Source organism: Macaca fascicularis, chromosome 1, assembly GCF_037993035.2.
Source record: "Macaca fascicularis isolate 582-1 chromosome 1, T2T-MFA8v1.1".
Classification (NCBI taxonomy): domain Eukaryota; kingdom Metazoa; phylum Chordata; class Mammalia; order Primates; family Cercopithecidae; genus Macaca; species Macaca fascicularis.
In genome coordinates this window covers 229,357,277-229,429,365 of record NC_088375.1, presented here as the reverse complement: position 1 = coordinate 229,429,365, position 72,089 = coordinate 229,357,277, and positions in this window count along the sequence as shown.

Sequence of the window (72,089 nt, the reverse complement as noted above, 5' to 3'; positions counted from 1 at the left end):
CCGGCTCCCATGGCAGCTCAGCCCAGCAACTTTCTGAGGGTGACCCTGTGGCTGAGTAACTGTGGGAAGGAGATAGGAACCATCCCCAGGAAACATAGCTTCAGGTGCAAGGGATTCTATCTCAAGAGACAATGGGAACAGGAAGGATGACCCTTCCCAGAGGACACTGTGGGGGCTTTGTGGAGAGACAGAGTTGAAGCTCAGCCTGTCATTGAGGCACCCAGAACCCAAGATAAAGCGGTTTTAAGCATGTGAAACAAGTAAAACTCATCTCACAAGAGGCCTGGTAACTGGGGCTTCCAGCAGACTTAGCCAGACCATGGCATCCTCCTGCAGGCAGCTCTCTGAAAGACAAGACAGCATCCTGTGGGGAGTTCTCAACCAATTCGACAAACATCACTAACTTCTTAGGGAGAGATTTTGCCCAGGTGAGTGCAAGTTCTCAGGTCCTGGACTTGGTGCAATGGACGAAACTGAAACCAGCGGGATTTTCTCCGTCTTCATTCAATACCAGAGTCTGCCCTGTGTTTTGCGGGCACTAAGCACTGAGCTCTAGGAACAGAGCTTTGCCTTGGACAACTGCTTCAGGGCTGGGGATGACCTTGTTCTCTAAATCTATCAGGGAAAATACCACCATATTATTGTGTATCTTGGAAACTCTTCACACTCACTCAAACCAAGGCACATAGCAGCCTAATTCAACTTCTGAGGTTCTGAAGAAGACATCCTCATCCTCACAAGACAGGCCAAACAGCAACTGCTACAGAAACCCAGGTCTGGGAGCCCACATGACTGGAGCCTGAGCAGGGTAAGACATTGTGGGAGCCAGCTTCCAGGATGCCCCCTAAGGATCCTCACTTCCTGGTATCCAGACCCACACTGACTAGGGCTGAGCTGGGTCAACAATAGGACATTGTGGAAATGACACAGCATAACTTCCAAAGCTGAGTCATAAAAGTTATTGCAATGGTGGCCTTGCTCTCTCAAATAATTCATTCTGGGGGAAGCCATCTGCCACATCAGAAGGACATAGTGGCCCTTAAAGAGACCCATGTGGTGAGAAACTGAGGCTGCCTGCTAAGAGCCAGCACTACCTTGGTAGCATGAAGGCAGCCATCTTGCAAGCACAGCCTCCAGCCCCAGTCAAGCCTTCAGATGATGGCAGCCCCAGAGGCCTCAGGAGAGACCACAAGCCGGCCCTCCTAGGTAATCTGCTCCGGAGTGTCAGACCCACAAACACTGAGAATAATCAATGTTTATGGATGTTTCAAGCTGCTTCATGTTGAGACCTTCTAATGAGCTCATTGGGATGATATGGTTGGACATAATTTGGGATGTAGCCTAGAAGAGAGAAGATATTTTTAGCCTTGGAAACACGAGCAATCTCAAAGTTAATCTCATTCATGTACTCTGTGCCTTCTGGAGAAAATTTTGCACTGCCCTTCAGCAGTCCCAGGAGATTCCCCAAAGCAGCCACTGTTTGTATAAGCTGCCACGTGAAGGTGGGAAAGGTGGCCTTGGAAGATAGCTCTTGTCATTTAAAGAGGAAGCTACACCCCTGGCTGATTGTAAGCTTATTGATTAAGGAAACAGCTTCAGAAGTTCACTCATTATGTTTCCACACAGAAGGACTTTCACTGGGTCACACTCCAGCCTCTCCAGCCGCCTTGTCACCCCTGAGCTCAAGGAGAAAGCCCTGGGTGTGAGCAGAGGCTCTTCTGCTTGCTCTTCAGCCTCCTCCTGCCTGCTGAGCAGATGGACTCCGGCTACTTGGCTCTGTGATGTGCAAAGTGTGCTCAGGTAGGCTGTGGTCTCAAGGCATAACCTGGAGGATAGCAGGTACGTTTCATTAGTGGGGGATATGTATGTTATCAAGACCACCTGGACATTCCCAAGGCACATACGACAAGCAGCTTCCTTAGTGATAGTGATACAGAGATACGTATTTTCACCTTCCTGTCACCTGCGTCTCTTTCAATTGGTTCCAAGACTGTGGGGGACAAGGAAGATGTTACATAATGAGCATCCTTAAGTCAGCACGGAGGGCTCGGACCACCTGGGCAATGGCAGCTCACTGGGAATCCCCAGGAAGAGAAGAGTGCTGTGGACTGTGCCCCCCACCTGCCAAATTCATATGTTGAAACCTCAATCCCCAGTGCAATGGTATTTGGAGATGGGGTCTTTGAGAGATAATTAGGTCATAGAGGTGGAGCTCTCATGATGGGATTAGTGCCTTTGTAAGAAGAGTCAGGAGGCAGCTCACTCTCCCTCTTTCTTCTCTCTGTCTCTCTGTCTCTCTCTCTCTCTCTCTCTGTCTCTCTCTCTCTTTCTCCTCCTCCTCGTCCTCCTCTCTCTCTCTCCCTTCCTTACCACCCCACCAACATGAGGACACCGTAAGAAGGCAGTGTCTGCAATCCAGGAAACAGACTTTATTAGTCCGTTTTCACACTGCTGATGAAGATATATCCGAGACTGGAAAGAGAAAAAGAGGTTTAATTGGACTCACAGTTCCACATGTCTGGGGAGGCCTCAGAATCATGGCAGGAGGTGAAAGGCACTTCTTACATGGTGTCAGGAAGAGCAAATGAGGAAGATGCAAAAGCGGAAAGCCATGATAAAACCATAAGATCTAGTGAGACTTATTCACTACGAGAACAGTATAGGGGAAACTGCCCCCATGATTCAAATTATCTCCCACCAGGTGAGAATTACGGGAGTACGATTCATGATGAGATCTGGGTTTGGGGACACAGAGCTAAACCATATCACAGGCCCTCACCAGAAACCAAATCTGCCGGCACCTTGATCTTGGATTTCCATCCTCCAGAACTGTGAGAAATAAATGTCTACGTTTAAAGCACTCTGTCTATGATATTTTTGTTATAGCAGCCTGAACTAAGACAAAAAGTTAGCGGTGGATGAGTTGAGGGTCACGGGTGTGGCCACCAGTGGAGGTCCTTATTCTTGCCTAATAGGGGAGGTCCAGCTCCCCGGTGACTCAGTTTCACCCTGAGTGCCTTGCTGGAACTGTGGTCTCTGCACTGATGGTGAAGCCGTCTGCTAGTTATGCAAGAAAGCCCTCGACGGGCAGTTAATGATGTGCCTGCCTCATGAATTACTGAGGCCCATCCGTTTTCTACAAAGGCTGAGCCGAACTCGGAGACCTTTCATAATTTGACATTTGATTACCTTTCGGGCCCATGGTGTTCGGTGTTTAAATATTTCAGGCAGAAGTCTAGGCTGCTGGCACGCGGCCCTCCCGCTGTGTGCGGCAAAGCTTCCCTGCCTTACTCATCGGCATGGAAGGAAGAAGGGGTCCAGGATAAGTGGCAGGACTGCAGTCACAGGCTTGTTCAATGCCTCCCACCGCCTGCAGGGAAAGGAGCTGTCTCACCGCCACCAGCACCGTAACAATGTGCTGAAGCTGAATTCAAGGCAATTCACAGCTCCTCTGTAGGCAATGAGTTGTCCCGATTGGAGTGTCTGGGCCTTTTGTGGTGAGAGACTCACATTGTTCACTCCACTCCACACTGAAAGCGTCCTTCACCCACCACTCCTGCAGGAGAGCACCCGGCTCTTTTGGGGAAAAAGCTCTCACTTAAGAAACCCTCCTGTCCCCTTAGGTGTATTGGGTTGATTCCACTTTCCATGAACACATTGAGTGTTGTCAGACGTGGCTCAGAGCCCCTGAAAGAGCTGGGTCTGCTCTCCCAGAGTGCAGCTGGGCCTCCCTTCCAGCTTTCTGTTGGCCACCACCTCGGGAGCTCCTTTGCTCTGGGGTTGGAGTGCCCTCGCTCTGAACCCAAAAGATCGATGTGATAAATTATCACCAAAGCAGTGCCAGCTGTCAGATCAGTCCTTTGTGTTTTAAACATTCATTCAGGTGTCCAGTGACTACTACCACATGCCCCATTAGAGAGGTTCTGTGCTAGGGGCCAGAGCACATAGGCTATAAGGAACAAGTCTGTTTTGTGTGTCCCATAAAAATTCATGTTGAAGCCGTAACCCCCCAGGACTCAGAATGTAACTGTTTGGAAATAAGATCTTTGCAGAGGTGATTAAGTTAAAATGAGGTCATTAGGGTGGGTACCTAATCCAAGAGGACTGGTATCCTTACAGAAAGAGTGGATTAGAACACAGACATACAGACAGGGAAGACGATGAGAAGACACAAGGAGAAGATGGCATCTTCAAGCCAAGGACAGGGGCCTCGGGAGCCACCAACCGTGCCGACACTTTGATCTCGGACTTTCAGCCTAGAAGACTATGGGAAAATAAATCCCTGTTGTTCAAGACCTCCAGTCTGTGGGGCTTTGTTATGTCAGCCCTAGAAAAATTTAAAGCAAAGTCCTTGCTGTCAAGGTGGTTGTGATCTTGAGGGTGAGGCAGACAAGTAACCAGGTGACTTAAAGTTGATCAGGATAAGTCAATGATGCAGGTAAGGATCGGAGCAGAGGAGGCACAGAGAAGAGGAGCCCACCCAGGACCCAGGGAGTAAGGGCAGGCCATGGGCTCTGTGGCAGACACAGGAGAGGCTCAGGATTAGGGACAGATGAAACAATTGCTAAACAACCCTCAAGAAGATACTATATCAATGGGAGCAACACAGAAACAATGTACTTCAGAAAACGGGTATTGCAAAAAAAAAAACTGCAGTAGTCAAAGAGGACTTCCTGGAGGAGGGGACATGCAAACTGGATTTTGGTTTGTATTTAGGAATGGGTAGTATTTAGGTCTCAGGACTCAGAAGGTGTACACATGCCCTCTGCTCAAATGTTCCATTGGGCTGACCTTTGTCACATGACCATATCTAGCTAGAAGGGAGGTGGGAGATGTACTCCGAAGCCAGATAGCCAGGTGCACAGCAGGTATGTGGAGTTCTATTAATAGCAAGGAAAAAGGGAGAACTGTCATCAGATGATTGATTTTCAGTTTTCCTCCATCACATGCTTGGTGATTTGTTGAGCTTCAAATACCAAATCTCATAGCAAGTTGCTGAAGAAACTGAATGCCTGATTCATGTGGGGGAAAGAACATCTTCTGGCCTAGGCTGTGGCCCCCTCCAGAGGGGAAATTGGGAGAAATCAAGAGACCAGTGGGGTGCATGCCAAACCACAGCCAGTGGATGGTTTTGCTGATCAATGTCTCTTTATCGTCTGTGGTACAGGATTGTCTCACCCTGTGGTGGAAGGAAGAGGAAATGAGCATCAGGTTGTGGTATGGTTTGAATGTACGTGTGCCTCCAAAATTCATGTTGGAACTTAAACCCCAAAGCGATGGTATTCAGAGGCAGAGCTTTCGGGGAAGTTATTAAATAATGAGAACTCCCCCCTCATGAATGGCTTTCTGCTCTCATCAAAGAGGTTGTAGCAAGCACCCTAGTCCCTTTTGCCTTCCATCTTCTCTGCCATGTAAGGACACGGCGTTCATCCCCTCTGGCCCCACACACATTCTAGCTGTGCGCATGGCTGTCTGGCTTCAGACTGTATCTCCCACCCTCCCTTGCAGCTAGATGTGGCCATGTGACAAAGCTCAGCCCACTGGAACGTGAGTGGAGGGGATGCATACAACTTCTGAGCTGTATCCCTGAAGAAGCTCCCACAGACTCTTTCAGTCCCTGCCCTTTGGGGAGAGTGACAAAACATTGGAGGAACCATGGAAATTAACAAGTTAAGGATGACCCAGCCGCCTGCCAGCCCCATGTGAGGACACAGCAAAAAGGAACCATGTTAAAAGAGAAAGTAGCCCTGCCCAGACACTGAATGTGCCGGCCCCGTGACTGTGGACTTCCCAGTCTCCAGAGATAAATGAGAGAAGTAAGCGTCTGTTGTTTACGGGCCACCCGGTCTGTGGTATTTTGTGGTAGCCACCCAAATAGACTCAGACAGATTGGCTCCTGGTAGATCTGGACACCGACTCCACCTCCACCTCCACATTGCTCTGTGACTTCAGGAAAGTTACTTGACACCTCTGGTGCTCAGTTTCCTTGAGAATATTCAAGCAGAAATGGCAGCACTGGGCCAGGGAGATTCGGTATTGGAAGCTCAATAAAGTGCCAACTATGTGATGGAGGAAAACTGAAAATCAATCTTCTGATATCAGTGAGGCCTTTTTTCCTTTTCAAACTTAGTAGAACCCCGTACACATTCTGGCTGTGCACGTGGTCTGGCTTCAGACTGCCTAACCCACCCTCCCTTGCAGCTCTGTGTGGTCATGTAACAACAACAAGTTGAAGGCGACCCAGCCACCTGCCAGCCCCGGTTTTCCACCCCCGGATGGTACAATGAGAGAGTGAAAAGATCTGTGTCATCAAAATCATATGGTTGGGCCTCTTTATTTTAGCAGCTTAGCTTCCACCCTAACAGATACAGAAACTAGTGCCAGAAGTGGGGTGCTACCAAAACGAAGAATTAAAATGTACACCACTGGCGTAGCAGTTGGTGCAGGAGGTGAGAGTCTAGATGCTGCGGATTTGGCAGCTGTTCACCCTTGCTGTGTGTTGGAAACTTTGGTAGACCTATCCCCTGGGACAACTTGGAAGGCAGACCACTTTCCTACCCACTTTCCGAACTTTGTCTCGCCAGGAATCTGCTGGAAAAACTCAGAGTGTTGGCTGTTCTTTGTTGCTTTCGGCAAAATACAAAGAGATAAATACAGGTGAGAACCCATGGCTTTGTAAACAGGTATAGAAGATAATTGAGTTTGGTTAAGAGAACCTTACAAGCTGAGACCTGCAATCTAAATTGATTTAAAATCCAGAAATCTGGAATCTCACAAGATCAGAAAGGCCATCTGCTCCTGTATCCCAGGCAGCAGGAGGTGCAAGGGTCTCTAGGTGCCTCCTTAGCTTCCATGAGCTGAGCAGGAGTGCTGCCTCCCTACCAAGCCTACTGTTTCAGAAGGCCATGGGGAGACGCCGTGAAATAAAGAGAGAGAGGGTGCACCGCGTCAGATAGTGTTGCCTTGTAATTAATGTCCATCTGGAACTTGTGAATGTAACCTCATTTTTTAAAAAGGGTCTTTGCAGTTGTAATCAGGTTAAGACGGAGCCGTAATGAATCAGGATGGGCTCTAAATCCAGTAGTACTGGTGTCCTCATAAAAAGGAAGAAACTTGGACACAGGGACAAGAAAGAAAGTCATGTGAAGATGAAGGCAGAAATTTCAAGGATGTTGGAAAGAGCCAAGGAACATCAAGACTGCTAGAAACCAACAGAGGCTGGAATGAGCAAGGAGTGGATTATCCCCTAGAGCCTTTGAGGGCACATGGCCCTGCCAACACTTTGATTTCTGACTTGTAGCCTCCAGAACTATAAGAGGATCACTACCTATTGTTTTAAGTCACCAGTTTGTGGCACTTTGTTACAGCATCTCTTGGAAACTAGTGCAGAAGCGTAGACCTGGTCGACCAAGAAAGCCTGGAAACAGGAGAGGGGACTTGGTCCGTTTAAGATCATGACTGTAAGTGGATTGGAGGGGATGGTTACTTTCACATGGAATGGGCAGGAAGCAAATGCATTTTGAGGGACTGTTACTGTCCAAAACATGTGCCACAACTTGGGCCTACAAAAGCCCATGATGGAACTTCAGGTCTTCAAAACTATATCTGGAGAAGTTGGCTGCAAAAATCTGTGTATTGCCCAAGAAGCATAGCATCCTACACTCGCTTCAGATGAGCTGTGAGGGGTGCTGCACAAGGAAGGGCCTTCCAGGGCACAAAGCCAGGAGACACAGACGACAGGCCTGGGAAGTGCTTCAGAGAGCAGGGCCAGGGCTGCCTGTGGGGTCACCAAGGAGCTCACCCTGCTGCCAGGGCTGGGAGTCTTTGTGATAATTCCTGCTCGGAAGGATTTTAAAGGGAGCCATTGGGCATCAGAAACTGCTCTGTTTCTCTTATTCCCTTTTGAATCTGGGTCTTTATGCAGGCAGCACCCTCTGCCAGCCCAAGCCCTGCAGAGAGGCGATATGTCTGGTGAGATGTTCAGATGACTGTCCTTTGGATGCTTGATGTGATGGTCAATAATGTCAACCTGATTGGATTAAAGGATGCAAAGTATTGCTTCCGGGTGTTTCCGTGAGGGTGTTGCCAGGGGAGATAAACACTGGGGCCAGTGGACTGGGAGAGGCAGACCCATCCTCAATCTGGGTGGGCACCATCCAATAGGCTGCCAGAGCAGCTAAAAAAAAGAAATAGATGGAAGAAAGTGGAAGAAGCAGGTTTGCTGAGTCTTCTGGCTTTCATCCTTCCTCCCATGCTGGATGCTTCCTGCCCTTGAACATCAGAATCCAGGTTCTTCAGTTTTTGGACTCTTGGACTTACACCAGTGGTTTGCTGGGGGCTCTTGGACCTTTGGCCACAGACTGAGGGCCACAGACTGTTGACTTCCCTGCTTTTGAGGTTTTGGGACCTGGACTGATCCACCACTGGCTTTCTTGCTCCTAAGCCTGCAGACAGCCTACCGTGGGACTTCACCTTGTGATCACGTGAGTCAATTCTCCTTAATAAACTCCCTTTCATATATACATCGATCCTATTAGTTCTGTTCCTCTAGAGAACCCTGACTAATACAGCTACCTACCTCTGGGCTTTTGTTATAGGAGAAAGAAATAAGCCCCATTTTTGTTTAATCCACTGCTTAATGAGATTTTTGTGTGTGTGTGTGAATCTCAGCCAAACAGCACTCTATCTGGTGCAGACCCCCAGCAGGGAGGCCAGCAGCTGAGGGAGGCCAGCAGCCAAGGCTGGCTCAGTGCCAGGGTGCCCAGAGAGCAATGGCAGATGAGGCCAGGATCAACACCTTCCCCTGCTCACTCTTCGAAGCAAACTTTCCATTTGAGTCCCAACCCCTAGTACACTCTCCTGACTTGGGGCCACTGTCTGGGAAGCCCTGGGTGGCATGTGCTAGGGTGCTTGCCACAGTGCTGAGCTGAAAAGTCCAGGTGTCTCTGGGGGCGGGGCACATGCTTTCCCAAGACTAGACATCACTGTGGTCCTACTGGGGCTTCAGCCAGGCTCTGGGGCCTGAAGACCTCCTCGTTCCCCCAGACTGAGAGCCCTCAGTCATGTGCATTTCCCATCTCTGCTTTGGACAGGGCTCCAAGGCACTGTATGGCATGGGACCTATCTGTCACAGTGGCCACACTATCCCTATAAACCACCCACAGTTATATCTTTAGAAAATTATCTGTTCTGGGCCAGGCACGGTGGCTCATGCCTGTAATCCCAGCACTCTGGGAGGCTGAGGCTGGTGGATCACAAGGTCGGGAGATTGAGACCATCCTGGCTAACATGGTAAAACCCCGTCTTTACTAAAAAATACAAAAAATTAGCCAGATGTGGTGGCGGGCACCTTGAGTCCCAGTTACTTGGTTGACTGAGGCAGAAGAATGGCGTGAACCCAAGAGGTGAAGCTTGCAGTGAGCCGAGATTGCGCCCCTGCACTCCAGCCTGGGCAACAGAGCAAGACTCTGTCCCAAAAAAAAAAAAAGAAGAAGAAGAAGAAAAGAAAAGAAAGAAAAAAAGAAAAGAAAAGAAAATGATCTGTTCCAAAGCCTCTTAACTATGGGTTCTCTGATGGGTGCTGCTGGAGCATACTGAACCTGAACTCCACCTGAACATCATATATCTGCTTCCCGTGCATATACTGGGCCCTTGTTAGTGTTTTCCAGGCCTCTGTCCTCCTCCTTTTGCCCATCAGTGGCCTCTTCCTGGCTTTAGTATGTAGCAGAGGCTTTGCAAGGCTGGTTCTACAGGACACGGGTAGGGTAGTAGCTGGTGAGGCATGATGTGGAGGAATCATGTTGGTTAATTTAATCAAGGCTCATATATTCACACCTACACTGTGCCTGGTTTCATGACAAGCATGTTACAGGGATCATCTCATTGCACATTCCCCACCAGCCTGGGCAGGTGGACAGCACCCTCAGTCCCACCTCACAGATGAGGAAATGAAGGCTCAGATCAGTTAAGAGGGTTGTTGTAGTCACCAGTAGGCACACAGCTGGGCCAGGATTTGAGCCAAGCTGCAGCATTTCCTCCTGGTGCTGTTAGTGGTCTTCCCAGTAAGGAGTCTACAAGGGGCTGGGAGGTAACATATTCATTACAACAATATTAATACATGTCTATTATAGACAACGCAGAAAACACATATATACAAAACACAAAGACCCAGAATGAAATGACAGTAAAATGTCAGTCAAATCATTCTAATTACAAACATGCACACACACACACACACACACACACAAACACGAATTCATGCAAAGCCAAAGTAAGAACATGCTACATACAGTTTTGCCATCTGCTTTTTCTTCAAATTCACAATATTTCATGTTCATCTTGCCACATCATTAAATACTCTCTTAAGTATAATTTTTATGGTTAGGTCATAAAATTTGGTTTATGGCTAGTACCGCAGTTTGTATATATTTCTTCAGAAATAAATTAAGTTCTTTCCTCTTTTTTGACCATGACAAACACAGCCAAATGTCAATCTTTGGACACATCAATAATTATTTTCTTAGAACAAATTTCCAGAAGTGAAAATCACAAGTAAATGGCTTTGTAAAGGTTGTGTATCTGTTGTGACAAATTATCTTCCCCAAAAGGTTTATCAGTCTACCTCCCCGCCAGCAGTGTCCAAAATTGCTCTTTTATTCCCTCTGATGGAAGCTAAATTTTTTCTCTTTGAATTGCAATCACCAAATGTGAAGCAAAACTGTGTCTACTTGGGGATTTATTTTTCCTTATCCTGCTCAAAGTGTTGCTTTTCCCATCTGCCTCATGCTTTTCATCAGTTCTGGAATGTTCTCAGCCCTTGTGGCTTTGCATATTGCCTCTCATGAGTTGCTCCAGGCTCTCCTCCGGGACCTCCTGTCTAGTAGACATTGAGTGTGCTCCTCCTTTTGTCTGAGCCTTGAAGCCCCTCTGTCTGATTCCTGAATGGTTTCTTTAAATCACTAATTCTACTTGGCTGTCAACGTGTCCGCTTCATTTCATTTTGTTTAATTTCTGTGGTTCTACTTTCTTCTTTCAGACCCCCCTGCTGTATTTTTCCCATAATGTCGTGTTCTTGCTTTATGGTGTCTTTTCTTCCCTTTATCTCTTGAAATACTTTAAACACACTTATTTTAACGTTACTTTGAAGTTGTCCTATTTTCTGTGCTTCCCGGAGTGTAATTTATCCCTTTCATTACTTCTGCTATTTCTTCCACGGGGCCTGAGTCTCAGCTCTCCCCATGGCGTAGGCTAAGCCCGGACCCAGCCCTGCTCATTGGCCCAGCGATTCAAGGAGCCCCCGGCTTCTGGTGCCCTCACAGTTCCAGTTTCCTCTTGCTTTCTGGGACCCTGGGATTTTGCTTTCTTGCTTTTAGCCTTGGCACATGTACGTGCATGGCAGTGTGTGTGAGCTTGCGTGTGTGTGTATGCACTTTATGGGGTATGCTGTGTTGTGGGGGGGGGCTCTCTGTGCCAGCTCTGCCTCCCATCTTAAATAAAAGTCTCTTTGCAGTAAACGCTCATTCAAAAATTACTTGCCCATCAACTAATAATAATAGCAATGATAGAATTGAATGTGTCTCTGAGGTTCCAGGAGACTTTATCGCCCTTATCACAGTCACAGTTCACACTAGTGGGTGTTTAAATAGCACCTGTGATCTTATTTAATTCTCTGAATAAACTTTATCATTATCCCCATTTTACAGATAAGCAAACTTTGGAAGAGATGGGAAAAACAAATTGGCTCTGTTGGAGATTGTGCAGAGGGCTGGTGAGAGGGGCAGGCTTTGAAACCCGACCCTGCCCTCTGCTGAGGGTGCACTCAAGTCCTGGAGTGGCACTGAGGTGGGCATCTCCAGCTTCTGTAGTGCTGAGGGGAGCCTTCTTCTTCCTTCTCAGGACGGGAGGCCAAAAGGCTGCGATGGCAGGTGCCTTGAACAGCGCGCTCCCGGAGTTGGCCAACAGCAGAGTAGAGGTGCAAATCCAGGCGTGTCTGGTTCCACCACCCACAAACTGCCTCCCAAATGCACAGATACGTCTGTGCTCAAACACACACGTTTACAAACACACACAGGTTGCCCCACGGTGAGAGCTGCTCTCCTAAGGCAGCCAGAGAAACGCTGTGCTGACCTCACAATGTTGCCGGCCTGTGGCCCCAAGCCTGTCCCAGAGCCTGGGCTGTGGGCGTGAAGACAGAAGGCATCCAGACCCCAGTACAAAGCTCACGCCTCCGTCCCTGGGCTAAGCAGGCCACACACTCCTCACTGACCAAAACAGCGTCAAGCAAAGGGCTGCCCCAGCTGCTCCGAGAAGCTGCACGCACGAAGCTGCAGTAAGCCCAAACCCAAGGGGAGAAGGCCCCTCATCCCGCGAAGGTGTCTGTCTGGTTTCCACGGGCAACTTTATGCATTCCAAAATGCATAAAGTCATTTTTTACTGGAGAAGTGTTGAGGCTCTTTTTTTGTTGTTGTTGTTGTTGAGATGGAGTCTCGCTCTGTCACCCAGGCTGGAGTGCTGTGGCCGGATCTCAGCTCACTGCAAGCTCCGCCTCCCGGGTTCACGCCATTCTCCTGCCTCAGCCTCCCGAGTAGCTGGGACTACAGGCGCCCGCCACCTCGCCCGGCTAGTATTTTTTGTATTTTTTAGTAGAGACGGGGTTTCACCGTGTTCGCCAGGATGGTCTCGATCTCCTGACCTCGTGATCTGCCCGTCTCGGCCTCCCAAAGTGCTGGGATTACAGGCTTGAGCCACCGCGCCCGGCCGAGCCTCCATTTTCTTAAGTTCTAATCATGCAAGGAACCAGGAAAAGGCAGCAGGAAGCAGCGAAAGATTTGTGTGCCCTGCCCCAGGAGAAGGTGTGTGCTTTGGTCTGAATGTTTGCACAACCCCTGCCAAAATTTATACATTGAAATCATTTTATTTTTGAAACGGAGTCTCACTCTTGTTGCCCAGGCTGGAGTGCAGGGGCACCATCTCGGCTCATTGCAACCTCCGCCTCCTGATTTGTAAACAATTCTCCTGCCTCAGCCTCCCAAGTAGCTTGGACTACAGGCACGAGCCACCACGCCCAGCTAATTTGCGAATTTTGTATTTTCAGTAGAGACGGTGTTTCACCATGTTGGCCAGGCTGGTCTCGAACTCCTGACCTCATGTGATCCACCCGCCTCGGCCTCCCAAAGTGCTGGGATTACAGGCGTGAGCCACTGCGCCCGGCCATACATTGAAATCTGAACCCTGAAGGGATGGTATGAAGAATTGGGCCCTTTGGGAGGTGATGAGGTCATGGGGGTGGAGCCTCATGAATGGGACAAGTGCCCTTAGAAAAGAGCCCCCAGAGAGACCCCCGACCCCTTCCACCACATGAGGACACAGAGAAAAGTCACCATCTGTGAACCAGGAAAGGGATCCTTGCCAGACCCTGAATCTGCCCGAGCCTTGACCCTGAACTTCAGAGGCTCCAGGATGTGAGAACGAAATTTCTGCTGTTGGCAAGCCCCCGGTCTATGGTATTTTGTTACAGCAGCCTGAATGGGCCAAAGCTGTGGCTGGTGATGATCTCAGGCATGCGTCCTGCAACAGTAGAAGGTGAGAGAGGCAGGTATACCAAGGTCTTGGAGGAACCCAGCCAGCTATCAGCTTCGGTCCTCACTCTGTGGCTGCCAGCACAATCTCTGAGGTCGGTAGGAAGAACATACCCTCTATGGCTCTTCTGCCCAGAAACCTCCTTCTTTCGGCCCCATCCCCCTAATGGCCAGGCGTCCCGCGGCCTCCCCCTCCCTGACTTTTCCATGTGTGTTTAGAGATCATGGTCCTTTGGGATCAACCCTGATGGGGCATGGGTTGCCCTGACCAGTGCTAGACTTAGGGAATCTTTTATCATACCTCGCTTTGGGGTCAGCTTGGGATTCAAAGAACCAAAAGGTAGCAGAGGGATTTGAGAAATGCTTAAGGAGTGAAACTGGCATGACTCGGGATGGCTTAAATTTGGGGAGGCATCAGTGGGAAGAAGACTGGCTTGGTCTCTGTCTTGGCCAACCACTGCCCCGGGTGAATTCTGGTGACATTGAAGGCTTTATCTGCCCCTGGCTGTATCTAAGGGTCACAGGGCCTGGGTCTTCCTTTGATGCCTCTCCACACCCTCTGGTTCCCTCAGAAAGAAAGTTTCTCCCTCTGGCTTCCCATAAGAACCGGGTCCTTTCTCCGGCCCCAACCCAGGCAGCAGGAGCTGATTCCCACACCCCAGCCTTAGGCTAAGGTCCTTCTGGTATTGCAAAGATATCCCAGAACTGTGGGATCCCAAGCTGCAAATACCCCAGATGGCTAAAGCGCTCTTAACTGTACTCCATTTAACAAATTCACTGGACTGACCCCCTGCAGACCTTACCACTACCCTGTGCTCGCCCTGTCCTTCCAGTGGCCAGCTGCTTGGCAGTCAGCCTGTACCCTTCTGCTCCCACCAGAGAGTACAGCTCATGGTAAAGGGTTGAATAAGATATGAGTCTCATTCAAAAGACACCCCAAAAGATACAGTGAGCTCCTAACCCCCGGAACCTATAAATGGGACCTTATTTGGTAATACGGTCTTTGCAGATATAAACAAGTTAAGAAAGGTCCTACTGGATTAGAGTGGACCTTAATCCAATATGACTGGTGTCCTTATAAGAAGAGGAGAAGACACAGAGAGAGAGAGCTGCATGGCACTGTGCATGGTAGTGTGTGCATGACAGTGTGTGTGAGCTTGCATGTGTGGGCGTGTGTGCACTTTATGGGGTATGCTATGTTGTGGGGGGGGCTTTCTGTGCTGTGACTGGTGTCCTAATATGACTGGTGTCCTTATAAGAAGAGGAGACGACACACAGAGGCGGCTGCACACAGGCAGAAAGCCATGTGGGGGTGGAGACGGAGACCAGGGTGATGTTTTCACAGCCAAGAAACAGAAAGGTTTGTGGTAGACGGACATGGAACAGATTGGAGCCTCCAGAAGGAGCCAAGCCAGCAGTCCAGGGAACGTCTTTACTTGGACTTCTGGCCTGTAGAATAAATGTCTGTTGCTCTAAGCCTCCTGGTTAGTGGTACCTGTTAGGGCAACCCCAGGAAGCTAATGCACCAACCCAGAGTCCTCTGTGTTTGTTCCCAAACCTACTTATACCAGTTGCCTTTGTTATTGTAATGAGGTAATTGAATTAAACATTACATAAGCCCATCAGTCTGAGTATGAAAAGAGAGCTGCAGCTCTGAAAACCACATCAACTGCTTTGGAAAGAATAGATAAAGGTAAGTTCTTAAATCTATTGCAGTTGAATTAGGTTGGGCAAGTCAACCATGAACGATTGGAAAATAAATCATGTGAATCTAAAAGGATTCTAACCTCAGATTATTTTATATATGACTTCAAGTTCTCGGTCCACCCCAAAGAAACCTAAACTAGAAATGAAAGATTGAATATTACGAGTGTGTTTTATGAGAGGGAGAGAGAGACTGGAATTCCAATCAGGGGAACTGTTCTCAAAGAAAAGGGCTTTGCCTTATACCAAATGACTAACAAAATGACATCGTGTTACATGTTTCATGTTAAAATGAAAATATTGAAGGCACCCATGTTGCAATTTTTTATGTTCCCCCACTTTGTCCAAGTTTCACTTAACCAAATAACCCAATTATGTCAGTTTAGAGGGTTTTTCTCAACATCCACACACTTTCCCCGAAGTCTGGGTGTGCTTTGAAAAAAATCCTAAGCAAATGGAAGAGGGAAAAAAAGAACTTAGATTCTTGGTGTCTGTGTGTTTGGCCACACTTGTGAGCACCCCATAGCTGTCCTTCAAATTCTACTTCCTATTATTATTTAATGATTCACTCACCAGTTACTGACCTTTCCTGGCTATGGCGATCTCCTCCTCCTCAGCCGCCAGTTCCCTGGAGGCAGGGCCCTATCACGTAGCTTGTTCACATAAGAGTCCTTCCCTGCGTGGTGTTTGTAAACATAAGCTTATGCTTTTAGGTGCCGTCTCAGGTTCCATCGGCCACCTTCATCTCCCCTCTCTCTTGGTCAGTGTCCCCAGCCCACTAAGTTGTCCCTCTGAGATAAGACTTGGATAAAATGTCACAATGCAGAGTGGTGAGTGGGTCTGGCTTCCCCTATGGCTACTAGAGGAGCAGCGACAACTTTCAAGGGATTGTGGAAATTAGCTCCCGAAGGAAAATGGGAGACTGGAGGGATAGATAGGTCCCCACCCCTCCCTCTCTTCACAGACATCCCCAAGGTACCATCTCCCTTTGCGAATCTTCCAGAGAAGGCCCACATGCTGAGCAAACACATCTGTCGGCGTCTTCGTGGCTCTTTCTCACGCCTGCTAATTTCTTCGTGGTTCTTTGTGGAAGACGGAAGAGCAAGGTCACGCACCCCAGCGCCGGCTCTGCACTATCTCTTGCCTCACTTCCATCTACCCCTCACCTGCCACCCTGGCCTTGCACCTTCCAAACCCAGGATCGGCATTCGAACCCTTGCTTCAGGCTCTGCTTTCCAGGTAATGCAAATACTCATTTAAACGGTTTGATGGATGTTGCAGAGACAAATGCAAGTGCTCAGCCAGGTCTCCAGCTCCAGAAACATTTCCGGAAGGAGTGAAAAGAGGTCACTGTGAGAACAAACCCAGCTGGGGGTTAGCAGAATGTGGAATGTGGGAGTGATAGAGCTCTGCTTCTACGGACTCTTCGGAAGGTTCACAGGAATCCACGGAGTCCCAGAGTCTTTAAGAAAAGAAGGATCCTGTGAGGTCATGTTGTCCAGTTCTCATCTGACAGAATCCATTCCACCATTCTAGAAGCCCAAATGTCCATCATGATCAAAAGCACTCCTGAAATCCAGGCGTCTCCACCCTATGGCATCTTTCTTTCTGCTGTGATTGAAGTTCTCCCTACTGTCCTCCTGACTCAGTCCCTCCTTCTATGTAAAAGCCGTGGTCACCTGCCTGTCCTTGGTTTCCTTTACCTGGCACACTATGGCAAAGCCACTGCTCGTGCCCACCAGACAGATCGAGGCAGGCACTGGGGCCAATCCCATTCCTTGCTATGCCTGATGCCCCTCAGTGGCTGATGCCCCTCCGTCATCTCTTTGTTTGTGCAGCTGTGACCTGCATTGCCTCCACTAATGACAGCGTCCTTAACCCAGACAGTGATCCAGCAAGTGGCAGCCCACGCTCGCCAGCTGGGTCCAAGTTTTAAGTAAAGAAGTCATTTGTTCCCAGGCTGATTTTTATCAAGGCTCGTCTGTCTTCCAAATTAGGGCTGAGTCATTTATAAAGTGTGCGAGTGTTTGGATGTTAGCAGCAAACATTCATCCATTTTAGAATAAATGATTAAAAGGCCCTCATTAAATTCCACTGTTGACTGATGCCAAAGCCCTGAGAATGGATTGGCCTGTTGGCTTCTGGCTGGCCCGACTGCCATCCCACCTACTGAGAACGCACGTAGACTTTGGAAAGAAAATTCCTGCTCGAGGGGACGCCCGGATGGAAGATAACAGGAAGAATGTCGCTCAGGCCTGGTCCCCAAATATTACAGCACTGCTATACAGCTTCAGAGTGGCCACACACCCAGTAGATCCTTGGTGAGGGGGAGGACAACACCTTCTCCCCCTCCGAAGATCTAGGGAATGTGTGGCATTCCTTCCTGTGGGCATGGGGAATGTTTAATTGAAAAGTCAAGGGAATAATCCAATAATTACTCAAAACTAAGTATTCCAGTCCTGATAAGAATGGCTCTCTGTGCCCAACTCCAGGAGTACAAGAATTGCGAGACTCTCCTGTGGCCCCTGCCCTGGAAGGTAGAAGGTGGAAGATCATACACAGAGAGGTAAACCAACTCCTGAAGAGAACAGGGAGCCTTGGGCCACAGCCTCTGCCCCTTTGCTGGCCAGCAGGTGCAGAGGGAAGGAGCTTCTGTTGTCCTTGCCCTCAGCAAATGTCCATCCTCACCACAGGGGAGGTGCACCAGCGCCCCTTGAATGTGTCCTCTCCAGGATCCCTGGCCCCACCTACCCGTTTGCCATCTCCTAAGTCTTAATGTCTTTATTTTGGAAGGCTCTAACAGTCCCCACGCCTGGCCTGAGAAAATCACACACTCCTCTGCATGCCATTTATCAGGTCACAGCGTGAGTTTCCCGGGCCCTCCTTCCATTAAAAAAAAAAAACATTAAAATGTATATATTACAATGGCATTGGTATAAAGAGGAATCTATTGATTTATATACTAAAAACATTTATACTAATTTATACTGATATATGTATATATATTTAACTGATTTATGTACTGAAAACATTTTTCCTCAACCTAAAAGTTCATTTGTTTCCTTTGATTTTAAAAGCAATTAAAACATGAAATGTTTTAATTGCTGTGGGCCCGAGGCGCTGAGCCACCATACCCAACAGTGAAGGGGATCTGGGTCAGTCCTCTCCACAGCCGTCCAGCCGCAGGTTCCCCCTGGGTGCTGCCCTGCCAGGCCTCCCTGCCTGTAGTGCTGCTGCTCCTGCACCCTCCATGCTGCCCCATCCTTCTCCGCCACAAAACATCCTACAAAGGCGTTAAGCCCTTGACCTAGTGTGATGCTCCCAGGCCCTGGAGGCAGCATCTGTGTATCTTTTTTGCCCTCTGCCACCACTCTGACCCCCCTGCAAGCCCAGACAGACTAGGGTGTCTTCCTGACCAGGTGATGGGATCCTGCATTCATCCCACAAACGCCTCCTGGGCACTGCCTGTGGGGATGCAGGAAGGATCTAACAAATGGCCTGGCCGATGCTTCGTATGTTCTGGAGACTCTCTGAAGTATTTTGCTTATGCTGTTTCGGTTCATCCCACACTTTAAAACCCCAAGGAGGTCCTTCTGATCGGACATGAGTCACCAGGTACCCCAGTGGGTAATGACATCGCTGAGATGCCCACGCAGGCATTCTAGGTCCAGGGTGGGTGCTCTGGCCCCTGCCCTGTCCTGCCTCTCACAACTGTCCTCTAAGATGGGAAGTATCACTTCTATTTTGGAAACAGGGAAATTAGGCCGATGAAGATCACACATTGACCTCGCAATGAAGCTGGGTTCAAGCCCAGGACAATCAGGGGCCAGGCAAGCACGGTGGGTTCTGCTCAAGCAGTGATGAGTAGGCACTGGTCGCAGAGCGAGATGTCCCAACATGCGACACCACCCGGCTGCCTCTCCCACACTTCGGGCTTTGGAGGCCTCGGGTCAGAGCCAGAGATCCATGTTCTTTGTGAGCACAGACAGTGGCCGTGAGGACCAGGCTGTCCTCAGACACTAATGGGTCCAGACAGTCGGAGGCCCCGCCGGGAAGCTCTGCTGGGCGCCTGCCTCGGGGCGCTGAGCAAACATTATCTTTCCAACTGTGGCTCTGCTCACATGCTTGAGATGTCACCCTTATTGGTTCTCCAGGCGATAGCCTCCACCAAATGGGAGCTGACGGGCAGTTGGTGGGGCTGGAAGATGCCAAGAGGCCCGCTGGCCCCGGTTCCACGTATCCCTCGCAGCATCTGCTCTCTTGCTAGGATTGCTCCCAGCCATTCCAATCTGATTCATTGAAATGAAACCATTTCCACGGAATTTAATTTAAAGACTTGCCTGAAAACATTAGGGTTGATGCTGATGGAAGGTTTTTAGCCGAACGCTGACACGAGATGGGAGAGGGAGACCAGAAATTCTCATTATTGGCTAATGTTCCTGGGGTCCCTGGGGTGAAGGAAGGCAGGGGGGCTTCCCCGGGGCTGTTGCAGGGTGTTCCTCTTAAAAGATGAAACCAGAGCAAGCACAGAGGTCTCGCTCCAAGTGCGGGCTCTGGTCACACAGCCATTCGCCAGCTGTGTCCTCGGCAAGGACCTCCGGCTCGCTGAGCCTCAATTTCTTCCTCTCTGCGATGTTAACATGTCCTCGCTCTCAGGATGAGACGAGAAGGTGCTTGCCAGGCCCAAAGCACAGTGCCAGCCCAGAGAGTTCTCCCTGGAGTCAGTTCTTCTTTGTATTATTATTCCAAGTCCCAACATAGTTTAAGCACAACATTACCCTTAAAAGAATCACTGGTTTTTAGCTTAGATTTTTAGCACAAACACAGCCACTGCTCCTTGCAAGAATGAAGTGACTTATGGGAGGCAAGGCAGGGGGGTAAGTGTCCCAGAACCCAGCTCGTTATTAAGCAGGGAGCTGTCACCTTCCGGAGGTGCAGGGGGCCGGGGATGCTGCCCTGGCTGCCCTGCGCCGAGCCAACTCTGCATCAGGAGGCAGGTGCCGTTATCATCCCATTATTTACAGATGGGAAAACTGAGGCTCAGTAAAAGGATATACTTTTCCAAGTCCGTAGCATTCATAAGAGCTGGATCCCAAACTTAAAAGTGGACAGTTTGACGCTGATGAGCCCGCTCTTACCACCTCCATTCTCCTGCGTGGCTTCTTCACCACAGCACTGCAGGCATTTGTGGTTGGGTCACTCTTCGTCACAGAGACTGTCTTGTGCACCAGAACCATCAGGCTTAGTCTGTAACCAACAGGCACGGCCTACAGCCAGTAGGTATTGTCTGTAACCAGTGGACTTGATCTGCAACTGTTTATATGGTTTTCCCCTCACTCCAGTCATGATTCAAAGCACTGGGCAGGGAGAGCTTGATCCAGTGACTGTAGGTTCCATGGTTGTACCCAGATGATGTGAGAGGCCAGATCTTTGTATTATTATTCCAAGTTCCAACATAGTTTAAGTTTAAGTGGAAACCTCCAGGGACCCCTTCAGCCTCCACTGCAGTAGGGCAGCGCTGCACACACACAGGGAAATAATTCTCATGGGGGGACTGTATTGTTTGCTTACAGTTTTGCCCTCCCTCCTCTCCCTGACCACAGCTCTCCTGGGAGTGGATACTCTGTCCATCCCACCCTTGTGGGCTTGGCCTTGTGACTTACTTTGGTCAATGAAATGGTGGCAGAACTAAATAAATGCCAGTTCTAAGCTGAGTCCTTCAGAGGCATTGCCTGGGGCCACTTGTCCCTCTAACACCTCTGCCACCTGCCAGGAAAGGATCCTGCTCCAAAGTGCACCAAACCCAGAAGGACAGCCACATGGAGCCAGTTCGAGTCTGACCTGCACCCCCAGCACAGCCACCTGCGGACCACAAACAAGAAAATTCCATGTTCACTGTTGTGAGCCTTTAAGATTTGAGGGATTTTGTTAAGGAGCTTTATTACAAAAATAGCTGACTGTTCTTCCCCAGGGGAAATTTAGAAGAGGAAGAGAAACTTCCCAGACAGAATCTCCCACACACGTCCTCTGCCCTCACAACCCACCGTCCCTGGAAGGTATTGCTGGTGACTATTATCTGAAAAAGAGTCACATGGTGCAAAGCTCTTCCTGCCCCCTTCGATTCTCCACAACCCTCCTGGTGGTGGCTTTGAATGCTGCTGGCATTGTGCCAGTGAGTAAATGAAACCAAAACCTGTGCCCTTTCCTCTGCAAGCAGCTCCCTCTGTCGACCTCAGTCACCCTGGCCCAGAGCCCCTTATCTTGTTCATGCTCCCTGGACACTGCTTGATGCTGAGGGAATGCAACGGGGAAGCCTGAGTTCCACGGGAGATGAGAGGCCAGGCAGGGGCAGAGCAGAGGGCCTTGGAGCTGTGTGGCCACCCCAACAGTCCAGAAGAGGAGGGTGGGCCCCTGCCTGTTCACTCTGCCTGAGCAGGCATCATTGAGAGGAGTACCAAAGAGGAGGAGAAGCCGGTTCTGTCATCCCAGAGCCTCCAGGCTGCTTGAGGAAATAGCCCCACAACAGCAGAGCCCTCCAGGGTCCACTCCTCACAACATTCACTGCTGTAGGGTGGGCAGAGTCCCCATGTGCTCCACCCCCACCTTGGGAGAGGTTCCCATGGGTGTGCATGAATGGACAACTAGGAGCATGCGTCTCCAGGATGGGTGCAGGCAGGCACCTCTGCAAGCCTCAATTCCAGGAGCAATGGAGAGGCAGAGTAGCTGCATTTACACCATGTGATATGGTTTGGCTTTGTATCCCCAACCCAAATTTCCTCTCTAATTGTAATTCCCATGTGTTGAGGGAGGGAGGTGATTGGATCACAGGGGCAGTTTCCCCCATGCTGTTCTTGTGCTAGTGAGTGAAATCTCGTGAGATCTCATGGTTTTACAAGAGGCTCTTGCCACTTCACTTTCTCCTCTCTCTCCTGCCGCCATGTAAGGCATGCCTGCTTCACCTTCTGCTATAACTGTAAGTTTCCTGAGGCCTCTCAGCCACACAGAACTGCGAGCCAATTAAACTTCTTTCCTTTATAAATTACCCAGTCTCGGGTATTTCTTTATAGCAGTGTGCGAACAAACTAATACCCCGTGTATCTGAAGATTCTAGAGAAAAAGCCTTCCTTATCCATTCCTAGTTCTGGTGACTCTGGCAGTCCTTGGCTTGTGGCTGCATCACTCCCATCTCTGCCTCCGTCTTCCCACAGCCATCTCCCCTCTGTCTGTGCCTCTTCTCTTCTCATAAGGACACTGATCCTATCTGAATGGAGCCCACCTGAATGCAGTATGACCTCATCTTAACAAAGCACATCTGCAATGACCCTATTCTTAAATAAGGCACACTCTGAAGTTCTGGGTGGACATGAATTTCAGAAGGACATGATTCAACCTAGTGCAACTGTAGCAGGATGAGCCGCAGACAAAACTCCTCAGACACTGGATTAAAGAAGAAAGAGGTTTTTTATTTGGCCGGGAGCGTCGGTAGACTCGCGTCTTAAGAGCTGAGCTCCCCGAAAAAGAAATTCTTGGCCTTTTTAAAGGCTTACAACTTTAAGGGGTCCACGTGAAAGGGTCATGATAAATCGAGCAAGCATGGGAAACGTGACTGGGGGCTACATGCATCAACTAATGGAACCAAAAGTTTTACAATGCTTTTTTCATACAGTGTCTAGAATTTACAGATAACACAAGTAGGTTAGATCAGGAGTTGATGCTTTTATTACTCCTTTTATTTAACTCCTAGGGCCAGGTGGTGGTGCCAAGGTTGTCTGGCTATTTATCTTACTTTTGTTTCTTTCTAACATTTTGCTTTCTCTCTTTCCTCCTGTCTTGTGAACTAGGCAAGGTTGGGGGAGGAGGGCAGCAGGATTAGTAGTGGTCTCCTTCCTTACAATGACCAATGGAACCAACGGAGGCTCCACTATTTGCAACTCAAGACAACATTATGGAGTCCTCCAATTTAGCCCCAAATCACCTGCCAGAGGAGATCCCAGTCACCTGGTTAGTCTTCCTGCATTCCTGGCCAACCGTGTTGCCCTGGGACTGCCTGGGACTTCACGGGTTGGGGTACAGCAGTCCCTGGAGGGGGAGGCTTGTCGAATTTGCACTTTGACTTGGAGAAATGGGTAGAGATATCTCCTGCCATTTATTCATCATGGAGGACTTGGGCAGGGTTTCTTTATCTCCGGAAAGGATGGATTGGAGAGTCTCTGCCCTCTGCAGACTGAGGCAGGCAGTTTATCGCCAAGGAAAATGTCTAAGAAGCAAGGAGCTCGGGCCTTGGGGAGTTCACTCATGTCATTCTCGTGCCGGATAAGGTGCTCCTGTATTCATCCTCCTGGCTTGGTCCCTACTTACATGAGTCCAACCGGGAATGTGCTCCGCGATTCAGGCCCACTTAATTTCTGGAATGTTCAGGTAGAAACTAATCATTAAAAACATGTAAATTAAGTTACCCCGGGAGCTTAATAGATTAGCCATCGACTTTTTTCCCCCTGCTGGATTCTAACCTTCCACGGAAATTAATCACCAAGGGCTCAAAATAGCCACCGAGAATTAACATGCTCTGCTCTGTCTTGGTAAATGGGAACGGGGCCCAGCTCCTTGGAGGGGAGGAAGGATTCCCCCATCTTCACCCAGCAGTCCTCCTGTTCGATTAGATACAGCTACCCTGGAAGTGGCTGGAAGCCCCTGGCCACCTGACCCTTCCTTCACAGCAGCTACCCAGGAGCAGGGAAAAAAGGGTCTGCCACTTGTGACACTGGCAGCCCCCACCCCCTGGATGGACAGCCACACACACTGCAAAGAGGAGGGCTTTCCAGGGCACACGGAGACATCCCTGCACATTCTTTCATTCATGTATTCACTCTTGGAGCATTTATTGAGCACCTACAATATACCAGGACCTGCATGGGTGCTGAGCACATGGAGATCAACGAGATCCAGTCCCTGCCCTCAGGAGACAAACACGAATCACAGGATCTCATCAGTGTGGCTGGAGCAACCACAGGGTGTCCAGGGAGCCTGAGAAGGGAGGTGTGAAAACTGCCTGGAGCAGGCCTGGAGGGCTCCGTGGAGGAAGGGACATTTTGAGCTTTTTCTTAAGCACCAGCAGGCATTTGCCAAGGGGAGGAGATGCTCTCCAGGAGGAATGGAGCTCAAATATCATCGGGGCTACAGGGACCCTGGGACCAGCAGACCCGGGTTCAAAGCCAGATGCAGCCTCTGACCAGCTGTGTGATGACACTGTCATTGGGCAAGTCGCTTGCCAATGTTGACAGAGGGTGGATTGTGCAGTAAGTGGTGCCCTTAAGGCTGCAGAAATGAACACACTGGGTGAGGAATGGTGGGCAGAGAGATAAATGAATGAATGAATTAAAAAATGGGTAGAAGGATGAGTCGGCTGCCTGGTGAGGAGTTCTGCCCTAGGAGTAGTCAGAGGACGTGGGAGGGAAGTTGGCTGCAGAGCGTGCTCAGATTTGCGGCTTAGCACTGCACCCCCAGCAACAGCCCTGAGGGGCTGGGTTGCGGCAGGACAGAGCTGCAGAGCCCTGACCGCGTTCTTCTCTGGGTTGACGCCTTGGTCCACTGCTCTGCTGTGTGTGGTCCTTCTGTCTTCGATCTGAGGCCCTCACGGCAGTGGTCCCCAGGTCTGCCCTCACAAAACTGACATCTGCCTGTGGACACTTTGGCCCCTAGATTCCTTTCCTTTGGCTGACATTACCCATCGCCACTCGGTGGTCTTGCCGAGGACACGTGCCGAGCATTTCCAGAAGAGAGGAGAATCAGTGGCAAAAACCATGGGTGTGCAGCACAGCCAGTGAGGGGGCACGGATGGTTTCATTTTGGAAATTAAAGGAAAGGGTAACTTTGGGACAAGTGTGATAGACAAGTTCCAGGTTCAAATCTGTTTGCAAGTTTCTTCCAGGACAGGACTGCAGCTGTACTTCTTTCACACACCCTCACCTGTGCAGCCAGCCCTCACCTGCGCAGCCAGCCCTCGCCTGTCCAGCCAGCCCTCACCGGTCCAGTCAGCCTTCACCTGTGCAGCTAGTTCTCATCTGTGCAGTCAGACCTCACCTGTACAGTCAGCCTTCACCTGTCCAGTCAGACCTCACCTATCCAGCTAGTCCTTACCTGTACAGTCAGCCCTCACCTGTCCAGCCAGACCTCACCTGTGCAGCCAGCCCTCAGCTGTCCAGCCAACCCTCACCTGTGCAGTCAGTCCTCACCTGTGCAGCCAGACCTCACCTGTGCAGCCAGCCCTCACCTGTCCAGCCAGACCTCACCTGTGCAGTCAGTCCTCACCTGTGCAGTCAGTCCTCACCTGTGCAGCCAGCCGTCACCTGTGCAGTCAGCACTCACCTGTCCAGCCAGACCTCACCTGTGCAGCCAGCCCTCAGCTGTCCAGCCAACCCTCACCTGTGCAGTCAGTCCTCACCTGTGCAGCCAGCCGTCACCTGTGCAGTCAGCCCTCACCTGTGCAGCCAGCCGTCACCTGTGCAGCCAGCCGTCACCTGTGCAGTCAGCCCTCACCTGTGCAGCCAGCCGTCACCTGTGCAGTCAGCCCTCACCTGTGCAGCCAGACCTCACCTGTGCAGTCAGTCCTCACCTGTGCAGCCAGCCGTCACCTGTGCAGTCAGCCCTCACCTGTGCAGCCAGACCTCACCTGTGCAGTCAGCACTCACCTGTCCAGCCAGTCCTCACCTGTGCAGTCAGTCCTCACCTGTGCAGCCAGACCTCACCTGTGCAGTCAGTCCTCACCTGTGCAGCCAGCCGTCACCTGTGCAGTCAGCCCTCACCTGTGCAGCCAGACCTCACCTGTGCAGCCAGCCCTCAGCTGTCCAGCCAACCCTCACCTGTGCAGTCAGTCCTCACCTGTGCAGCCAGACCTCACCTGTGCAGCCAGCCGTCACCTGTGCAGTCAGCACTCACCTGTCCAGTCAGACCTCACCTGTGCAGCCAGCCCTCAGCTGTCCAGCCAACCCTCACCTGTGCAGTCAGTCCTCACCTGTGCAGCCAGACCTCACCTGTGCAGTCAGTCCTCACCTGTGCAGCCAGACCTCACCTGTGCAGTCAGTCCTCACCTGTGCAGTCAGCACTCACCTGTCCAGTCAGACCTCACCTGTGCAGCCAGACCTCACCTGTGCAGTCAGCACTCACCTGTCCAGTCAGACCTCACCTGTGCAGCCAGCCCTCAGCTGTCCAGCCAGCCCTCACCTGTGCAGTCAGCACTCACCTGTCCAGCCAGCACATTGTCAGAGCTGGGCTCAGATCCAGGCCTAAATTGGCAGCTGTTGACATCACAAGCCTCAAACTTGAGAGGAGCAGGCAGAGGAACGGGGCCTCTTTCTTCTCTCTGGGCACCTAAACAGGGGTTACCTGCAGAGGCCTTGGACCAGGTGATGGCAAGAAGCCCACTGTCCACAGCCCAGGACTGTCTGCCTCCAGGCCTCTGCACTGTGACTTTGCAGGAGCCGTGCAAACAGCAGCTGCGTCTGGCAAGCGCACGGAGAGTCGGGGCAATGCCAATTTGAGGCAGACGTCTGAAGAAGCTATTTCTAAAACAGCAATTACCAGAAAGGGGAACAAATTACTACTTACTTCAGAGACTTTCACACATGGAGAATCAGGGCCCTACAAAGTAATCAGGGCAATGTGTTTGCAAAACTGCATTATTTATATTGAAATATTTCATGGAGAAAGGTCAGGAACAAAAATTGAAGGTTAGCGAGGAATAAAATACCAGGGTCACCGCATCTCCGCAAAGTCTGCGTGGGGCCCTGATGGTGGCTGCGTTAGGCGTATTTGAAAACTATTACAGAAACCCAGGCTGGTGTCCAACATCAGATTTCTAGGAAAAGTGAACTCGGTTGTCCAAACCCAAAGGCAGCCCATTGCCTACAACCCACACAGGGTCAGGCCAGGCCCTGTGAGTGTCAGCCCTGGGTGCCACTAGAGACCCCGTCCATTCATCAGACACTTGGCGCCCATCTTGTTTTGTTGCCAGCCAGTCAACCAGCTCCTCTGGAGCTCTACCCAGGCACACCAGGACACTGATAGCTGACCAGGTACTGGGCAAGGAGGCAAGGTAGCCAGGGCCAGGGCCAGCAGAACAAGCAGGCAGGACCCTGGATTTGGGCTCTGTAAGAGATGTCAGTAGGTGACTCCCCCAAGAAGGGTGAGGCCATAGGAGCAGGGCTTCCTCCCTCCACCACACCCTCACCCTGCCTGCACCACCAGTCCTCCAGGGCTCGGTGCCTCAGGCTCTCCCACCTGTCCCCCTGGGAAAAATGCACTCCCAGGAGAAGACCACCGCTGATGATCATGTGAGTAGCACCCTAGGCATGTGTGTGCACCCCTATTATCTCAGTTGATCCTTGCAGCACCCTGGCAAGGCTGGGAGGAAGAGGATCCTCGATCTTAGTGGGGCTGCTTTCCAACCTTGCCTGGGAAGCTCCAGGCCTCTGTGGCGGGCATTCACCCTGCTGGGGCTGCAGACATTTCCCTCTGTGTCCTCACTTCAGGCGCAAGTCCCAGGTCTCTGCAACACTGTCCAGCGCTCGGCTCCAGGGACAGTGATGGAGAGAAGGGGAGAGCATGTGGGATCTGTTGGTGAATTTGCCCCTTGCCTGCCTGGGCACCTTTTTTCCTGGCACAGAAACCTCTCCAGGCCAACCCAGATGCTGCCCCTTGCCTCGGAATTGGGAGTTAGGCATGGGGCAGCCATTGTCATTTACTGTGGAGATGGCACCGGTCTCCACTCAGTGGCTCTTAGGGATTCTCTTTCTTATGCCTTCTGGCCTGGACCAAAGTCAGCTTCCAGGCCCCCTCAGCCTGAAAATGGTCATTATTCTCCACCCAGACTCCAGCCAGACCCCTCTCTCCCTATCTCATGAACAAAGCCTCACCCACCCCAAACTGTCCTCATTCATCTTGCACCCAGGCAGGCAGGTCCACCCCCCAGACTTTCTCATCATCTACAGCTTCTCCTGGTCAAGACCTGCCCACCCCACCCCAACCCTGCATGAAGCCTTCTCACCCGCACAATGGCCCCCACCTCACTCATCTTCTCCGAATGCCCACGACTCTCCAGGCTTCTCTCACACCAGGCTGTGCCCAGTAGCACACGGCCTGGTTGTAAGTGCTGCTTTTGTGCCAAACTTAGGTGAAGTCTTCCTGGGGCAGACACTACGGAGCATTAGCTAGTTTGCTCATTCATTCATTCTCTAGGCACGCTTATGCTCCTCAGGGACAGGGCTTTTGTTTGTTCTGTTCTCTGATGCATCCTCTGCACCTTGAACAGTGTCTGCCACAGAGAAGGCACTCAATGACTATATGAGGGATTTATCCTTCCATCCATCCACTCATCCACCACCCATTCACCATCCTTCCATCCAAACATCCACCATCTTTCCATTCATTCATGTGTTCATCCATTAATCCACCATCTGTCCTTCTACTCATTCATCTATCTACCATCCCTCTATTCATCCATCCACACATCCATCCACCCATTTACCACCTAGTCACCATTCTTCCATCCATCTTTCCATCTACCTATGCCTCCAACCATCCAATCATCGATAAACCCACCATCTCTCCTTCCATCCATCTATCCATCCATCCTTCCATTCACCATACATCCATTCATCCACCATCCTTCAATCTATCCATTCATCCATACTTCCACCATCTATCTATCTATTCATCCATCCACCATCTTTACATCCGTCCATCCATACATGCATGCATACATACATGCACCAAAAGTTCTTGAGTAGCTCTGGGGCGGATCCTGGCAGAAAGAGGAAGGTCTACAGAAAGGAGACCCTAGTCATCTGTCTCTTAGAAGTTTCTGTGTGGTATGTGGGGCTTTGCATAGAGCTGAGAAGGAGCTCAGCCTCAAAGAAACATATGAGAAAAGGCGAGAGGAAGAGCAGTTACTGAGGCCCAGCTGAGGACAACTCCCATCTGCAACCTCAGCCCCAAAACCGCAGAACAGGAAGGTGTGACCCCTGCTAGCTCCATTGTTGGTAAGGCCAAGTGCAAAAAAAGTGCCATTCAAGGTCCTAGCATTACACAGCAAATGAAAATCATCATGACAAGTAGAGAGAAAAGCAATGGAAGAAAGGCATTTTTACATAGCAAATAAAAATAATCACAACAGGATGATGATATGTATTTGCTACGTAATCCCATAACAAGTAAACAAAAATTTTACTTGTAAGTCATCAGTGTGGATTTTACCATTCACCTTTATCCTGTGCAATGCCAGTTTTAAATGCAAATGTAAGAGCATTTATCTCATGGATGGAATCACCAAAATTGCACAATTCCTATGGTGTGGCTTGTACATGGATCCCGTTCTTACTAGAACAGTGGAGACGCTGTGCTAAGCCAACTCAGCTGTTTCCATTTCCTTTCTCGGTCAGGTACATTTACCCCCACTCCCTGCCTCGGGCTTCCTGATGAGCAAGGACTGAAAGCAAAAGGAGCTTGGGCTGCCTCTCTCCCTTTCCTTTTATATCATATTTTCAGCATAAGTGGTTGGCTACACCGGGAGCAACACAAATTAGGACAGACACGAGACAGCTCCTTGGCGGTTTTTGTTTCTTAGTATGCCAGGGCCTTCTTTCTGCTTTCGAAGCAAGTTCTAGTTCAAGTGGAGAATGTGGCTCTCAGAGCTGCCAAGAGCCTGCTTTGTTGCAGACGTAGCACACCGACCTTGCACCCACTTTGAGTCTTGCTGATCTCCGACATATCCTCAAATTCTGCACTTATGGGGCCTCAAAGAATGCTGCGTGCCAGTGGAATGGCAAGAAACAGTGGACGCATGTCACAGCATCTGCTCTGTCCACGGTCATGCTCCAGGGGCTTATGATGCAGCTTACAAAACACAAACTCAAAAATAAAAAATTATTAAGAATGCGGCCAAAAATTATATGAAAAAAAAAAAGTCAACATCACCATCATTAGAGAAATACACATCAAAGCCACAGTGAGATACTATCTCACACCGGTTAGAATGACTGTAATTAAAAAGTCAAAAAACAACAGATGCTGGCAAGGTTGCAGAGAAAAAAGAACACTTACACACTGTTGGTGGGAGTGTAAATTAGTTCAACCATTGTGGAGGACAGTGTGGCAACTCCTCAAAGACCTAAAAACAGAATTACCATTCAAACCAGCAATCCCATCACTAGACCTATTCCCAAGGGAATATAAATCATTCTATTATAAAGACACATGCACGCCTATGTTCACGGCACCGCTAATCACAATAGCAAAGAAATGGAATCAACCTAAATGTCCATCAGTGGTAGACTGGATTTTTTTAATGTGGTACCTATACACTGTGGAATACTACACAACCATAAAGAAGAAGGACATCATGTCCTTTGTAGGAACATGGATGGAACTGGAGGCCATTATCCTTAGCAAACTAATGGCAGGAACAGAAAACCAAATACCACATGTTCTCACTTAAAGTGGGAGCTAAATGGTGAGAGCACATGGAGATGTGAAGGGGAACAACACACACTGGGCCCTATGAGAGGGTGAAAGGTGGGAGGAGGGGGAGGATCAAGAAAAATAACTAATCAGTACTAGGCTTAATACCTGGGTAATGAAATAATCTGTACAACAAACCCCCATGACATAAGTTTACCTATATAACAAATCTGCACATGTACCCCTGAACTTAAAATAAAACTTAAACATAAAAAAAAAAAAAGTGAATTTCCAGATGGCAACAGCAAAGCATTAAATCATGCCAGAGGCCCCTCTGGGGGCGTTGTGCGATTGCACTGCTTGTACGTCCATCACGTTAGCCAGCGTAACACCAGTGGTTTGATCACAGGTCTTGGAGGAGGGGCCCAAGCCTTTTCTGGGCAGGAAGGACTTGCCTGAGCTTCTAGATGGCTTGTTCCCCGTTGCCAAATCTGGCTTGGGCCACAAAGTGAAGGCGGGATCCACTTGAAAGCAAGGGAAGGGGGTGCTGAGAACAAGTCCCTCGGCTGACTCAGCTCACACACACACACTCACAGACACAAACACACTCACACACACATACACATACACACAGCATCAGGCTGACCCAAGGCCTGCGGCCCCTGTGCTGTCTGTGTACAACAAGATAGCAAACAAAGCGACAAGTCAGTGCAACAGGAAAAGCGAGTGCTGCCAGAAGGTTGCATTTCCATTTCTGAGACACCCAGCCCTGACGCCGGAGCCAGACAAGCATGCTTCAGCAGGACCAAATGTTTCCAGCACGCAGCCGGGCTGAAGGCAGCAAATCGAGTGGAACTGTCTGTTATGTCTTGCCTTCAGCTTCTCGAGCTATTTTTAAAATCCCTTTTGGGCACAGGAATCGTTTCACCTCTATGATCTGCAGAAGAAAGTTCTTTTGTCAGGACCTCGCTAGCCCCTGCACCCTCAAACACACAGGCATGATATACCCACACATGCCCTCACTCACACCTTGCATTAAATGCTGGTGTATGCGGAGCGAGGTGACAGAATCCCGGCTGCTTTGTCCACAAAGTGCCACAACCTCCGCCTCACAGTGGATGACGTCGGGTTGAATATCTTCACAGCCACAGCAGGCTGAATGTCCTCCTTGGAAGCTGCCTTAGAGCCGGGCACATTATTCTGAAGAGCCTCAAATGTGAATCGCCTTCATCCTCTGAGGCTGGACACGGCTGTTGGAAGCAGCCGCAGGTCATCCTGCACTAAGTTAGTTCATCCCGAACTAAGGCTGGAGTCGTAGGTGTGTGTGTCCCCAAGGGTAATTGGCAGAGCCTCCTACGGTGACATGAGTGGCCTCGGGTCTCAGGCTACCTGGCTTTCTGTTTATCCTCATGTTTTCTAAACTTATTTGACCGTAGAACCTCCTTAATGTGCAGATATATAAAATGTCCACAGACACCTACAGAATAGAAGGAGGGTGCTGTGTTCACTAGAGCAATGCGTATCATTTTGGCTTTGAAAAAGCTCAAGAAGGGCCGGGCGCAGTGGTTCAAGCCTGTAATCCCAGCACTTTGGGAGGCTGAGGCAGGCAGATCACAAGGTCAGGAGTTCGAGACCATCCTGCCTAACACGGTAAAACCCCGTCTCTACTAAAAACATACAAAAAATTAGCCGGGCGTGGTGGCGGGCACCTGTAGTCCCAGCTACTCAGGAAGCTGAGGCAAGAGAATTGCTTGAACCCGGGGCGGAGGCTGCAGAAGAGCCAAGATCACACCACTGCACTCCGGCCTGGGCAACACAGAGAGACTCTGACTCAAGAGAAAAAAAAAAGAGAGAAAAGAGAATTATTTTAGATCTCTTTTTTGTCAGTGCTAGTGACTCAGAAACCAGGAGTCAGTACTAAGTCCCTTATGTATGCATTCAACAAACAGGTGACGTGCATACTTACCGCATGCCAGCGTCTGTGCCATACCCACAGCCAAACAATCACTGTCTCCTTCCGTACCGGGCAAGAGGGCAGTGTACTCTGCCAATCCCCCACAGAGCAGCCTGGGACCAGCTGTGTTTGTGATGCACATTCCTGGCTTCCCCTCTGAAGGGCCCAGGTCTTTAAAGCTCCCATCATGATGTCACTCGGAGGCAGGAGAGGAAACGGCAGCTGGGAGAAAGCAAGGGCTGGTGGACCCTCCCCACATTCTAGTTCAGGCCAGAATGGGTCTCGCTCCCCACAGCCGGTGCTGCTCTGTTTGAACAGGGAAGACAGCTCCAGCCCACTGAGAACAGATCAGACCCAAAGGAAGAGGAGATAAACCCTGTTGTGGGCCTGCCCCAGGCTTTTTCCCAGATGGGTGAGCATCTGCCCTGAAGGCTTAGGAGGAAGTGAGCCTGGGGCTCGGGGACCAGGCCTGCCCTCCCAATTAGTGCCAAGGACACAGAAACAGAGGGGAGTGCCCATCAATTTCTGCCCAACACAGAGCCCCTTAATGACTTTTAGATTAAAAAGCCAAGACACGAGCATATCCTTAAGATGCCTAATAAAGCAATTGGCCCGTCAGCCAGTCCAGCCCCCGGCATGAAGCCCCAAATGTAGAAACCCGGCCAGCCTTGCCAGACCTGCTTAATGCAAACTTGGTAATGTCATTTACAAGCCTCTCACACGCAGGCCTATGAATAAAAGAATAATGCTGAAAAGCAAGGCTCTCCAATTTCTATGCATTGCAAACAGCTCCAAGCAGATCCTTCATGTGCACTTGGCACGGACCTTCTGCCCTGCCAGGGCTCGCCTTGAAGATAGAGCACCCCAATCCTGGAGGCACGGTCACTGGAATTGCTGCAAAGTGCCAGGAGGCAGGAAGCTTTACCTCCCTGGCCCTGGAGCTCCTTCCAGCCACACACCTCCAGGGAGGCTCGGAGGCCAGCCCTCAGGCCCCAAGGCCAGAAGACATGTAAACAGTAACATAAACGCACCCCAACCGCCTCTGTCAAGCATCTTGTAATGCTGCTCCTCTCCCACTGCAAAGGCTGCTGGGAATTTCTGCCTTCACTGCCCCCGTTAAATCAGCTGCCTGTAGAAAACATGTCCATCCTGTGGAGGCCAGGCTCAGGACCACCCCTGCATCCCTGGGGCACTCGGCAGAGAACCCTTGCCCCAGAGCCGGCACCAAGCACAGACTGTCCCCCAAGGCATTTCTGCAGCACATAAAAGAAAGAACAAAGGAGAGAAAGGAGGGAAAAGCCAGGCTCTCCGGATTCCAAATGAGAAGATGATGAAGTGTTCAGAAGGGAGAGAGCCTTTTCAAAGGACTTTTCATCCTGCGCCAGCACGGTGTGAGAGAATCAAAACAGAGGAGTTCTGTGTCAACAGGACGGATCCCTCCAAGGCTGCCAGTAAGTCAGAGTCCTGGAAGAGAGAGATGAGCCAGGGCAGTGCTCTCCACAAACCCTGAATGACCAGGTTGAAAGTTCTCCCACAATGAAGGCTGCTTTTGGAGCACCGGTGCCAGCCTGCACAGGCTCAGGGGCAGGAGCAGTGGTTGTGCCGGGGGTCTCTGGATCACAGCCTCTCCTGGGCCATGTTACGTTGGGGAAAGATCCTCAAATTCCCTTATAATTCAGGGTGCTGTACTGGATGAATTCCCAGGTCTTTTTTAGTTCCAGCTCTCTGGGGTGGCGACCTTTCTTATTTGAAATGCAAAAATATGTACTAACAAATATTTATTAAGCCTCTAGCACAGCCATTCACACAAAGGAGGTGATTCATAAATATTGGACAGTTTATTAATTGATTGCCATTATTGCTGCCTTACAGCTGCTCTAAGGAGCCGTCTGCCACACTTTGTCCTAATAAAGCAATCGGAACTAAACAAAGCTCAGCCTGCCCAGCACACTCTGTTCTTGTCCTGTAAAGATGGGACCCTCCTAAGGAGACATGGTTTCCCCAGGTGACTTTAGGAGAACATTTACCCCACAAAGTAATTAAATAATCCCAAGTGGTCTCCCAACCCAGAGTTGCTCCAGCTGCCTTAAGTCCGGTCGTGTTTCCTGAGACTTGACAACTGTTCTAAGTTCTTCAAACTTTTCTTTTGAGGCCCACATTGGAGGGGAGCTGGAGGTGGAAAGTCCATATAAAAGCAAAGATCAAACTCTTTCAAAAGAGTGTTTGCAACTTTTAATGATATTCATCTGTCACAGGGTGCCAGAGGGCAAAACCTGCATCTGTATCCTAACTGTAATAACTACATATTGAGCAGCCTGAGACTTGATTTATTAACAATGAGATTTTACAAGCAAGCCACTATTGACAAATGGCAGCAATTTTAGGCACCCCAGATCAATACCCTTTAATCGAGTCAAATCTCAACAAATTAAATTAAAGCCAGATTCCAAAACAGCCCCAAACTAAATAAATGAATTTGTGTAAAATTCCCCCACATGGTTGGATGACATGCCAGTGGCTGTCTTGAGTTGGTGGCAGTATTTTTATTTATCTGTTTGAAAGCAAGACGCCTGCCAAGGGCACTGTTGTTCAACTGTCATGCTTGCAGTCCTCCTGAGCGCCATGGTCGGACAACAGCGAGGGAAGGGGAGATGGGCACAGACACGTCCAGGCCCCAATCCAGGGCCACTTTGAGAATAAATTATTTCCCTACCTGTTCGCAGCCACCTGGCACGTTCCTTCCAGCGAGGAGATGATCAAATCTTACGGCTCATGGCAAAGACCAAACCCAGAGCCCAACTCTGCCCCATGTGACCCAGGTGATCTTAGATAAATCAGATCTACCTGTTTTCACATGCAAAATAAGAATGATGACCGTCATTGTCACCTCTAAAGTTTCCATGACATTAAACGAAATAAAAAATTTCAAAGACGAGGTCCGGGTCTGGCACAGAAGGAGCACTCAGAGGTTAGCTAAAGCAGGTACTCAGCTGAGGCATGAGGAATGGGGCCGCCTGCCCCTTGCAATGCCAGCATGTGCAGCCAGCCTATCCCCAGAGCAAATGGGTTCTCCCTGGGCACTGTGGAAACAGGGTCCCCACAAGGCCGGAGACTGGCCATGGCCAGGTACCTGGGATCACAGTATGTCCCCTAGCTCTGCAGGAAGCCCCAGAAGCATTTCTTTCATTGGGAAGCTTTTACTTTGGAAACTCTTTGACCCCTTGGATTCTCCTGCATCTCCAGGGAGCCCTTGTTTCATAGATTTAAGAATGAATCTTGGCCCCATCTATAGAAGCTTAAGGAAACTCTCAGGAAGCCAGTGTTCTGGGCCAGGAGTAAAGGACAGGACACATCTTCCAGGCTACTATATCCGCTCTATAGGGAGCAGGTCAGAGACTCAGGAGATAGCCCAGGGCTCGGACAAGGAGCCTGGCTCCATTTAGGTCAGTCTTAAAACATCGCTGGAATGGAATGACAATGTCAACAGCAGCCTCTCTTGCTGGTTAGAAGGTTATTCACCCAGGGCAGATGGGCAGCGCCATTCAGGTGAGGCACTGGGGCACCCATGCTCCTCTGTGTACCCCCAGCTGGAGGTTAGCAATGACCTGGAGGGCAGCTAGTGCATCACAGTGATGTTGTTTCTGGGGCTTTCTGTGCCAGACCAAGCGTGTTTTGTAAGTATCCGCTCATCCTATGCTTGTCATTGACTCGTAACCCAACAATAGTTGGGGGAAGAGCAAACATTTCTTGAAGCACTCACTGATCCATGGTAGAGCAGATGGGAGAGGGATCTACCTTCTGCTGGGGTCTTTGTTTTTCATGCACTGTGTTTTTCCCCAGGCGCCTGAAGTTGGAGTCCCTCTCCTTCACCCGGACCCCACCCCAGCTAGACAAGGGGCTTCTCGCTCCACTCCCAGGCACCTGCAAGTCTCCTGTGTCACTTTATTCTAACTGTATTTGAGTACCATGGTTGCCATCACAAAGGACCACAAACTCGGTGACTTAAAACAACAGACATTTAGTCTCTCAGTTCTGGAGGATGGAAGTCTGGCATCAAGGGGTGGGCAGCACTGTGCTCCCGCTAAGGGGCCTAGAGGATCCTTCTTCCCCTCTTCCAGCCTCTGGGGGCTCCAGTTGTTCCTTGGCTTGTGGCTGCATCGCTCCAATCTCTGCCTCTGTCTTCATACAGCTTCTCCTCTCTGTCCATGTCTTGTCTCTCTGCCTTTTTCTCATAAAGACACTTGGCATGGGATCGGGACCCACCAAGATTACTCGATCTCATCTCATGATCCTTAATAACAACTCCAAAAATGCTCTTTCAGGATAAGGTCACATTCACAGATTCTGGAGATTGGGATGTGGACGTGTCTCTTTGAGAGGCCATTATTATAGAGTCTGCCTTCTCCCCATCACAGATGTCCAATTAATCTCTGCAGACTAAATGAATGAGTGAATGAACAGGCAGTTGCTCCCACTGATGCAGGTCAGCACCTCATCCTTCAAGGGCCACGTCCCTTCAATATTCCCAGGGGTCGTTGCCCACACTAGCTTCAAGACCCTCCTCTTGCTGTTGGAATTATAACTACCCCTGCCAACACCTGGCCTCATCTCAGACACTTGGAGATTCGTGGAGATGCTAAGATTCTCAGATGCCTCGAAATTCTGTTTGGGGGCTGTCCCGCAGTAACTGTGACAAAAGATCCAACCTCCAGGACTCACCACAGCAGCCATTGCTCCTACCTCCAAAGACCCGGCGGGGCCAGGAGGGTATCTACCTCACCCCAGCCTCCTTGGACATCCTCAAACATCCCCTGCCCAGCAAATAGTCAGAAGGCTGGCAGCTGGACACCTTCAGCCTCAACATGGATTTGGGGGCAGAGATGGAGTCCATGTCCTGAACAGCCTCTACTCAGTGGTGCAGGCGCCGTCTACCTGCAGCTCCAGGGTCAGGCTGCAGATACTCAAGGAGCAAGCCCAGGTCCAACTCTGCCTCCCCAAATCAAGCAGCAAACTGGCACCAGGACCCTTTCCTGTTAAGTCCCTGAGCCCTTGGCCCCAAGCCAGCTGGCTGTAGTGCTGAGCTGGGGCACCAGAATCCAGCCAAACCTCAGGGTCCTTCCTCCATCACTGGAGAGAATGCTGCTTAGCAAGCATGGGCAGTGTGTGTGTGTGTGTGTGTGTGTGCAAGTGTGCACATGCCTGTGCATCTGTGCATGTGTGTGCATGTGTATGCATATGTGCATGTGTGTGCGTGTGTGTGCATCCGTGCATGTGTGTGCATATGTGCATGTGTGTGCATCTGTGTGCATCTGTGCATGTGTGTGCTTACCCATGCATGAGTGTGCAGATGTATGTGTCAGGGCATGTGTGCAAGTATGCAGTTGTGTGCAGGCATCTTCAGGTGTGTGTTGTGCATATGGGTTTCTCTTTGCATATTTAAGTGGGTGTGTTTGTTGCTAATGGAGCCTGTGTACAAGTGGACCTGTCTTGAGGATGCTGAGGGAACCTCCTTTAAGAAAAGAACTGTCAGCTCAGATGCAAGCATCAAGGAACCTCTCTCCGGCTTTCAGGGTGTCCCCCACACTCCCTCCCCATGCTAGGGTCTCCCGGTGTCTAAGGCATTCAGGGAGGGGACTAGGAAGGAACTTGCAGTGTCTGGGCATCTGTCAGGTGCCACACAAGGTGGCACCATCCCCCAGGGCTGTGCTCCTTTCTCCTCTGAGCAGATGAGAACATAAAGCTCGGCCGAGCAAAGGCATTTGTCCAAGCCACACAGCTGGTCCCCAGGAAGCCAAACCAGGATCTCCACTAAAGGCTGGGACCTCAGACCCATGTGTGTTCCAGGGCAGAGGTTCCCACCCGGTGGGACAAGAGCCACCTGGTTCAGGGGGCAAGATGGGGAGGACGTAGGGTTGAAGCTTTTGTGGAGCAACTGACACCCAGGCCTCCCTGAATCCTGGTGGGACTGACTCTGGGATCTTCATCTTTACTAAACCTCCTGGTAATTCAGGAGCAGAGAGCTCCCCAACAACCCACTGAACTGCCGCTGATGGGGCCTGCGCGTGGGGCGGGCAGCCAGGGCAGTGGTTTCTTTTTCCTAGCCAGCCTGCCAAGACTGACCCCAGAGAGGCTGTGCTCAGAGGCAAAGGGCCCAGTACCTGCTCTCTCACCTGTTAGAGGCCTGAGATGGGGCATCAAAGTGACCCCAGAGCCCCCACACCAAGGAAGACTGAGACTTGCAAACAGAGGGCGCCCGAGGAAACCAGGAACAGGGCGGGGCTTCTGTCTTCCCCAGAAGAGCCACATACAGAAGCTACTGGAGCAGGAAGACCACACTGAGAATTTGTCCTTCAGCCATGTCCAAGTGGTGACTCTCAGGGGACAGTTTGCAGAAGCCATTGAGGGGACACAGGTTTTCCTAACAAGTCCTAAGGTATTAGCAGAGTGTCGGCAGCACAGATAGGATTGTGCCTTCTATTATGGAAGGCCCCAGGTTCTCTGATCAAGTATTTGGTAGGATAAAGAACATGCTTTCAACAGGATGATATATAGATGCACAGATAAATGATGGATAGCGGATGGATGGATGGATAGACAGAGAGACAGATAGATTAAAAAAGTAGAATATAGATAGATAGATAGATAGACAGATAGATTACAGATAGACAGAAGATAGATATATAGATAATGGATAGCTAGGTAGATAGATAGATAATAGATGAGTAATTGATAGAAGATTAGATAGATACATAGATGACAGACAGATAGACAGTTGAGACATAGACGATAGATAGATTAGATAGATAGATAGATGATAGATACATAGTAAATAGAAGATAGATAGATAATAGATCTAGATAGATAAATAGATAGATAGATGATAGATACATAGTAGATAGATAGATGATAGATAGATAGATAGATAGATAGATAGATAGATAGATAGATAGATAGATGAATAATAAACAGATAGACAATCCTCCCAGACATGAGTGTGCTGGGAAGCAAGGTTTGCAGATAAGTGGGTCAGATTGTCAAGGGCAGCAAAAGCCACTCAGAGGATTTGTGATCCTACCTGTAGATTAATTCTTTTGTTTATTCATTTAACAAGCATTCAGGGAGCACCCACTATGCACCAGGCACTATGTTAGGTGCTAGGCTGCAGCTGTGAATAAAAAGGCATTCTCCCCACCTGTCCAAGAGCAGAGCTAGGGGGTTAAACAAGCAAGTAAGACAGCAAGTGAAGGACTCGGGGCCTGTGGGAGCCACAGCAGGCCCTCTGCCTTAGGCAAGTGTAACAAAGGCAGGCTTTCAGGTGCAGTGACCAAAGGCATCTGGGAGTAATCCACACAGCCACTCCTGAGGTCAACATGATGGTAGCATTGGGGAAGACAGTTGAGCTGCAATGGGCATTCACTGTCACCCTTAAAACTGACGTCCTCTGGTCAGGCGTGGTGGCTCACACCTGTAATCCCAGCACTTTGGGAGGCCGAGGTGGGCAGATCATGAGGTCAGGAGATCAAGACTATCCTGGCTAACACGGTGAAACCCTGTCTCCACTAAAATATACAAAAAATTAGCCGGGCATGGTGGTGGGTGACTGTAGTCCCAGCTACTCGGAAGGCTGAGGCAAGAGAATGGCCTGAATCCAGGAGGCGGAGCTTGCAGTGAGCAGAGATGGCGCCACCGCACTCCAGCCTGGGCCACAGAGTGAGACTCTGTCTCAAAAAAAAAAAAAGTTGTGTCCCCTGCTGGGCTGGGCACAAGGAACATTCACACCAGCCGCCAGGTGGCAGAAAGTTCTGTTTTAGATGGAAGAGCCTTGTCCCCTCGCCGTGTGTGTGTGTGTGTGTGTGTGTGTGTGTGTGTGTGTGTGTGTGCAGCTACTTACACATCTATCTGTCTAGGCATCTATCTAGGTATCTGTGCACCTGCCTTCACCTATATACCCATCTGTTTATCCATTTTCTATTTAGCTATGCATCTATCCAGGCATCTATGCACTCATCTGTCATCTGTCTATGCATTTATCCACGCGTGCAAGTATATTCATGTGTGCCAGTATACATATAATAGACATAGAGATGAATATAACATATGGAAAGAGAAGCTGTGGTTAGGCTGTTGGTCACATTTGGATCCCTGTAGCTATTTCTCCAGAGCAGAAAATATTTTGCCTAATTTTATTCTGCTGAAACTGTTTTTTTTAAAAAATCTTGCAGATGCTTCCTCCAGAATAGCATGTTTTCCCTAAAAATAACTGGGCCAGGGTTATCCTAATTAACTGAGTATTCCGGAAGTTACCTTTGGAAATGATACTATGTATAATATCGAAATTTTCCAAAACGTGGCCCTGGGGCACACTGCAAGCCACCCGTCCATTAGAGCACTGCGGGCCCCAGCACCCCTGATGGAGGGTCCGGCGGTCCCAGCCCCCGCCCAGCCTTGAGCAGAAGTCAAGTCTCCATTTCAAGCCTGCTCTTGTTCCAGAGGAATTAACTGGGATTTACAATAAAAGGCTGACTTGGCAAGCTGGGAAAATGGGTGTTTGAGGCTTCATTTCCCCCTTTCTTGAACAACATCTTTTATGAAGAATTTCTCTGTGCCTTGTCCCTCCTCCCACGGCCTCAATCCATTTTTAATGACATTTCTGTCAGCCTTGTATTTCACTTCTCCCCTGTTAATATCCAGATTTTTCATTATTCACGGTGCCATCCGTCTTCCTCCGACCCCACCGCATCCCCCACCCTTCACGTCATTCGGCAGGTGTTGCCTTACCGTCTCTGTCTCCAAGGCTGACATCTTCATTCCCAGTCCTTTAAACAAGCCAGGACCTATTTACCCAGCCAAATGAGCCCTCTCCTTCCTGGAAACCAGCCTTGCCTTCCTGGGCGGGCTGTACGTGGAAACCATTGCTCCTACACAGACAGAGACACTGCGGTGCGTCTCTCGGCCCCATCACGATGGCCTGCACCACGTCCCAAATCACAATCCAGCTCACGGATGCGGGGTTGGCCCTAGAAAGTGCCAGGAGACATCCAACTCTGGGCCTGGTTTTATCCTGGACATTTTCTTGTTTCAGATATTATGTGGCATGGAGGTTTAGAACATGGGCCTTGGAGTCACAACAACTACGTTTCAAATCCCTGATTCTGTCAAGCAGGGTGACCTTGGACACTTGACCGTTGCTAAACCTTGTTGTCTTCACCTCTGAAACGGAAGTGACTATCCCGACTACACAGAGTTCCAATGGGGATGAATGGAGATACTCTGCGGATCCCTGTTTGAGACATAGGAAGCCCATAGCCAATGGGAGATCCAGAAAGATCACAGCGTGTCCCAAAAGGGAAAGAAAAGAGCAAACGTGTCGTATGCAACTAGGAGCCTAAGTAAGACTGCAGAATGCGTTGAGGCGTCTCAGACCCAAATCCATCTCCTTCAATTTAGCCGTGTTTGAAATATGAAAGTCACCATTGCCAGCAAGCCCACACTCGCAGCGTTCCTGCCACCGAGTATTTATGGAGACATCCCACCAGTCAGGGGAGACTTATGAGCTACATAAATACAAAGGATAATCCGGCAAATTCCAAGTTGCACTAAAGGGCTACAAATCAGTGTTTGGGCTGGGTTCCAGATACAAAGAGAAAGTGTGATTAAGTGTGACTTTTTTAAAGTTTTGTTTGGATTTATTCCTAAAAGCTCCTTCACCCGAAGACGCAGATTTCTTGTTGGCACAGATGGCTGCCCTGTCGTGAATCAGAGGCAGAGAATTTGAGCAGTGCCCAAAAGGAGCCTAGAAAAAAGAAATCACAAAAAACAGAACAACTTGTAACTTTGGTGCAAAACTAAGATTTGCTCCCACCTGTCAGTGACTCTGGGGGTGCTCTGCACTCTGGGGGGTGTGAGCTCTGGGGTACAATCCCTCGAATGCTTGCTGGGACCTCCTGCTCTGCATCCACCCCCACACTGGCCCTAACTAGGCAGAGGCCTTCACAGGCATCCCTCCAGCCCAGGGCTATGCAGGTGGTCACAGGCAGAATTTCTGGCCTGAGCCAGCACAGTGGACATGTACAGAATAAATAAAAGGTCAAATGGCAAAGTGGCGTCAGGAGAGACACAGGACCACGGGCTCGTTCAGCCAAGACAGCGCTGTGGTCAGAGCTGCAGTTCATCCCACGGCAGAGGTTTGTACCTGAGAAAAGCGGTTCCACCACACAGCCTCCTGCCCGGATGGACCAGGGCAGAAGCACTGAGGTCGGCTCCCCCGGGAAGATGGCGTTTCAGGGTCTTCCTGAGTTGCTCTGAGCTGGGGGCCTTAGCCAGTTGCTTCCTGACCTTCCTCGTCTACAAAATGAGACTCACAGCCTTCCTTGCCGAATTAGCATGCAGGGTCAGAGGGGCCTGGATGCTCCTGCAAGACCAGCCAACAAACTCTAATTTCAAGGCAATGGCTTCCCCCTGTTCCTCCTGATAACAGCAGCTATAGGAGGGTTCAAACCCTAGCACACTCATGGCTTCTTCTTGCTCTGCACTCACTCTGGTAGATTTCGAAAAAATAGTATTAACCATGAAGTTTAATTTTCTGTGTTCTGACACTGTGACTTCTAGTGCCTTGCTGAACCTGGAGGGACTGCCCCTCCCAGGGCTGGCCAATTCCTAGAGATAGTAAAGGACTGGGCTGGGAGCCCGCCTTTACTACCAACCCACCCAGAGCCTACATCCCACCACCTCCTCTACCGGGGTCTCCCCCTGGGGCCACCATCCACCTGCCCTAGTCACCCCTGGCTCGGTGCCAGACACCTAGGGGCAGCCTCTCCGTCCCAGAGCCCACAGAAATTATCCACACGAGCCTATCCTTCCTGCAGAAACCACGATAAAGGCTCTGCCCACGTTGCCCCTGGCTCCCTCTGCCTCCTGATGGACGCCCTGCTTTCCCGAGTGGTCGTGTGACATGGCCTGCCCCCTCCTCATGGGATCTATGAGTAACAAACCACCTTAACCAGGCGGCCGCCTGCTGATCCGCTGGCCTTGCCATGGCTGCATATTAATAAAACTCACGATGGAAAGCAGGAATAAAATAACCAGCCCTGCTCAGCACAGCCCCACCAATCTTTGCCATTGCCCTGGCCCAAGGGAGACTGTGGGGAGCTGCCTGGGCTCAGCCCTGGGCCTGGGAAAGGTCTGGCCAGTGCTGGGTCTGGAATGAGCCAGTGCACTCGGCCAGCACACCTGAGGCATGTTCCCACCTGGCCTCCCGGGCATGGAGGGTATGCCCCTCCCCACTCTTAGTTATATTTCCCAGCGCTTTCAGAACTGGAGCAGCAACACGGTGTTTTCTCTTTCCTTCAGTGAAGCCCTCACCCTTGGGGAGCAAAGCCTCGCACTGCCCCACATTCTCTCCCAGTGACATAGAGAAGCTTCTGGTAGCAGCTCAGAAGTGCTCCCAGGAATCCACGTCTTGGCTCTCCGGTGGTTACAGCTGACCCAGCCCATCCCCTGGAGCCAACAAGGACCAACGTCCCCAGGCCCTGAGCTCACCACTCAGCCAGCAGCTGAAGCAAGCACTCTTCTTCTGGGACTGCTGGTACCCGGGGAGTGATTTCATCCCCCTGGGTCTGAGATTGGGGATGATTCTGGGTGACTGAGAGCCACTGCATATGAAACCCTCTGAAAGGCCAAATCCCAGCTACAGCTCCTGTTTGGAGATTAAAACTAGGACATCAGTAACCCCGAAGCTGTGAACTAACGTTCGGGGGGATTCCCAGTCCAGTCACTGTGATCTCTTTTCCCGTAGGAGGCAGCTGTCAGCAACAGGTTCGTCTCCCAAACACACACACCACAACACGCGGCTTGCACTTCCCCTGCCGCTTGAAACAAGAAATGACCATGCAGCTGTTTTTGGCCGATGAAATGATGCCACTTCCGGGCAGAGGCATCAAATGGCTGGAGTGAGACCATGCAGAACTTCCTTCTCCTGCCTTGGTAATTGAGAAAGTGCCTGTTTATAAGGAGGTACAACTCATAGCCATCACGAGGCCCACCATGCCATGTTCTGAGTATTTGCATCTGTGCCCCCAATTCCCCTGTTGAAATCCTAGCCCCAATGGTGATGGTATTAGGACGTGAAGCCTTGGGGAGGTGACCAGGTAATGGGGGTGAAGCCTTTGTGTGAAAACACAGTGAGAAGGTGCCATCTGTGAACCAGGAAGCTGGCACCGAACCAGAAACCAAATCTGCCGGTACCTTGATCTTGGACTTCCCAGCACCCGAAGTGTGAGAAATGAGCTCATCATTTTCTAAGCTACCCTGGTAGCCTATGGTATTTTCCTACATCAGCCCAGATGGACTAAGACACAGGGTCACTCTAAAGAGTGCTCAGCCTTGCACTGACCCCTGCAGAAGGCAGGAACAGAAATGTTGTTGGTAGCTCTGAGATGGGCGCTGTTTGTTACTGTGCCATAACCCAGCCCATCCTGACTAACACGGGCAGACAGAGGAGCCAGGTCAGCACCAAGGGACCCCTGGCTGGTGGCCCCCGAGAGGACAGGGCATTGGGTGGTACCAGACATCTGCAAACCAAGCCAAAAGTCTCCAACAGGAAAAAATTTAAAAAGTGACAGAGAGCATTTCACACGGCTGTATCTGACAGAGAGAATCAGATTCTAAATATCTGTTATCAAAATTGCCCCAGGAGAGAACATTTATTAAAAGTTTTCCATAAGCATTCCCCAGCTCTTTAATCACACGGTGCTTTTTTCTTTCCCGTAACATCTTCAGCACATTTACTGCTTTTGCATAAAGGACTTTTGCTTCTAATCACATCGATTTTACTATAATTAATTTTTAATGTATTTTCCAGGGTGTTTCGTATGTACAGACTAAGATATTTTATCATATATTAACATAGCCATTTCCACTCTTAAAGTGGGTTATTAAATGAGGGTTAATTTATTATTGCTTAAGAAGTTACAGTGTTAACCCAATTATCATTTGGGTTTTGTCGTGTACACTTTGGAGTGTGATAGGATATTGATAATAGACCCAACAGGATGAAATTTACTAAATCAAATCCTTAGGACTCTTGCTGAATTCTAATAATAGCTTGATTAGCTAGCAGACACCCACTGCTGTCATCTGGGCAGCTCTCATCCGAGGGCAAAGCGGCCTGCACTGGGAGATGGCGAATGAGGGACTCGGACAGCATGGGTACTCTCAGGGTTCCTGTGTTGTCAGGAACCTGCTCATCGTTCACTCTCCCCCCTCCCCTGGAAAGAAAGAATCACACTTTTCTCCTGGCGAGCCAGGCACTCTACCGCCTAATTTAAGGGGCAGGGAGAATGACGATAGCACTCAGCACTCGGTGCTAGTCACCAGAGATGTATTGTAGTTGGGAGCATAAAAAAACACGTCATTAAATCATCTCTTTCCCTTCATTAGGATAACATCACTTAAACCTGCTGTCTCCAACCTCAGCAAAAGCTGCCCCCTCCTTCTGAAAGTACAGAGCTAGGATGGGACGGATGCCAGGCCGAGAGGGTCTGCACACACGCCCCCAGGAGGGTCTGCACACACGCCCCCAGGAGTGTGCGTCTCTCAGCGGCTAATTCGCTCGCATTGACAGATGGATTGCACGGTGTGCTTATTTATAATATTTACACTTAGGGTGAGAGGAACGTTCTGGCATGGAGCCATTTATCTCATTCTTTTTGGAAGCTCTTCCTCTTTTTCACTAATGGGAGTATCGCTCACTAGATAATACACAGCCTCGCTTGGCTGGCGCAGCAACTTTCCACGGAGAAGGCTCACGTTCTCCACCTAAGCCTGTGCCACCCCAGCCCATCCACTCTCTCCTCCATGGGCTTCCCAGGTTCCATGTCATCATGGTAACTGGTGTTGTAGAGTATTTGTCCCTGTCCAAATAAATCCATGTTAAAATGTAATCCCCAGTGTTGGAGGTGGGGCCTGGTGGGAGGTGTTTGGTCATGGAGGCGGATCCCTCCTGAATGGCTTGGTGCTGTCCTCGTGATAGTGAGATCTCCCGAGATCTGGTTGTCTGTCAGTGTGCAGTGGCCAGGTGCAGTGGCTTACGCCTGTAATCCCAACACCTGGGAGGCCAAAACAGGTGGATCACTTGAGCCCAGGAGTTTGAGAACGGCCTGGGCAATGTGGCAAAACCTCGTCTCCATCAAAAAAAAAATACAAAAATACAAAACTTAGCCAAGCATGGTGGTGTATGCCTGTAGTCCCAGCCACTGGGGAGGCTGAGGTGGAAGGATCACTCACTTGAGCCCAGGGGGTGGAGGCTACAGTGAGCCATGGTCATGCCACTACACTCCAGCCTAGGTGACAGAGCAGCACCCTGTCTCAAAAAAATAAGTGTCTGGCACCTCCTTGACTGGCTCTTGTTCTCACCACGTGACACTCCTGCTCCCCCTTCACCTTCGGCCATGAGTAAAAGCTTTCTGATGCCTCCCCAGAAGCCAAACAGATGCCAGCGTCATGCTTCCTGTGAAGCCTGCAGAACTGCGGGCCAATTTAAACCTCCCGTCTCGGTCAATTCCCCAGCCCCAGGCATTTCTTTATCACAATGCAAGAACCGCCTAACCCAGGAACAAAGGAGACACTGAGGCCGCTGGACAGAACCTGGCCAAGGTGGTGGACAAGGTCAGGGTCAACCTGGGACTACACAGTGGATCTTGGGCTCACTTGCCTCAGGCTCTGGTGTCTTACCTGAGTCCTACCTGGGGAACGTGGCCTTGACCTTTGCCTTGTGTGTATTCTGAGATGGGGGCTGGACAAGATGCAGTTGGAGGACACAGCAGGACACTCCTTGGATGCCCCCACTGTCCCACCCCTGAGCTCTGCTTCCTGTCCATTTAGGGTCCTGGCATGGCCATGCACACAGGTGCACTCCTGCACAAGCCACCCCCTAGGTGCCACAGCACCAACCCAAGACCCTGCCCCGAGAGGGCTGACTCTGCCTGTGACCCAAGGGTATCTGTTTCTCTCCTGGGGCTTCAGTTTCCTCCAGATGGAAGGGATGAGCTACTTAGTGATTCCCAACCTTGGCTGCACACTGGAATTTCCTGAGAAGCTTTTAAAATCCCTGGTGCCTGACCTTCCACTGACGGCAGTATTGCCTCCCCAGGTGGGGACCCAGGCCTCTGCATGTTCATGTCTCCCCAGGTGACTCCATCCCCAGCCAAAGGTAAGATTCAGCAACCTGCATCAGCGGTTCTCAGCATGGGATTCTGGGGCAGGAACAGCAGCCAGGCTGACAGGCCAACTCTGCAGCCTCCGCCCCACACCTGCTGAGTCAGAAACTCTGGCTGTGGGCACAGCAGTCTGGGATTTTACCAGCCCTGTGGGGGATTTAGCCTCCAGCATCCTGGTGCACTTTCAGCTGTGCCCCACCTGAGTGCCGTGCAGAGAGTGCTGGGCAGATCCTGGCTCCAGGACCCACTAAGCTTCACTTGACCCTTAGAGGCCCTGCTCTTCATCTGTGAAGCTTCTAAAGAAGCTCTTTCCCAGGCACCTTGTAAGGAAATAAACAAGGTCAAGTCCACCAAGTGCTAACTAAGCATCCCAGGCCTTAACAGAATCTTTCTCCATGGGTTGACTTCGGTGCTGACAATGTCATCAGGCACTGATCAGGCAATCACAATTCAGAACCCTGCCCTGTTTTGCTTCTGGAGAAAGATGGAAGGAAAGGAAAGGGTTTTATCAAAGGGAAACAGAGACAAAGGACGAGTGTGTGGCATCTGACAGGCAGGAGGATGAGGCCAGGAGGGGCGTTTTGGAGACTCCAGCGCATCTGGGCTACCCCGAAGAGCGGACCTGGAGTGGAGCAACCAGGGGCATTGAGGAGAGGGAGAGACAACTTGGGGACGGCAGAAGCTCCTGGAGGTGGGCACCCGGGACGGAGGAGGGAAGAGGGTCCATTTGCCTGCTGGCCTGGGGCTCCCTGGGCATGGGGACTCTCCTACACCAGCTCACTGGTAACGAAGGCACGCATGGGAAGGGAATATCCCCAATTCATTGTGATGAGTGTCCCTAAAACGACCCAGTTCGCGTGGATCTGCGGGGACACAGGTACAGCCTCCTGGGGTCTCCCAGGACAGGGCAGCCTGCAGTGTGCAGAGCTGGCCACCAGGTGGCAGCAACACCGCCTCCCCTGGGGCTACTTTGTTACAACTTGGGGACGATGGAGGGGAACAGGTGGTTGCAAGGAGTCAGTCCCAGAGAGCTGGAAGGAGGGTACTCCGCGCTGTGAACCACATCAGGGGACGTCCAGTGAACCCCAGCAGACCCAGAAGCCAGACCCCCAAGTGTGCATGTCCAAACTCTGCCCTACAGCCCAGCATTTTCCCCCGACCCGTCTCCCTCCCCCACCAAGTTTAAAGAAGCTTTGCAAATTCCTCAGGACCTGCAAGTTTCTGAGAACTAAACTTGTGTTTTTATTTCAACAAGTCTAAAATATATTCTGCCAGCTCTAGAGGCAAAAACTTTCGCAGAGATCATTTACCAGGGAAAACGATCTTCCTCAATAAGGACTTTGCTTAGTCATTAATCCATAAACTGAACTCTGAGGGCTTCGGAGATATTCTCCAGGATTCAAGAGAAACGGTTTCCTCCAGAGAGATCCATGCATTTACCCAGGTTTAGTAAACATTGGAAAAAAAGGCAATCGTCATTATAGCTACCTTTTACTCAGTGCTCACTGCGTGGCAGGCTCTCTTCTCCATCAAACCCTCAGAAAAAGCCTGGGAGGTGGGTGCCAGTATCACCCCCACTCTGCAGAGGGGCAGACTGAGGAAGGAGAAGCCAGCAATGGCAGGGTGGGGATTTGGGCAGGGCAGCCTGACCCATAGCTCCCTCTTAACCTTGGGACCATACTTCTTCCTTCTGGCATCCTGGGACTCCTCTTCTCACCTTTCTCCATCCCCTCCTTCCTCCTCACAACTGGAACTGGGGTGAGGGGCTCACTCATTGCACAGATTTCCTTATGGTGAGACAAGACCTGACTCCAGCCTTGTGCTTGCGACTGACCGTGGTTTAAAGGTCTCTCCCTGCTGGGGATGCATTTCCTTTCTCTGCTTGGCAGTAGCCATGCAGGGCTGATTACAGCCTCTGCCAAGGGACTGCAGCTAACACGGACAGTTGATCCTCACTTCCTCCAGAACACAGAGCAAGCCCACAGCAAGGGTCAGTCACCCTGGCTCCCAAGAAAATGTGCACAGAACTGCTCCTTGGCCAATGTGCTGCCTAGGACTCCAGAGCACCTGGGAGGTGTCCCTGGCCCAGAGGGGATGGGAAAAGGTGGAGAGAGGGGTGGTACAGAGGGGTGCAGGAGCCTGCAAGCTAAGCATCCTAAACCCTGGCACACCTGACCAATGTCAAGGACCCTGATTTTCATGCAGGGCTAGCTCCTCCATGCCTTGGGTAGCCTATGAGGCCCCTTAAACATGCCCTGTGTGGAATCCAGGACATAATTGAGCCTCTCAAGCAAACAGGGAGAGCTGAGAGACAGGAAACACAGAGTTGATGGTCCACAAAAGAGAAATGAACAGAGAGAATCAACCCAGCTTGAAACAAAAACACATTCCTAAGAGCGAATCTGCAGATTGGTGTCACAGTGCAAGGCTGGGTGTTGCCCTTGTGTGCCCACACATCACCCTCCTTCAGGAGTGGCAAAAACATACGAGGCATTGGCTGTGTGTGTGTGTGTGTGTGTGTGAGAGAGAGAGAGAGAGAGAGAGAGACAGAGACAGAGAGAGAGAGAGAGAAATGGAGGGAGGGAAAGAGAGAAAGAAAGATCATCTCAAGCCAGGCTCTTAAAAAAAAGAGCATCAAAATATTTAGTGAGGGATTTCCTGAGTTCCACATCTTTAACTCTCGGAATAGAGGCAGAAGGAGATTGTAATTAAAATTGCTAGTGGGGCAGGGGAAGCGTCGTTATATACAGAATTTCTAAATGCCTGGAAGTGATCTTACGAAGACAAATTGGTTTTCCAACCCCACCCCAGCTGTAAAAAGTTATAACTTTGAGTCATCAGCAACCTGCTGAACTAGGAGTCTGGATCATTTTTAAGCAGATGAATGAACTTGAGAAAATTCTTCTCTCCAGACCTCGATTTCCCTTAGTTTTCAAGCTGCATCCTAAAGAGTGCAGGGCTTCAGTTGAGGAGCCTCATGGATGGTGGTCTGTCCCCACTCCCCCACTCCTGCCATTCAGGTGGGAGGCTCCCCACACCTTCTCTGTAACCCCCAGCTTCAAGCAAATCTGATCTTCCTTTTTAAAAGATATGTTGTATATCTTCTGAAGGAGGTTTCTTCTGAGAACACTGGAACTTAATAACTTCTGAAGTTCCTTCCAGTTGTGATGCCAGGCAGAAGTGTCTGAAAGCAAGTGGGGGGCCATGAAGTTCCCCCGCACAGCAAAGCAGGCCCAGAAGTTTCTGCCATTCAGCTGAGCTCCACAGTGAGTCCATCCTCCTGTGGTCACTCATCCTGCCTCCTCTCTGCAGGTGCCAGCTGGGCCACATGCTGAGCTCGAGATTTCCACCTTTGTTCAGAGCACTTGTCATCTCCAAACGGCTCTCTGTTCTCTCCTCCACCATCCCATTGCCCAACTACACACCTGTAAAGACAGGACTATGCTTTTCAGCATGGCATGACCTTGGCATGCAATAGATGCTCAATAAATATTTTCACAATAAATAAGCAAATGCTGCCTCCAGGGTCATGCTCTACACTTGTGGTAGACAGAACTCTGTCCCCCTAAAGATGTCCCCACCTTCTGGACCTGTGAATATGGTACAGCACGTGGCAAAAGGGACTTGACGGGTGTTATGAAGGATACGGGTTTTAAAATAGATTATCCCGATGAGCTGAGTGGACTCAAGTTCATCTCACAGGACCTTAAAAGCAGAGAACTTTCTCTGGCTGGGGCAGGAGAAGTGAGGCAGAAGGGGAGGTTAGAGAGATTCAAAGAGTATCGAGGACTCAACCTGCTATTGCTGGCTTTAAGGATGGAGAAAGGGGGCTGTGGTCTGGGGAATGCAGGAGGCCTCTAGAAGCTGAGAACAAGCCTGGCTACAACCAACCAGGAGCCAGACTTCAGTCCTACAGCCACCAGGAATTGAATTCCACCAACAACCCTCATGAGCAAGGAAACAGAACTTCCCTCAGAGCCTCCAGATAGGAGCCCAGGCTGGCCAATGGCTTGATGTTGGCCTCCTAAGACCTGGAGCAGAGAAGCCAGTCATGGCCCCAAGTCCCGCCCTAGACACTTTCCCCTCCCCTTTACCCTGCACTTCTCATCTCAGCTTGCCATCAGCTTCTCAGAGGACCCGACTGACATAGAGCATGCCCCACTGACCCCTGAGGATGAGACACACAAGAGGTCAGGATCCAGGTGGGCTCTGGGTCCCTGCAAGGTGCAGGGACGAGGCTGAAGCTGTCCTGGGCTGTCAGGTGCCGGCCGCTCCAAGCACTCTGCTCTTCTGATATCTGGCTCCCTCTGTGAAAACTCCTGCTGATCGGCTGGAGGTGCAAGATGGTTGGGGGCTGGCCCCTGCTAGGAAGGGTCCCACCTGCTTGGGGTGGCCTTGCCCCCTTTGTCCCTCGAATCCCTGTGGCACTTCTTCTCACAGTTCATTTCCATATTGGAGCCGTGAGACCACGAAGTGCAGGGTGTGGACCTGGGGATGAGGCCAAGGAAGTAAGGTCTTCACTCGGGCCCCAGTGCAGGGAATGGTACACCAAACCCACTTCAGCTCACCAAAGGCAGCTTCAGGCCTCAGCCACTGACCAATGCAGCCCATGCCATCCGGAGGCTGTTGGAGGGGGACCCTGTGTCTGTAGCTCCATGGTGGCCATAAGGGGCATGCAACGGTGAGCAGTCTACCTGCAGGCCCCAGTGACCTGACTGTCCTCACAGCACCCAAGGGTCACAGCTTCAAGATCCTGAGCAAACTTTTTGTCCAACAGACAGCATGCCAACCCCTCCAACATTTCAATCCCCTTAAGAAGCTTCTGTTTACACACCACAAGAAAGCAGCCACTCCTTTTAGGCCTGACGCTTCTCTTTTCCAAACATCAACCAAAAACCCGGCAGGCTTTGTGTTTAGAACATAAGGGACACACCCTCCCCCAGCCCCTCCCAGTCTCCCTGACTCCTCCAAGCACCTGTGCAGCCAGTCTGCTTCTCCCCTAGCCTTCCCCCATCCAATCCTGCACCTGCCATTCCACATCTAGGTTTTCTCTCCATCCACCTCTCCCTCTCCATCACTGTGGCCATCCTAGCCCAAAGCCACCTGCTGCAGCCTCCTATCAGAACTCCCTCTTTCACCTCCCCCTCTACCATCCATTCTCTGCAGAGCAGACCATGTAGAATTCTCAAAGCAATGAGTGTCATGTCACAACTGGGCTTAAAGCCATCAATGACTTCCCTCTGTGGGTAAATTTAAACAGGAACTCCTCTCCTCTCAGTCCTCCTTTGCACTTCTGTCCCTCCTGCTGTTGTCCTCTCACTGCTTGGACCTCTGGCTGGTCCAAGGTCAAGCCTGGACTGCTTGGACAAGCCTTCTCTGTTCGCTTTATGGTCCCTGGAATGTACGGTCCATGGAGCAGAGCCCTTGTCTGTTTCACCAACAGAGTTCCATCACCAAGACCCTGAAGCACGAAACCCATCCATAGTTGTTGAATGAAAGAATGAGTGAGTGCAGCGAGTAAGAAAGAGTATCTGGGTTTAAAAGCTAGAGGAGAGATAGCAAAGTCACACAAACGCTCGATGACTATAAAGGATCTCAGTGCAGTTCTGTGGAGCTGGTGCCTATCAGGTGTAGTGCCGGCAATTCCACTAATGGCCACCGGGGGCGCAGCGAGGCGGCAGCGCTGCGAGGCCCCCAGGCGGATCTTGCAGGAGGCTGGGCTCAGAAAGCCGGATTTCAGCGCCTGCTCCGGTCTCGTGTGCTTTTTCCGTAACAGTGTAACTTTTGATTAAAATAACGATATGCATTATTCATGTCATTACTATAAATATTGTCTATTATAAAGAGATTAGTAAAACCACAGGTACAAGTTATATCTGTTTCTGAAATAGACTTAACTGTTTGTCAACGACAAAGTAAGCACTGAGCTTACGTCCAAAGCCCAGAGCCTGCCCTGAGTCCCTTCCTGGAGTTAAAAACCTCCTGGACCACTCCTGCACCAAGCACGATGTCTTAGTCCGTTTGTAGTTCTATAAAGGAATACCTGAGGCTGAGTAATTTATTTTTAAAAAATAAAGTGTATTTGGCTTACGATTCTGCTGGTGGCAAGATTGTGCATCTGGTGAGAGCCTCAGGTTGCTTCCACTCATGGAGGAAGGTAAAATGGAGCCGGGTGTGCAAAGGCCACAAGGGGAGAGAAGACGCAAGAGAGACAGGGGAAGTGCCTGGCTCTTTCTAACAACCAGCTCTCATGGGAACTAATAGAGGGAGAACTCACTCATTATCTTGAGGAGGACACCAAAACCTTCATGAGGGATCCGCTCCCAAGACCCAAACACCTCCCACCGGGTCTCATCTCCAACAGTGGAGATCAAATTTCAACATGAGCTTTGGGGAACCAGTACTCAGACCACAGCACAAGACTTCACTTGTTACATCAGCTAACCTGTGCTTTGCATGACCAACTTGATGTCTCCGAAGAGGATGTCTCAACAGAGCCTCCTTGGCCCTCTAATTGGTTCTATGACAATTCTATTTGATCCTTTTGATGGCCCAATGGGCACACCCTGCACCTTTGGGGTGGCCACTGGCCCACCAGGCATCTCATGGCAGCTCACCCTCAAGAGTGGCTACACACCCCAGCTTGTGTTCCTGGAGCCCTGGATCCTTTGGCTCTCAGTCGTGTATCTTTAGCCCGGTTGCTGGCCTCGGTCTGCTGGCTGTGCCCTGGATGCTGGCCTCTGCTCCTTTGTGTCTTCACATCCATAGAAGCTCTTCCTGAACCAAGACCGTGCCCTTCCTACAAACTCTGAATTGACCTGTCTGCTCCCTATTGCCATGTTAAGGTCATCAGAGCGGCAGCTGAGATGAACCAATCAGGGACAAGATTCTATGAGATTTTGCTAATGTACCAGGGCCCCCGCCCTGAAATAGGCGATCACAGCCAAGCTGGTGATATGACAAGTCAGGTTCATGATGGACGATCATGACTAAACAGATGTCACATAAGTGGATTTACAATTGCATTATTCCAGATTAGAGCATGGCAGATGGGGGTTCCCAGCCACAGAGGCTCCTCTCCCAGGACCCCCTCCCTGTGGCTGTGAGAGTTTCCTCTGTGTATCTCCCAGTCTGCAAACACCCATCTAACCTCTGGCAAATTCCTGGACCAGACAGAAGCCCACCCCCACCACGGGTGTGGGACTGGGTTACACTTTCGGGAAGACAGAGAACAGCTGAAAAGATGCCTACTCACTCAAAAACAGAAGCCTGTCTTTCCCCTCAAGCCACCTCCCTTCTCTCACCTGAGTGGTTTCATGGCTGGGCCATTTACTAGCTGTGTGAGCTTAGCAACCTCTCCAGACCTCAGTCCCCCAAACTGTAAAGTGGAAGGTATTAAAACCTCTCACACCATAGGGTTGTTGCAGGGATTAAAGATGGTGATTGCAGGTGCCTTAGTACTTGACAAGTAATGTGAGGCTGGGAAATGCTCACTATCTTGTCTGATCTTTGGTATAAAAGTTACTCTGCAAAAGCAAACTGGTTTTGTAAACTCTAGTGGATTAAATTTTGTTTGTTTACATATAATAGTGGTTGTTTTATAACAAAGCACTGCATTTGTTTCTTCAAAAGATCTAGATTAATGTTCGTTTTACAAACACAGATTATAAAAAATTATTTAATGTCTCCTCACATAGTTGGATTACACACGGCCTCCCCTCTCCCCCACAACACACACACACACACACACACACACACACACACACGAATGGATACAGAAGCCTGACGCTGTGGTCCACGGTAGTTAAAATCCAGGAGCCAGCATCCTCCACCTGGTTCCCATTAGAATCACCCCAAGAGATGCTGCCTGGCCCCCTCCATAAGCCATAGTTATCAGGGTCTCGGGGTGGGACTGGGTGTCATGGTTTTAAAGCTCTCCATGCATCTCCAATGCGTAGCCAGATGAAAAACACCATGTTAAGGTCATCAGAGTGGCAGCTGAGATGAACCAATCAGGGACAAGAGTCTATGAGATTTTGCTAATGTACCAGGCCCCCGCCCTGAAATAGGTGATCACAGCCAAGCTGGTGATATGACTAGCCAGGTTCATGATGGACGGTCATTAAGCAATTTTGGATCATCAAAGATTCCTTGTCACCCATAGCGTTGTAAAGGGCTCAGCAGAGCAGGCAGGGGAGAAGGAGGCTGAGAAGGGGAGGGCCGTCTTCTCCTCCCTCAAGGAGGTCGCCCTTTGGCAATGCCTCCTCACATAGCTGGATTACACACAGCCTCCCCTCTCCCCCACAACACACACACACACACTCACACACACACACACAAATGGATACAGAAGTCTGAGGCTGTGGTTCATGTGTGTCATCCAACTATGTCAGGAGACACTAAATTTTGATTTTGGTAATAATCAAAAGACATTCCTAGGGGAGGGAAGTTCACAAGTAGCCTGGTCTAAAACTCTTCAGAGACTAAGGAATTGTGGTTAAAATATTTGGGTTAGGATCCTGACTCCCCAGCTGTTTCAAGAAAACTTCATCACCTTTAGAGACACATGCTCCAATATTGTTGAATGAAGTGATACAGTCTGGGATTCATTTCACGATGATCCCAGGGAGGAGCCAGAAGTGGATGGGGGTGCAGAGAAAACAGGGCTGGCCATTCATACATTGATGATGTTTGTAGCTGTTAATGAGCACATCAGGGCTCATGTTTGAAACTGTCTACAATAAAACACTTTGTATCCTAATATATATAAGATACAAAGTCTCAGACTGGAGGACTAAGTTTTAGAGATCTATTGCACTGCATGGTGACTATGGTTAATAATAACATACTGCATATTCAGAATTATGAAAAGAATAGATTAACATTCTCACCACAAAAAAAAATAAGTTGGTGAAAGTGATGACTATGTTAATTAGCTTGATTGAATCTTTCTACAACATATACACAGATTAAAACATCATAGCATACCCCATAATATACATATTATTTGTAACAATAAATTTTAAAATATTTTTAAAGAGATATAAATATGGAAAAGTATAGAGAATCTGTATGCCAAACACCAGTATCCACCACCCAGAATTCACTATTGTTCACAGTAGGTCACTGTATTTCTTTAGTTTGTAATAAAAGAAACATAATATTTACCCCAAAAAAAATGTTTTCAGGAAAAATGGGGCTAACACCCCAGGATTGCACTCTTCTACTGGGCGTGGTCAGACTCCCTTTCTGCACATACTCATCTTTCGTAAGGTGCCTCCTCACTCTCCAACCTCCCTTCCACTCGTGACTGCTTCCTCCACCTGCCAATCCCCAATAATTATCAACTAAACAGATGTCACATAAGTGGATTTACAATTGCATTATTCCAGATTAGAGCATGGCGGATAGAGGTTCCCAGCCACAGAGGCTCCTCTCCCAGGACCCCCTCCCTGTGGCTGTGAGAGTTTCCTCTGTGTATTCCTCAGCTCGGGCTGCATAGCAAAGTATCACAGACAGGGCGGGTTAAACAAAAGAGGTTTGTATTCTCACAGTTCTGAACTCTGTGTGGAGTATGAATTAGGGAAAAGGCTCATGCTGGCAGAAGCAAGGGAAAGCAAAAAGAGAAAGCAGATAAGCCATACGTCTGCCTTTCTCCGTGGTCCAGAACACGTAGCCCTTCTGCACAAATAACTCACAATCTTCCTGCGCCCAACTGTCACCAGACACACCTGCAAGTTAGCTCACTGCAAACTCAGTGTCATCAGTACCACACAAAGCCCTCTTCAACAGACACCGTGAACGCTATCCTATACAATCTCCAGCAAGCCTTTGTTCCTCTGCAGTCAGCATCTGCTGACTTGCTCATTGTCTCTCTGGCAACATATTTTCCTCCCCAAAGTCTTAACTCATTTCAGCATTAACTCAAAAGTCCACAGTCTAAAGTCTCATCTGAGACAAGTCCCTTCTGCCTATGAGTCTGTAAAATCGAAAGCTAGTTAGTTACCTCCTAGATACAATGAGGGTATAGGCATTCGGTAAATACACTCATTATGAGTGGGAGAAATTGGCAAAAACAAAGGGTCTACAGGCCCTATGCAAGTCTGAAATCCAGTAAATCAGTCATACCTTGAAGCTCCAAAATGATCTCCCTTGACGCCAGGTCTCACATCCAGGTCATGCTGATACAAGAGGTGGGCTCCCATGGCCTTGGGCAGTTCCACCCCCGTGGCTTTGCAGGGTACAGCCCCCCTCCTGGCTGCTTTCATGGGCTGGCATTGAGTGTCTGCAGCTTTTCCAGATGCATGGTGCAAGCTGTCAGTTAATCTGTCACTGTGGGGTCTGGAGGACAGTGGCCCTCTTCTCACAGCTCCACTAGGCAGTGCCCCAGTGGGGACTCTGTGTGGGGGTTCTGATCCCACATTTTCCTTCTGCACTGCTCTAGCAGAGGTTCTCTATGAGGGTTCCACCCCTGCAGTACACCTCTGCCTGGACATCCAGGCATTTCTATACATCCTCTGAAATCTGGACAGAGGTTCTCAAACCTCAGTTCTTGACTTCTGTGCACCTGTAGGCCCAACACCACGTCTAAGTTGCCAAGGCTTGAGGCTTGCATGCTCTGAAGCAATAGTCTGAGCTGTATGTTGGCCCCTTTTAGCCACAGCTGGGATGCAAAGCACAAATTCCAAGACTACACAAAGCAGCAGGGCCCTGGGCCTGGCCCATTAAACCATTTTTTCCCCTAGGCTTCCCACCTTGTGATGGGAGGGGTTGCCTTGAAGCCCTCTAACATGCCCTGGAGGCATTTTTCCCAGTGTCTTGGTGATTTACATTTGGTTCCTTGTTACTTTTGCACGTTTCTGCAGCTGGCTGGAATTTCTCCTCAGAAAATGGGTGTTCATTTTCTAATCACATTGTCAGGCTGTGAATTTTCTGAACTTTTATGCTATGCCTCCCTTTTAAACATATGTTAAAATTCCAAACCATATCTTTGTAAATGAATAAAACTGAATGCTCTTAAGAGCAGGATCACATCTTGAATGCTTTGCAGCTTAGATATTTCTTCCACCAGATACCCTAAATTATCTCTCCCAAGTTCAAAGTTCCGAAAGTCTCTAGGGCAGGGGCAAAATGCCGCCAGTCTCTTTGCTAAAGCATAGCAGGCATCACCTTTGCTCCAGTTCCCAACAAGTTCCTCATCTTCACCTGAGACCACTTCAGCCCGGACTTTTTGGTCAAAACCATTCAACAAATCTCTGGGAAGCTTCAAACTTTCCCACATCTTCCTGTCTTCTTCTGAGCCCTCCAAACTGTTCCAACCTCTGCTTGTTACCCAGTTCCAAAGTCACTTCCACATTTTCAGGTATCTTCATAGCAGTATCCCACTCTACTGGTACCAATTTGCTGCATTAGTCTGTTCTCACACTGCTAAAAAAAAAGACATACCCGAGACTGGGTAATTTATAAAGAAAAAGAGGTTTAATGGACTCACAGTTCCACATGACCAGGGAGGCCTCACAATCATGGCAGAAGGTGAAGGAGGAGCAAAGGCATGCCTTGCATGGTGACAGGCAAAAAAGTGTGTGCAGGGGAACTGCTGTTTATAAAACCATCAGATCTCATGAGACTTATTCACTATCGTGAGAACAGCACAGGAAAAACTCATCCCCATGATTCAATTACCTCCCACTGGATCCCTCCCAAGACATACGGGAATTATGGGAGCTACAATTCAAGATGAGATTTGGGTGGGGACGCAGCCAAACTATATCAGCTGGTTCCTCCTGAGGGCTCTCTCCTTGGCTTGTATGTAGATGCTGTCTCCTCCCTACGTCCTCACGGGGTCATCCCATTGTGTGTCGTGTCCAAATCTCCTCTTCTTATAAGGACACCCACCCTGCTGGATTAGGGTACCCCTTCAATGACCTCTTTTAACTTCAATCACCTTATTAAATGCTGTATCTCCAAATATGCTACATACTGTAGCACTGGAGGTCAGAGCTTCAATGGATAAATTGGAGAGGAAATAATTCAGCCCCTGATGCCCTGCTATCCCCAGATGCCACACAGCTCGCTTTTTATCCAGAATAATCACCACACGCATTATTCACCAGGTGAATGACATTTCCTCTTTCAGTGACTTCTCAAGAGATCATTTTTTGCAAAGCCTATTCTTTTAAGGAGGTTTAAGGTAGAAAAAGAGAAAAACAAACCAACATAAGCCTCTGAGTTTGAATACAATAAATCTCATTAATTTGGGCTTACTGTAGGAAAATATTCTAGGATAGTAAAGGCTTTCAACTGATTACTTCAGAAGTTTTCTTTTGACTGGTTGCTCTATCCTTGTCGAGCTAAGAAAACCCATCTTAATAAACAGATAAGAATCACTTCCAATTAATAGTATCTTTGGGTGCAAAGATTGTGCTAACGATGTCGACTAATTATTCCCCTAATCAGTTAACCGTTAACCCTTTATTTTCTTTTCTTTTCTTTCTTTTTTTTTTTTTTTTCTTGAGACAAAATCTTGCTCTGTAGCCCAGGCTGCAGTGCAGTGGCACGATCTCTGGCTCACTGCAACCTCCACCTCTTGGGTTCAAGCGATTCTCCTGCCTCAGCCTCCCGAGTAGCTGAGATTACAGGCGCCCACCACCATGCCCAGCATTTTTTGTATTTTTAGTAGAGACGAGGTTTCACCATGTTGGTCAGGCTGGTCTCGAACTCCTGACCTCGTGATCCACCCACCTCGGCCTCCCAAAGTGCTGGGATGACAGGAGTGAGCCACCGCACCCAGCGAACCCTTTCTTTTCATACGCATTCCTTGTGGTGCTAAATTTAGTACACCTTGTGAACAAAGGTAAACCTCAAGTCTAACCTACAATCAAAAGGAAACCAGGATAGACAGAAACCCAGACACTGTACTTCGCTTTTCTCTCTGGGACGCAGTCTAATCAGCTTCAAGGGAAATAGGAAAACCAGCAAAGAGTGGCTCCAGGTAACACGTTACACGGAAGCCCGGATTAAAAAACAGATTGTGTAGTAATTAATTCATCACTTCCCTTGGAGGTAAAATAAAGGGAAGTACAATCAGGCAAGAGTAACTCAGAAAATATTTTTGTCTTTAAAGTTAATAGGACCCATGGTTTTAAATGAAGCCATATTCAATTCTCCCAAGGTTTTCCTTGCTTTTAAACGAGGTTATCAACTCCCAGTGCAGCAATTAAATGTGTCAGCAAAGCTCCTACTTAGTGCTACTGAAGCACTTAATTTTCATTAAAAAGATGACATTGCAAGCAATTATCAAGGACAATCCACATTCGTGGGTATTTATATTCATAAGGACAGATTGTAACACAGAGATGCATAAATTACCCAGATCTGCTTCTCTGCCTCCTCCTAAGCTAGGCTGCAAACTGGTTGGCTCTAATCGCTTGCTCCCGGTCTCCACGAGGGCCAGCGTGCAGGACTGTTCTCCGTGCGTTCACACCACCCCCATCTCTGGAGGCTGAGATGAGTCCCTGGGGCCTGATACTGATGATTTTCCATCATGCACTCGTTTCCTCCATCATAACCCTTTTAACACATCCCTTAATTGAAAGAGGCAGCTTGATTCAGTGCTCTGTTCCCCTTCATCCTCGCCAGTCCCACGCCTGTGAGGGTTCAAGGCTACTGACAACAATAACTGTGGCTGTCTGGGGCCCCTAGAACTGTGGAGTCAGACACTCCACAGAAGGCACGGCCTGACCTCCTTATCATGGCACCCCTTTAGTGCAGGAGTTACTGCCCCATGGACGATGGCTAAACCGAGGGTCAGAGGCGAACAGATACAGTTTTCTCCAAGGTCACTTGCCTAGAAAGTGACTGAGTCAGGATTTGAACCCAAGTCCAGCCCTGCTCAAAGCTCCTTGCCATTTCTCTGCTGTGTCAGGAGGGCTTCCCAAATTGTATACTTATGATTGGATCTCAATTTTTATTTTAATCTAACACTACCGAAAAATTATTTTGCCAAATGTGGCGGCTCACGCCTGTAATCCCAGCACTTTGGGAGGCCGAGGCGAGTGGATTACGAGGTTAGGAGTTCGAGACCAGCCTGGCCAATGTGATCAATGTGATGAAACCTTGCCTGTACTAAAAGTACAAAAATTAGCCAGGCATGGTGGTGCACACCTGTAATCCCAGCTACTCGGGAGGCTGAGGCAGAAAAATCACTTGAACCCCGGAGGCGGAGGTTGCAGTGAGACGAGATTGCGTCACTACACTCCAGCCTGGGTGACAGAGGGAGACTCCATCTCAAAAAGAAAAAAAAAAGGAGAGTTTTGATGGCTAGGTAATATTTCCTTTTCTGGGTCTGCCATGGAGTTTATGTAATTTCCATGACTTGAGCCCCTCTGTTGGTTGTCCTGGGGGTCACATGGGCAGTGATAAGCTGTTTCTCATTCACCCTGTGTGCGTTTATGGGGCACCTATGAACACCCTGCTAGGAGCAAGGACTCTGCAGTCTGAAGAGCTCAGCAGCCCTATCTGGTCCCCCCTCCCTCCAGCCACCCCCTGAATCTCTGGAGTTGGTCCTCAGGTCACACGGCATCCACTGGAAGCTTCCAGGTGCTTGTCCTGCCCTGCCCTGTTGGGGTGCAGAGTGGGCCATCAAGGGAGAAGGTGCAATGGATTCCACATGCCCAGAGGCTTCTAGGATTCTGGGGAAATAGGTTTTGGGGGAGGGAGGACAGCACAGTGTGACCCTGGAGTCAGACACTCCTGGGGTCGGCCCCGAGCTGCCCTTCACCACCGTTCTGTGTCCTTGGACAATCCTCTGCCCTCCGTCTCCTCACCTGTGGGGTATCCCGCAAAGATGAGTGATGTTTGCACTCCATGCCAAGTCTATACAGGGTCCTGAGCAGGCAGAGGAAGGTGTCACAGTGCCTGTTTCTCAGAGGTCTCTAGCGTGAGAGGCGGACCCCACAAAAGTTGAGGGAAGTGTGGCTTGGTACTGTCAAGACAGTCAACTTCTGATAAAGATGGAATATTCAATATGCCTCTGGCGTGGACACAAATGCATTGTCTGGAGCTGTGGCAGCTATCTTGGGATCACAAGGCGATAAGCCTGAGGAGAAAACTAAAATCAAGGAAACATCATGCAAAGGAAGGCTGAGTGGGGACTAGACCGATCCTAGGACTGTGCTGAAATAACAGAGCACCAAACAGACTCCAGCCACCACCAGCCTCCAGACCTCTCGTTACAGAAGAAAAATGAATTCGGTTATTAAGCCATTGTGGCTTGTGATCTCCTATACCTGTTGCCAGGAGTGTTCCCAGCCATTTCCATGTCACTGTTTGCCCTCAGCTTGTTCTCTCCTGGATCTCAGAGGAAGAGGCACCCCTGGGAAACTGGTGGGCTGAGTGAGAGTGAACTCATGCCTTTTAGGACAATCTCAACGCAGCAGCCAAGCCTGTGTCACCCAGAGAAAGACCTCCTACCCCACGCCCCACTCCACCCCCGCACGGCCACCCAAATGCTCCCAGTGCCAGAGACTGAGAAGCCCAGAGGAAAACTGAAAGCCTTATCCATATTCAGCCTTGATTCCACAGCTCCGCGGTGTCAGGCTCCTTGCCAAGTCATGGGATCCTCACAGCGACCATCCCACAGATGAGGAGACAGAGGTCAGAGGATTGTCCAAGGACACAGAACGGTGGTGAAGGGCAGCTCGGGGCCGACCCCAGGAGTGTCTGACTCCAGGGTCACACTGTGCTGTCCTCCCTCCCCCAAAACCTATTTCCCCAGAATCCTAGAAGCCTCTGGGCATGTGGAATCCATTGCACCTTCTCCCTTGATGGCCCACTCTGCACCCCAACAGGGCAGGGCAGGACAAGCACCTGGAAGCTTCCAGTGGATGCCGTGTGACCTGAAGACCAACTCCAGAGATTCAGGGGGTGGCTGGAGGGAGGGGGCACCAGATAGGGTTGAGTTCATCAGACTCATAGGTGCCCCATAAACGCACACAGGGTGAATGAGAAACGGCTTATCACTGCCCATGTGACCCCCTAGGGCAACCCACAGAGGGGCTCAAGTCATGGAAATTATATAGACTCCATGGCAGACCCAGAAAAAGGTTATGTAGCCATCAAAGCTCTCCTATTTTCAAAGAGCATTTTAAGAGACAGGAAAAATAATTTTTCAATAGTGTTAGATTAAAATAAAAATTGAGATCCAATCGTACGTATACAATATTATTCTAATTTTGTGCTATTTAGACTTAATATATATAGAAAAGGATGCAAAAGATAAAAAAAGAAAATCTTAACAGCAGCTATCCTTTGAGATAGGATCAAGGACCAATTTTGATTGCATTTTTATATTCCTTTGTATTTCTCTGAATTTTCCAAACTCTCTGTCATGAGCATGGAGCACTTTAAATTAGAAAAAACACTTGTAATATAACCGCGAGGGGAAGGGGAGCTTGGCTCGGCCACATGGCTGGTGCCGCCTCACTTTCCTGACTATGCGTTCGCTTAGGAACCTGTTCTTCACCCGCCTTGCTTCTCCTTCATCCTAGGCTGCACGACAGACAGACGGACCTGCCCAGCATGCAGTTTCCCAGGGGCAGCGTGTGCATTAGGACCCGCTGTTTCAATAAACGCGCTAGGGTGTTCTGGAATTCCATAGCTGTGTCTCAGGACCTGACGCTTCAAAGAACAATTTTAATTGAAATGGTAATGATGAAATTTCTTCTCCCTGAAGATGGCCTGTGCATTGTAAACACCGCGTCCCCATGTCTGGAAGCTGCCCCGTAGGAAAGAGTTGAACACAAATCCTTGCTAATGAGAGCTGGCCCCTGCCTGGGACCCTCCGGCTCCCGTCTGCAGACACCAAGCTGCCGCCAGAACCAAAGCCCTCGCGAAGGTGCCTTTTTTCTGGACACACCAGCAGGGTATTGTCACTCTGGCTGCACCAGAAGTGACTCTTGCATCTGGGTACCAGCGAGGAAGCCGTTCTCCACGAAACCTGGCACCGTCCACCCGCCTCCAAGAAACTCAGCCAAGATATTTTTCTGGTGGAGATGGGGTTGAAGCCATTTGCAGTTTTCCCACTGGGAAATCTGTGGTCGGTGCCACCTCTTGAGGGGCCTCAGAGCCTCGGAGATGAAAGGACAGACAGGAAAGGAAGATGCCAGGATCCCAGGTCCACTCCTCTGCCTCTAGGGCCTCCCAGGCAGGAGGTCTCCCGGGCAGGAGGTCTGCAGGAGTTCACAACAGCGGCTCTTTCACTGCCTCAAAGGGCAAGAGTTCAGGGCAAGGAAACTAAGTAGAGAGAGGCAAATAGGGGCACCACATGCCCCTGGGGGTGTCCCAGTGGAGATTAGGGACCTTCCTTGGAAAAATCTCACTGCTCCTCTGAGATGTGTGAGCGCTGGGCCCTGCCTGCGCTTTCCTGGGAGAGGGAGCATGGGTGCAGTGGACAGTCCACTTCAGCCTTTAGTTCACACTTAGAATCATCTCTTGCCGAGAGCAGCCCTCAAAGGGGACCAGGGAATGTCGCTGAGTGGGTACCCAGGGTGGGGACAGGCCTGTCCTCCAGGGACATCTGAACTTAACAACCTGATAAGACGTCTTCCCAGGAAGCTTTCTGTGCTTCTCTACAAAATTAAACTCCCGAGTCACTCCCACACTCAACCAGTCCCCGAGAAGGAAACTTCCACACCCCCCCCCCATTCTACCAGGCGTCCCAGGGCTAGGGGGGGCTGAGCCTGCTGCCCTGATAAGACAGAAGATCCCTGGTAGCCTGCAAGAAAGGAGGGGGCCCATCAGGTCCCAAAGGTAGTTTTTGGCCACATTGGTACCACGTGGGTAACAGTTCCTGTCCCATGCCTCAGTTTCCCCACTGGGCATTTAAAGCTCCTGTAGTGGACCTGGCCTATAGGAAGCATTCGATAGACAGGAGCCTCATGGGTGGCTGTCATCAGCCTAAAGCCGCTCACCCTCCAGCAGCGTGCATCACACACCTACTCCAGGCAGCCGTCCACACTTTCATTATTCAACAAACAAGTGGCGGGCTCATTCCGTGCCTGGCTCTATGCCAGGTGACAGCAGTGAGAAAGAACCGATGTGGTCTGGCTCCCACAATGGGACCCTGGAGCCCCGGCTCACCTCTTCTCCAGCACCATCATTCCTTCCGTGGCTCCTTCCTGTCCTCCTACATCCTGAGAACCCCGCTCAGAGCCCAGGGACAGGACTGCAGTGCAGGAAGACTCCCCTGCCTCTAGGTTCTAACCCACGAGATTCCTGAAGGGGGCCCTCGGCACAGTGACAGGTCACTGAAGGAGGAACGCTCATGGGCAAGGAGATGTGTCAGTGCCCCTGAGAGAAACCATGGGAGCAGCCGCCCAGTGCGGGTCAGGAGACGGGGATCTAGTCTTGACATCGCTGACGATTAGACTTGAGGCCCCCATCTTGCCCCTTCTCTGAGCCTCAGTTTTACCACCTATAAAGTGAGAGACAGTGCTGGACAGATGGACACTCGGCCCCTTCCAGGCCAGACCCTCTGAAAGCCAGACAGGCAGGTGGAGGCAGGGGTTTCTCCCAGGAGTTCAAGGAGAAGCACTCCAAAAAAGAGAGCCACCAAGAGCGGTGTCTAAGATTTATTTCTTAAGCAGAATCCCTTTTAATTCCTCTATGAAGATGAGTGGCTTTCTGCATTCCAGGCTGTGCCAGGCTGTCCTATCCATCAGCCGGCCGTGCTGCGCCAGTGCGACCCAGCACTAATTCACAGGAGGGGAGCTTAGGGCAGCCACTCCACGGGGCAATCCATCAAGGCTCCCTCCTGTACCAGAGCTCTTAGCAGCCAGCGGGCACCACAGCAGTGGCAGGAGGCACTGGTGATGAATGGCCTGCAGACCACACCCCACACCCTCCTCAGGCCCCCTTAGAGCTGGGCTTGATAGGACCCCATTCCACCTGTGACTCTCCAGCTGTCCCCAACACTGAGGACTGGGCTGTGGACTCCCAGCCTGCACAGAGCCAGGTGGGAACACACCTGCATATCCAAGGGGCTGTCAGGAAGCAGGCGAGGCTGGAGCCGAGAGCACAGGAGACAGCAGTAGAGGAGGGAAGAGAAGAAAGACTGCATCATGGCAGGTGCCAGGCCCTTAGAAGGATCTGGCTTTTGGTCCTAGGGAGATGGGACACCACTGGAGGCTTCTGAGCTGAGGAATGACGTGATCTGACTGATATTTTAGAGGGTCGCTCTGAGCCCTGCACAGAACACACCACTGCTGGGAGACCAGGGAGGAGGCGCGCAGAATCCACATGAGAGGTAGGATGGTGTAAACAAGGAGGCAGCACTACCTTTTGGAAGCAGTGCTGGTCAGGTGTACTGAACAACAGGCCACGGGGTACCCAAGAAAGAAGGGCAGGGTGGCTCCCAGGTGCCAGCCTAAGGAGAAAGGTGGCATTTGTTGTAATGGAAAAGGCATGAGAGAACAGGTATGAAGGAGAATGTCAAGTATGATTGATATGGTTTGGATCTGTGTCCTCACCAAATCTAACATCGAATTATAATCTCTAGTGTTGGAGGTGGGACCTGGTGGGAGGTGATTGGGATCATGGAGGCAGAAGTCTCATGAATGGTTTAGCACCATCCCTTTGGTGTTGTTCTCGTGATAGAGTTATCATGAAATCTGGTTGTTTAAAAATGTGTAGCACCTACTCCCCTCTCTCTTGCTCCTCTTCTGGTCATGTAAGATGAGCCTGCTTCCCCTTAGCCTTCCACCATGATTGTAAGTTTCCTGAGGCCTTCCCAGAAGCTGGCATCCTGCTTCCTGTATAGCCTGTAGAACCATCATCCAGTTAAACCTCTCTTCTTTATAAATTACCCAATCTCAGGTATTTCTTTATAGCAGAATGAGAATGGACTAATACCGAAAAAATGGTACCAGGAGTGGGGCATTGCTATTAAGACACCCAAATATGTGGAAGCAGCTTTGGAACTGGGTAACAGACAAACAGACAGAGGTAAGAAGAGTGTGAAGGGATCAGAAAAAGATAGGAAGATGAGGGAAAATTTGGAATTTTTTGGATAATTATTTAATGGTTGTGACCAAATACTGATAGTGATATGGAAAGTGAAGTCCAGACTGAGGAGGTCTCAGATGGAAATTAGGAACTTATTGGGAACTAGAGTAAAGGTCACTTTTGCTATGCTTTAACAAAGTGCCTGGCTCTACAGATACCTAATGCACCTGCTCTAGGTATCTGTAGAACTTTGAACTTGAGAGTGACTATTTAGGGTATCTGGTGAGAGAAATGTCTAAGCAGCAAAAAGTTCAAGATGTAGCCTGGCTGCTTCTAACAGCCTATGTTCATTTGTATGAGCAGAGAAATGACCTAACCCTGGAACTTATATTTAAAAAAGAAGCAGGGCATAAAAGTTCGGAAAATTTGCAGCCTGATCATGTGGTAGAAAAGAAAAACATGTTTTCAAAGGAGGAATTCCAGCAGGCTGCAGAAATTTGCCTAAGTAAAAAGAAGGCAAGGACTGATATCCAAGACAATGGGGGAAGGGCCTCGAAGCCACTTCAGAGACCTTCATGGCTCACCCTGTGCAGCCATGGGACACTGTTCTCTGAATACCAGATACTCCAGCTCCAGCCGTGGCTAAGAGGGGCCCAGGTACGGCTCATGTTGCTGCTTCAGAAGATGCAAACTATAGGCCCTGGCAGCTTTGACATGGTGTTAAACCTGCAGGTGCACAGAGTGCAAGAGTTGAAGCTTGGGAACCTCCACCAAGATTTCAGAGGACGTATGGAAAAGCCTGGATGCCCAGACAGAAGCCTGCTGCAGGGGTAGAGCCCTCATAGAGAACCTCTACTAGGGCAGTGCAGAGGGGAAGTGTAGAGTTAGAGGCCCCACACAGAGTCTCCACTAGGGCACAGCCCAGTGGAGCCATGGGAAGGGGAGCCACCCATCCTCCAGACCCCAGAATGGTAGAGCCACCAACAGCTTGCACCATGCACCTGGAAAAACTGTAGGCACTCAGTATTAGCCCTTGAGGGCAGCTGTAGGGGCTAAGTCCTGCAAAGTCACAGAGGTGAAGCTGCCCAAGGCCTTGGGAGCCCACCCCTTACATCAATGTGGCCTGGATGTGAGACACAGAGTCAAATGAGATTATTTTGGAGATTTAAGGTTTAACCACTGCCTTGCTGGGTTTCAGACTTGATTGGGGCCTGTAGCCCCTCTCTTTTGACTGATTTCTCCCTTTTGGAATGAGAGTATTTGCACAATGTCTGTACCCCACCCACCTCATTGTATATTGGGAGTAACTAACTTGTTTTTTTATTTTACAGGCTTGTAGGTAGCAGGGACTAGTCTTGTCTCAGATGAGATTTTGGACTTTGGATTTTTGAGTTAATACTGGAATGAGTAAAGACTTTGGGGAAGGCATTATTGTATTTTGCAATGTGAGAAGCTCATGAGATTTGGAGTAGGTCAGGAGTGGAATTATATGGTTTTAATCTGTGTCCCCACAAAATCTCATGTTCAATTGTAATATCCAATGTTGGGGATGGGGCCTGGTGGGAGTGATTGGGTCATGGGGCTGCATCCTTCATGAATGGTTTAGCACCATCCCCTTGGTGCTGTTCTCATGTTACAGCTATCACACTATCTAGCTATTTAAAAGTGTATAGCACCTCCCTTCTCTCTCTCTTGCTCCTGCTCCAGCCATGTCAGACAAGCCTGCTTCCCCTTCATCTTCTGCCATGATTGTAAGTCTCCTGAGGACTCCCTAGAAGTCAAGTATATGCCAGCATCATGCTTCCTGTACAGCCTGTGGAACCATGAGCCAATTAAACCTATTTTCTTTATAAATTACCCAGTCCCAGGTATTTCTTCACAGAAGCATGAAAATGGAATAATACAGTGGGTCTGTGAACACATTGGTTTGAGTGTATGATTTGAAATTCTGCCGCAGGGTAATAATGAGAAGCATACTGACTCGTAGCTCACATTATTATTATTATTTAAAAATTTCTACAGACAAAGCATCCATTGTGGCCTCTGCCCCAGCAAGACTATTCCCACCCCTTTGCCCCTGGGGTGTCACTGCTGTGGGGTCTCTGGTAGACTGTGGAGCACATGACTGGGCAGCCAAGTTAAAGCTCAGGAGAGTTCTGGGCTGGACATTGCATTTAGGTGTCATCTCATGTAGATGCTATTTTGAACCATAAATCAAGATCATATCCAAGTGCTCAAATGTAAATAGAGACACAAAGAGTGAGCCCAGGAGTCTGAAAAATTAGGAGGAACAGCATAGGGGACTGAGAAGGAGCCAATAAAGTGAGAGGAAACCCAGGAAAGCTTGAGGTCTAAGTTGTATTGTGAGTGACCGAATAGGTCGTATGAACATTAGTATTCCTGTGCACAGTGGGAAATAATAATTGGATACATAGCAACATGGGTGTCAGTAGTGGTCTTGAGAAGTCTGTTTTGGTGACATTGTAGGGACAAAAGTCTGATTTGAGATGATTCAAGAAAGAATAGGAAAGAGACAGGAGACATCAAGTCTGGACGACAAAGAGCAGATAACTGGAGTTGAAGTTGGAGAGGGATGCATGGTCAGATATTTCTGTTTCTAAGGTGAGAGACACTGAGGGCTATGGTTTATTACAGGGAAAAATTGATGTACAGGAGAGAGAAGATGGGACCATTGAAGCAACAGCCTTGAGTAGGCAAGAAAGGATAAGATTTATGGATACATTGAGAGGTTGGCCTTAGTAGGCACACGAAAGGAAAGAAGTGGTGTGATGAGGCACAGATGCAGGAAGATGGGGTGAGCTGGCAGGTCAGAGAGCTCCCTTCTTGTTGCTGCTGCTCATGGGCAACGAGAGTGTCTGCAGAGTGAGGGCAAGGTATTAAAGTTTTGCAGAGGAGATGGGATGAATCTAGGAGACGCTAGAAAGCATGGATTAAATGAGTATAGTGTGACTATGGGCAGAAGCAAGGGGCCATGGGAAGTTAGTGCTCATGAACCTCAAATAGGACTAATCAGCATAGAAGTGGGTGAGTTCTTCTTCAACCATGGTCAGCTGTGCAGGTAAGGGCTTGGAGACAGGGAGAGCTGGATTTGACCAGCACTGAGGTGGAGAGTGCCAGAACAGCAAGATGAAGTGAAGAGCATTACAGGATTTGAGTACACATGCAGAGGAATTGTTATAACAAAGGACCCTGAGTAAGGAGGCAAGACAAAGCACAGGTAAGGGAGATGAGTGTACAGGTGGAAGCACTAATGCACTACAGGTCCTGGTGGGGCTGAGGATGGTTGGAGTCCAGGTATGAGAAGGGTCAGCTGGATATACCGGAGTTTGTAATTGGAGTGTGGGAATGCTTGAACTCTATGTTATGGGCAGGCATTGCAATTATTGGTAAGATAAGGTCCAGGGCTTCAAAATGGGAGTAACTGTTTGAGGCATTGTTCCATTTATCTATTGCTGTATAACAAGCCACTCCAAAACTTAGTAGCTTAAAAACAAGTCATTATTGTATTTCACAATTCTGTGAGTTGACTGGCTTGATGAGGCTGTTCTCACCTGGGGTCTCTCGGGTGATTGCAGCATATAATGATGGGGGCTGAAGTCAACCAGAGGTCAACATGTTGGCATCCAAGAGGCTCACTCCTAGGGTTGGCAGTTGATGGTGGCTGGCAGTTAGGGGCTCAGCTGGAGCCACTTAGTGATGTGCCTACATTTTGCCTCTCCATGAGGCCTGGGCTTCTCAGGAAATAGCAGCAAGTTTCCGAGGAGAGAGCATTCCAGAAGAGCCAAGCAGAAAATTCTAGGCTTCTTATGGCCTATCTGTGAAGGTCTCAGAACAACACTTCCACCATCTTCTCTTGACCAAGAAAGTCACTGAGACCATTCCAGAGTCAAGGGAGCAGGATTAGGCCCCACTTCTTGCAAAGAGCATGCGATGGGAGGAATGAGTGGTGGCCGTCTTTGAAGACCACACCGTCTGCCTCTGAGCCTCCCTTCCTTGAGCTGAGAGTCAAGGTGCTGTATAATGATGCCCTTACTATTCTTAGAAGCTGTCTGAGAAGGTCTATGAGGCATGCCTTTAAATATTTCTGAGGTTTTGACAAAAGGCCACACTCTTGACTTACCTTGAAGCCGTTTCTTATTCTGAGAGTCTTCCTTCGAGAGTCTT